The 72089-nt window shown below is 37.3% G+C and overlaps 1 long non-coding RNA gene across 1 annotated transcript; it reads right to left on the bottom strand.

Moving 5' to 3' along the window:
- Window positions 1-18983: 18983 nt before the first annotated feature.
- Window positions 18984-44431, bottom strand: LOC141408609 (uncharacterized). Its single transcript, XR_012424432.1, has 2 exons — window positions 44299-44431; window positions 18984-19287 (listed from the first exon to the last, which is right to left on the bottom strand). It is a non-coding gene; the product is annotated as an uncharacterized lncRNA (long non-coding RNA).
- Between the last annotated feature and the right edge of the window lie 27658 nt (window positions 44432-72089).

Below are 72089 nucleotides of genomic sequence, written 5' to 3'. Positions count from 1 at the left end.
GCAGGGCAGAAGAGGGCTCCCCCAGTGACACCAGGAATATGAACCAACCATCAGGTGATGGTAAGGTGGTGGTTACACTGTTTATCTAAAATAATAATTGGTCCCAGCAGGTCTCCGTGAAAGACAGTCTCCCAATAGACAGAAAAATCTTGAAATTGGTGATCAGCAGCTTCCTGATAAGATCTCAGGAGTCTGACAAGTAGGCTCAAGCATGTGCATTAAGAGGCAAAATGGTGGCGTTTAACTGACATATGAGCTTTCAGGGACATTCGGCTGGTAAGGGAGAACGCCTCAAGTGAGCTTGCATACAACTCCAGTGAACACACTGAGCACGCGGCCCCTCCCAAGTGCTGGCAGGCCACTGTGCAGGCAGACAGCCCACCCCAAGGGAAGAATCAGGGGAGAAGTAACGGTAATGCAAGACACCAGAAGAATGCCAACATAGAAAACCCCAAGTCAAAGGTCAAATGAGGCACTTGTCTTTCAAGTCCACCACCTTGTGCTCTTCCAAGTGGACTTTCCTTCCTTTTGTTCCTGCTCTAAAGCTTTTTAATAAAAATTTATTTCTGTGCTAAAACTTGACTCAGTCTCTCCTTCTGCCTTATGCCTCCTAGGTTGAATTATTTCTTCTGAGGAGGTAGAATTGAGGTTGCTGCAGACCCATACGAATTTGAGACCACTAACATATATTACTAATATATATATTGTACTAGTATTTGTACATATTAATAATATATATACAAATGTATATTAGTGTATGCACTAATATATCTAATAGTCTTAGATATATAAGTATATATGTATATATGTATTAGTCTATATATGTATAGACTAATCATAACTCATTCTTTTATATCCATAAAATGAATCCTCTAAAGCTGAGCCCTCAGGCACACTTAATTAAGTTAAAGCATTTCTTTGTGTATTCCAGGATCAATTCTCCTTCTTATTATTATTTTGCGTGAACTTAGCTATATGATTCAGACCAAGAGTGTTTCTGAAGCTCCAATAAGAGAAATACTCCATAAACTCCACAGAAGATGAGACATTTGGCAGCCTTGAATTACGTTTGTAGAGACAGAGAAGAAAAGGTAGAGTCAAAAACAGAGACTTTGGTAACAATACATATATATGTTGCCTCTGATAATTTGTGGAATCAGTGGAATATTAAGACTTGTAGAAAAGTTTAAGCTTCAAACTTACAGTTAGTAATTTTGGCCTGTTTTAAGGATAATTTGTAATCACTTGGACAGGAAACTTCTATTATAAAAAAGAAATAAACACTTGAGATATTTAAGTTTTTCAATTAAATTAATTAACCATGTCAACAGAATCATATGACTATTAACTACCTAAGAGAATAGTAACCTCAAGAACACTTCAAGAAATTTAGATAAACCCATTTTCATGCTGACTATTTCTAGGCTAATTGTAAAATATTCTTACCTAATCAGTGAAGACGTAATAACTTCTCCTAGGCAACAGTTAGTTAAGCTATGTATAGATTATACATAAATTTGATATTAACTAAGAGTTTCTAGAGAATCATTTTAATGTTCATTGATTTGGCGATTTGGCTGCAATTGTAAGGTGGTACATGTGTGCCTATGTATCTAAAAGATAAACAGAGTGAGATTAAATACATCTTCTATATACATGTATATATGGATTTAGTTCTAAAATAGAAATCAACTTTTACATTTATAAAACACATGCACACGTATGTTTATTGTGGCACTATTCACAATAGCAAAGACTTGGAACCACCCAAATGTCCATCAATGACAGATTGGATTAAGAAAATGTGGCACGTATACACCATGGAATACTCTGCAGCTGTAAAAAAGGATGAGTTCATGCCCTTTGTAGGGACATGGATGCAGCTGGAAACCATAATTATCAGCAAACTATCACAAGAATAGAAAACCAAACACCACATGTTCTCACTCATAGGTGGGAATTGAACAGTGAGAACACTTGGACACAGGAAAGGGAACATCACACACCAGGGACTGTCGTGGGGTGGGGGAAGGGGGAGGGATAGCATTAGGAGATAAACCTAATGTAAATGATGAGTTAATGGGTGCAGCACACCAACATGGCACATGTATACATATGCAACAAACCTGCATGTTGTGCACATGTACCCTAGAACTTAAAGTATAATAATAATTTTAAAAAAACCACATGAACACAATCTCACTTTCCCTTTTTAACACTTTATATATTAGCTTTGGCACTGTTTAAGTCATGGGCAACTTAGACATCTATACATAAGTGTGTGTACATTTATCTACATTATGGATACTCCTACATCTATAATGATAAAACTAACATTTATTGTTATTTATTCTGTGCTAGGCTTTTCTGATCACTTTATATAAATAATCACCTTTATTGGTAATAATTGCTACATGAAAAAGTTATAATTGTTATCCTCATTTTACCCATGTGAAAATTGAGTCACAGAGGTAAAGTGACTTGCCAAAAGCCACACAGCTGTTGGCAAATCCATGTAATATTTCTCTAAAATTCATGTTATTTACTGGGACATAATCTCAGTTTCTTCAACTGTGATATTATCATTACCATAATAGTTGGTAACAAAAAATACTCTATTTGTTCACTTGAATTCAAAGCCCCATTAACTGTTGGAAGTTAGAAAAGTGGGCTGCACAATTAGAACGTGTCTTTCTCTTCAATGCTTATGTCACTTTAGTGTTGCCTTCTCTAAAAAACTTCCATGAATACCTGCCTTGGCCTATTGTTATCACTCCCATACTTTTAAAATCTCACTGTCAAATTCTCCCTCTCCAGTTTCTTCTATTCACTTTGCAAATGATCCCAGACTTAATCTCAACGATGACCGTTTCTATTTATATATTGCATTTATTTCTATTTGCCTCTTTTCAGTTTTAGCATTTTACTTATCGACTACAAGTATATCCCAGGCATTTAACATTTTTTAAACCTTGCTGAAAATTCACATTCCTTTAACTTTACCTGTTTCGCTTGGGAATTACATTGCATCATAAGCCCTTTATTCATTGGTGAGTTCATTTTTACCAACACAAATTTAATTCCAACTATGTGCCAAACAGAATTTAGAACACCTGGGATACGGGGCTTAAAAATAAAAATAGATCATCCCTAGCCTCAAGGAGTGAGTCTCCAACTTCACCGCATATTAGAATCACTGGGATGTGATTCATATTAGAATCACTGGGATATAAATATATATATGTGTATATATATATATGATGTGTATAAATATATATATATGAGATGTGTGTATATATATACGCACATATTTATATTTATTCTTGGGAATATATATAAATTCTTAAAGCACAGACTACACTCCACACCAATTAAATCAGAAGCTCTGAGTATGAAAATCCCAGGCCATAGTTTTGTTTTTTGTTTTTTGTTTGTTTTGTGTTGTTTTAACTTCTCAGGTGATTCCAATGTGCAGCCAAGTTGGAGAACTACTCTATTATGGGACACAAACATCTAGAAATTATTAATAATAGAAATGTGCACAAAATACAGAGGTAGCAGAGGCAAAATAATGATGTACTCTGCTTTTGGAAAGGGTCTCAGAGGATTTCTTTGGAGAGAAGCTAGGTTTTATTTAATGAAGAAGAAAGGGTGAACATTTCAAGAACCCTAAGCATATCCATGTTGCCTGAACATAAAGTAGTAAACAAAAAGTGTCAAGAGAGGAGATTTAAAAAGTAGTCAAGAAGAAAGATCGTGAAAACAAATCTATGTTTTTTTAAGGAGCTTGTACTTGTATTCTGGCTATTAGGTTAAACTTTAAATAATATACAAAAAGACCCCACCATACTTACCTAACTTTTAGTGGAAGTAGTTAATGAACAGAAAGAGATTAGCAAAGAAATGGGAGACCAGTTAGGAAGTGTTGCAGTATTCCACCAAGAGTTGAAGGTGGTCTAGATGAAGATAGTGGTAGTGAAGGTAAAAAAATGAAAGGATTCATGATTCATTTTGGAAAATATTCTACACTTAAAGATGGATTTATAAGGGATTGGTTATTAATGATGAGAGAAGGAGAAAAAAAGAACAGAAAGACAGAGATAGAGGGGGGAAGAGACACACAGAAGATAATTAGAATCACAGGAGATTTTATTTTTTTGGCTTGAGAACCAAAACTCATTTTGAACTCATTTTCCAAAGAGGATGGCTGAGGGAAAAAAAACAAACAAAACAATTTTGGAGAAAACTTATTCAGTTTCCCCCAAACATTCGGATAAGTTCAGTTTTATCCACTTTAACCTTGACATGCTTATGGAAATGGAAGAGAGTGTGTCTAAAGCAGAGAGAGTCATTGATTGTGTTAAAAGATCCTGAGGATGGTAAGAACAATATGTATCAAGTGACTGGTGATTTTGATGACAAATATTCTAGCATGGTAGTGACACAAATCTAAATGGAGTGGGTTGAAGAACGAATGAAAGATGAGGAAGTTGAACTAGCAAGTTAACAATGTTGGGGGGGGGAAGACATATGACGATAACTAGAGGGAAAAGTGAGGTCAGAATAAAGTTCCTTTGATCTAATGGACAGTACCATATGTTATGTATGCTTATGAGACTAATTCAGCAGAAAGGGAGAGACGGATGATGCAAAAGAGAGGAAATAAGGAATATATGTAAAGAAAAAGCCCTTGAAAAGATGAAAATGATTAAGATCCAAAGTTCATATACAGGGACTGACTTTAGATAGAAGAATATGGATAAAGAAGCAGGTGGATCTGTGGATTTGTGAATAAAAAGTGAAGAGGCTCCAATCAGATGGCTTCTATTTTTTTAATGAAGGGCTGTCCTGTATAGTAACTCCTTTTCCAGTCTCCTTTGATACTTTTAAGTAGTATACTGGCTACTTGCCTCGTTGAAACTTTCAGAAAAGAAGACCTAGGAAATTAACAACAGACATGGGGGAGAATCATAATGACAATCTATATTATCACTTAGCACCACTACTTCCATTGTTTTTGTTATTATTATTATTATTACTTCAGATGGAGTCTTGCTCTGTCACCCAGGTTGGAGTGCAGTGGTGCGGTCTCGGCTCACTGCAACTTCTGCCTGCAGGGTTCAAGCGGTTCTTCCGCCTCAGCCTCCCAAGTTGCTGGGACTACAGGCACGCGCCACCCTGTCCAACTAATTTTTATATTTTTAGTAGCGACGTGGTTTCACCATATGGGTCAGGCTGGTCTCGCACTCCCAACCTTGTGATCTGCCCGCCTCGGCCTCCCAAAGTGCTGGGATTACAGGCATGAGCCACCAGGCCCAGCCGTAATTATTATCATCACCCTAGCACCACTACTACTGTTGTATTTATTATTATCATCGCCCCATTATTTCAACTTTGATTTATTTAATGTTACTATGTGCCAAAAACTGTGCCAACAACTGACATTTATTTTACTGAAAAGGTTTACTGAGAAAGGTTTCAAGCTGGGTATAAACAGCTAGTTTCTTGTTTCTGCTTAAAAATAAGAAACATCTTACTTGAATCATGTTCCTCCACAAGGCCCAGTGTGGCCTTTTGTTGAGTAGGTATGATGGGTGAATTTAAACATGGGCAGATAAATGTTAACCAATGCATATGTCACACTGCTGATGTATCTGTTTCTTCGTTTTTCCTCGCTGGTTCTCTGCTGTGAGTGGTACCATGCTTGGCTGACATGCAAGAGGCTTGGAAGTCTGGTGGTAAACAAAAGAAACAAGAATGGAAGAGAAGCTAGACTTGGGTATTTTGTCCTTGAGTAGGACAGTGGTGACCTGAAGTTGTCCACAACTCCTGAAAGCTTCATAAGAGAGCAGGATGGCAGAGAGTATGTTGGAAACTGGGTAAGTTCAAATAGAACAACAAGTGCATTTAGCTATTTCTCTAAACTAGTGAATTTAGTTTTCTCTAAAGAAAGGAAGTGGGCCCGGTGTAGTGGTTCACACATGTAATCCTAGCACTTTAAGAGGCCAGGGCAGGAGGACTGCTTGAGCCCAGGTGTCTGAGACCAGCCTGGGCGACATAGTGAAATGCTGTCTCTACAAAAATACAAAAATTAACTGGCTGTGGTGGCATGCACCTGTAGTCCCAGCTACTCAGGAGGTTGAGGTGGGAGGATCGCTAGAGCCCTGGCAGGTCAAGATTGCAGTGAGCCATGATTACATGACTGTACTCCAGCCTGGGTGACAGAGAAAGACCCTGTCTGAAAGAAAGAAAGAAAGAAAGAAAGAAAGAAAGAAAGAAAGAAAGAAAGAAAGAGAGAGAGAGAGAGAGAGAGAGAGAGAGGGAGGGAGGGAGGGAGGGAGGGAGGGAGGGAGGGAGGGAGGGAGGGAGGGAGGGAGGGAGGGAGGGAGGGAGGGAGGAAGGAAGGAAGGAAGGAAGGAAGGAAGGAAGGCAGGCAGGCAGAAAGAAGAAAGGAGGGAGGGAGGGAGGGAGGAAGGAAGGAAGGAAGGAAGGAAGGAAGGAAGGAAGGAAGGAAGGAAGGGAAAGAAAATTTTTAAAAAGGAGATGAGGTATGTGGGAAAACCAAACCAAAACAAGCAAAATGAAATAAATATCTATTGAGTGCTTAAATAAATATATATTTAAGCCTTGCAATTTAAGATTTGTGAGGTGTGCTGTACAGGGAGTGTGTGTGTGTGTGTGTGTGTGTGTGTGTGTGTGTGTGTGTGTGTGTGTGTGTTACATTTGAGCCTGACAAGGCAAGTCTTACTCTGGAGCGAAAAAAAATTCATGAAGCTGGCAAGTGGCAGAGTAAAGCTTAAGATCCAGGACCAAAAGACTTTCCTTTCCTTTCTATCTCACTGAAGCTCCAGAAATCTAGTTCATAACTTCTCTCTTCCTCTCTACCTTTTGCGTAGTAATAATGCCATTGCACAACGATGAACCAACACACAAATCTTCACTCCAGTGTCTTTTGGACCAAGATTGTGGTGTGGAACACTAAGAATGGCTTTCTGAGAATTAGTTTAACTTCTTTCTCCTCTCCCTAAGGAATGTTCTGCCTCCCTTCCTTCCCATCTGTCTAAGCGCTTCTCATATTTCCTATTGAAAACATTTTGACCTCCTATTCCTCTCTACTGCCTTACTGGAATGACAAATCTTTGCCAGTGCTTTTAGATAACACAGTTAATGAATCAGAACAGTGGCTGTATTATACTTTTGACATAGTTTTAAGAATTAAATTAACTTTTCTCCCCCACCCCCTTTTTTCCCCACATTGTTTTTTAACTTTTATTTTAGATTTGGGGACACATATGAAGGTTTGTTATGTGAGTAAACTCATGACATGGGAGTTTCATGTACAGATTATTTCATCACCCAGGTATTAAGCCTAGTACCCAATAGTTACTTTTTCTGCTCCTTTCCCTCTTCCCACCATCCACCCTGAAGTAGAGCCTGGTGTCTGTCATTCCCTTTTTTATGTCCATGTATTCTCATTATTTAGCTCCCACTTTTAAGTGAGAACATGCAGTATTTGTTTTTCTGTTCCTGCATTAGTTTTCTAAGGGTAATAGCCTTCAGCTCCATCCGTGTTCCATCAAAAGACATAATCTCATTTTTTTTAATGGCTACATAGTATTCCATGGTGTATATGTACCGTATTTTCTTGATCCAATCTGTCATTGGTGGGCATTTTAGGTTGACTCCATGTCTTTCCTCTTGTGAATAGTGTTACGATGAACATTTGCATGCATGTGTCTTTATGGTAGAATGATTTATATTCCTCTGATGATATGCCCAGTAATGGAATTGCTGGGTCAAATGGAAATTCTGCTTTTAGCAATTTGAGGAATCACCACACTGTCTTCCACAATGGCTGAACTAGTTTACACTCCCATCAAAAGTGTATGTGTTCCTTTATCTTTGCAACATCACTAGCATCTGTTGTTTTTTTTACTTTATAATAATGGCTATCCTGACTGATATGTGAAGGTATCTCATTGTGGTTTTGATCTGCATTTTCCTAATGGTCAGTGATGTTGAGCTTTTTTCATATGCTTGTTGGCTGAATATATGTCTTCTTTTGAAAAATGTCTGTTCATGTTCTTTGCCCACTCTTTTAATGGGGCTCTTTATTTTTCTCTTGTAAATTTGTTTAAGTTCCTTGTAGATGCTGAATATTAGACCTTTGTCAGATGCTTAGTTTGCAAAAATTTTCTCCCTTTCTGTAACTTGTCTGTTTACTCTGTTGATAGTTTCTTTTGCTGTGCAGAAGCTCTTTGGTTTAACTAGATGGCATTTGTCAATTTTTGCTTTTGTTGTGATTGCTTTTGATGTCTTTGTCTTCAAATCTTTGCCTCTTCCTATGTCCAGGATTGTATAGCCTAGGTTGTCTTCTACTTTTTTTATATATATATATAGTTTTGGTTTTACATTTAAGGCTTTAATTCCTCTTGAGTTGATTTTTGTATATGGCATAAAGAAGAGGTCCAGCTTCAATATTTTACATATGGCTAGCCAGTTATCCCAGCACCATTTATTGAATAGGGAGTGTTTGACTGTTACATGTTTTTGTAAGCTTTGTCAAAGATCATATGATTGTAGGTGTGTTGCCTTGTTTCTGGGCTCTCTATTCTGTTCTATTGGTCTATCTGCCTGTTTTTGTGCCAGTACCATGCTGTTTTGAATTCTGTACCCCTGTAGTATAGTTTGAAGTTGAGTGACGAGATGTTTTCAGCTTAATTCTTTTTGTTTAAGACTGCCTTGGTTATTTGGGGATTTTGTTTCCATATTGACTTTAAAATATTTTTTTCTAGTTCTGTGAAGAATGTCATTGGTAGTTTGATAGGAATAGCATTGTACCTATAAATTGCTTTGGGCAGTATGACGTTTTAATGATATTGAGTCTTTCCATGAGCATGGGATGTTTTTCTATTTGTTGGTATCTTCTCTCATTTCTTTGAGCAGTGTTTTGTAATTTTTATTGGAGAGATCTTTCACTTCCCAGCTTTGCTGTATTCTTTACTGGGTGTCTACTCTAGGCCAGGATATTGGGCAGATACATTTAAAAAAAAAAAAAAAAAAGAAAGAAAGAAAGAAAGAAAAAGGGAACTAGCTTATAGTGAGTGGCTGCAATAATATCAGTATTATGAAAATGTGACCTCTATTTTTCACAGCTCTATATAATTGGTACTGCTACTTCTCAGAGACAGAGGTAGAGATTGATTTTCAGAGATTCAGTAACTTGTTTAAACTCACACAGTTAATAAAGGAGCTACAGTTTCAACCAGGTCTGAGTAACTCTAAAATATTACATATGTTTTTCTCACTACTCCACCCTGCTGCCTCCAGAAAATGAAGAAATCAGTGCCGCTTTCAAGTATTTTAAGGGGCTAGCAGTAAAGTGAGTCTCACATGTGAGTAATCACTGTTCACTGTTGTAAAATACTGGCCAAAGGTAATTATTAATGGTACAGATGTTGAAGTCAAAGGAATTAGAACACTCATCCTGGCTCTGCCACTCTTGGTGATAGGACCTTAAGCATGTGCTAAATGGATCTAACACATTTATTAGGTAAACTAAATGAGAAAAGTTATATACCATGTTTAGGAACAATCCTTACATGTTAAGCATTTAATAAATGAAAGCTAGTTATTAATACTAACATTAATGGCTCATAAAAGGTGAACATGAAGTGCAAGAGAAACCAAGAACCCAGAGCCACTGACTTTCCCTGGGAAACTGCATGGAAAGCTTGATAAAGAAGGCCACATTTGAATTAGATATGACTGAAGAAGATTGGCAGTAGAAAGGGACTGCCAGGGAAAATGTAGAGGGCATGAATGGTCAGGACAGCCAGGTAGGGCTGGAAGGTGTTCAACTCCCTCAAGCCTTAAACGTCTTGCAGAAGTCTTTGAACTTTGTTGTATAAGCCACAGACATCTTTAATCGAGAGAGTAATCTGATATTAAACCCTTAGACATCTTTAATTGAGAGAGTAATCTGATATTATTGGTTTTAACATCACTATGACTACCATGTGATGTGTCTTCTAGAAGACTGAAGAATCTGCTCTCCCATTCTTCATTCCTGCTGCATAGACACCCTCTTGGGTCCTAGATGTCTGAATCTGTGAAATCGCATTCAGGGAGCATGGGTGTGGGATGGGGAGAAACAGAGAGAGAAAGCAAAACAACCAGAGGGGGAAAGGCAGGTCCCAGGAGACCCAACAGAGACGCCCTCACGTTGTTCTAGCATGAATAAAATGAGAAAAACAAGGAGCACGTTACAAACAAGAACATGTGTATGCATTTATTAACATTTCCAAAGTGGATTTAATTTTCAGTGCGCATCTCGCCTACACAGAGCCCAGTGCATTTCAGCTAACCTCTCGTTAAGTTGCGTGCATGCCATCTTTTTAACGTGTCCTCTGGGAAAATCTTCAAACAGATTCTGTAATCTTGCTTCTAAATGGCTCTCTTTCAAAATGCTGCTTATATTCATTCTTTTACCAACATCCAGTTCCTACTCTTCATTCATTACGTCCCCTTCCCTGCCAACACACACACACATGCACACTCTCTACTATTTGAACCCTTTACCTTTTAGAGCAAAGAATGGCTTTCCATTTTGGCAGGCACCTTGGTAGAGTTGAAGCAAAGTATGTGAGCTTGAGATCAGACAGTCCTGGCTCTGCCACTAACTGGCTACTTTGTCTAGGACACTTAATGTCACCTTTACAAGGCAAGAAGTCACCGTTTGTAAAATTTGGACAGTAATAGAAACTGCCTCTGTGTTATTGCAGTTTAAATGACATAGTGTCTACAAAGCTTTTAGCACACCACAGGGTACATATGAAACATAATAAATTGTATGGCTATTCTTGATTCTTTCATATTCTTATTATCATCCTCTAGAAATGAGTTCATACTATGTTTTTCTATCAGTTATTAACTACATTCCTTAACGTGTGTTTAGTTTTATCATTTGTAAACAGTATTCACATGTAAACATTTATCTTGCAATGTTGTATTAGGACAAAATTACATGAGCTAATACTTATTGAGTCTTTTTTATATGCGCAGCATGAATTCTAAGCAATTTGTGTGGTTTATTTATTTTAATACTCTTAACTATTAATGAAGTAGGCATAATTGGTGCCCTCGTTTTACAAATGGGAAAAGTTAGGTACAAACAGGTTAAATAATTTGACAAGACCACAGAGCTAATAAGTAGTATTAGTATTCAAACCTATGTACTGAAGCTCTGGAGTCTATTTCAATCTCCCTACTCCACTTGCCCCATGAAATAGCAGAACTGCAAGCATCTGGCATGGTTCACTAGGCTTAGCTGATTTGTAATGTTAATTTCTTTCACCAGATCCCTCCCTGACACAGGAAACAAATATGACCTCTGCAGTCTGAGAAGAACAAGGGGAGGATAAAAGTCAGGTTAACACAACAATGCAAGATGTGAATAAAGTGACTATATGTCATCATCAGAGAATCAACTTTGAGCCCATTGGTGCACATGGCTTGGGATAAGGGAATAAGTAAGATAAGTAAATGACCTGCCCTCAAGAGAAGTTGGGGAAGTAAATGCTTCCTGCCCTCAAAGAACTTTATACCTACTAAAGGAAATAGCATGTATGTCATTCCCAATGATACAATGCATATTTACAAATGAACCTTATGAGGTACTCTAGATTTAGGAGAAAAGATATTTATTTCCACTCTGCAGCAAAAATGTGATGATCACAGGTCATTTTTTTTTTAAGAAAAAGGAATAGTATAAGCACCACTAGAAAACAAAGTAGGATATATTCTGTAATATTCCCCATTCCTAGTCCATTTCTTACTTGAAAATGAATAAAAATGTTGTGAGGAGATAAACTTAGGATAAATGTATACATTTACACTTTACATAGGTGAAAGAAAATCCCTACAATGCATCCCAGAAGATTGTGCAAACAGCATATCTCAATACACAGTAGCCTACATAATACATTTACATAAATGATGAAAAACCAAATGGGTGTTGAGCCAACTCTTCAATCGACCTGACAATTGTCCCTTAAATCAATTTGTGAATAAAAACATCTGCCCAAAAGAGTAACAGACCAAATGTAGAAAGATAAATCTGGTGTGTTGTATTTTACCAAGTTTTCCATGAGGATCGAGTACAATAAGTGATAGTGCGATCACGTGGATAACAGAAACCTAGTAATAGCATATATTAAAGGGATTGTTATGGCTTCTACTGTTGTTAACCTTACTCAATCCAAGATTCAGTACCATTAGTAAAAGTCAAAACCAAGACATAAACACAAATAGACTTGAAGGATTTCTGTCTGTGTTTGTTTGATATAGGGTGGTGGTGTTGTCTAGGCTGGAGTGCAGTGGTGCAATCAAGGCTCACTGCAGCCTCGACCTCTTGGGCTCCAGCCATCGTCCCTCAGCTACTCCTGAGTAGTTGTGTGTGTGTGTGTGTGACTACAGGTGTGCACCACTGTGCCTGGCTAATTAAAAAAAAATTAATGTTTTGTAGAGATAAGGTCTTACTGTGTTTCCCAGATTGGTCTCAAATTCCTGGACTAAAGTGATATTCTCACCTCGGCCTCCCAAAGTGCTGGGATTACAAGTATGAGCCACCACTCTCAACCCTGAAGGAATTTTTGATATCGTAAGCAGCTTGTTTTTAATGGTGTTCTTGTGGCCCATTCCTGGGCACATAATTTCCTGAGGACTAAGAGGACGGGGAGGAGCACACGACAAAGTCAAGCCACACATTTAGCACAAAAACAGGGATGCCATCTTGGAACAGTATTTCTCAGTCTTCCTGAAACCCATGTTACCCTTTGGATAGACATAAAAATTTTTATAATCTTGGTTAATAGCACTTCAAATGTCAAGTAAATACTTTCACAGTCAGGAAAAAATTAAAGGAACAAAAAATTTAACAAAGAGACAACACATCATAAAAATGGCAATTTTGTATCCTTTGTTTCAATCTCTCTCTCTCTCTCTCTCTCTCTCTCTCTCTCTCTCTGTGTCTCACACACACACACACACACACACACACACACACACACACAGAGTTTTTCCTCAGGTTCTCTGGGGAATGTCTCCTCTCCCTCCTGGCTCTGACAGATGAAAAGTGATTAGAGAATGTTTGCCAACTAGGATGGAAACTGAGGCAAACAAAACCAAGAGATAAAAATCTTAGAAAACAAGTAAATTTTAGTCCACTCAATGTAGGAAAATACATCCTTCTGCACACTGGTGGATACTGAGATTTTCACTCTGTCACAGCAAGAGCAATTGTCAGTTTTCATAACCATGACTCTAAGGTGCTAAGACAAGGTACCGTTATGTCCCAAACCTTCTGCTTAGGAAAGTAGTTACAGTAGTAGTGACAGGGGCTTGATTAGATCTCAGATCTTTGGAGTTCCAAGTGCTTCCCATAATCTCTCAGCTACCTGGAAAATTTATTACTATTCAGTTATATATCTTGAGTCCTAATTTTCTAATTCATATTTTTCTTTGTACATTTTTCCCTAGGCTTGTGTGTGTGTGTGTGTGTGTGTGTGTGTGCCCTTGAATTAAAGCCATGATTTTGGTGTTTGAATCCTAGGTCTATGACTTGTTGGTGTTTGACTCCTGGGTCTATCACCTGGTGCTGGGTAAATTTGTGTTTAATCACTTAACTTGTACAGAATATACTTTTTTATTTATGAAAATGAGGCAGTTGTAATAAGACCTATAGTCAAGGACTACTGAAATAAATCAAATAATTTAATCTTATCTCGAAAAGTGTCCCAATGAATAGGAGTGGCGATGAAGTATAGTGGCTAGAAGCAGAGTCTAACAGCTGGAAATTCTTCCACTTAGAAGGTGTGTGACTTTGGACAAGTTACTTGCCCTGTTTCTTCCTCATTATTCTCATCTGTGATCTAAGCATTACAATGCCCATCATGGAGTTACTTTGAGAATTCAGTTAAAGAATGTAAAGGGAACCTGATTTCTCAATAAATGTTTGACATCATTGATTATGAATTATCAATGTGCTAATTAATGAAAATAATATCATTACTGCTAATAAGGCATCATTTTATTTACTTGTAAACTTAGTGAGGGTGTCAGCTAAATCTTGATATTTTGTGTCCACCAGATGATATATAAACTTAACAAAATAAAATAAAAAGAGTACATAATGTGCAGTAGAGTAAAACAAGCAAGCAGTCCTGAGTAGTGGCTCACACTTGTAATCCCAGCACTTTGGGAGGCTGAAGTGGGAGGATCACTTGAACCCAGAGTTTCAGACCAGCCTAGCCATCATAGCTAGACTCTCTCCCTCTCTCTCTCTCCAGAACATTTTAAAAATTAGCTGCGTGTAGTAACGCACACCCGTAGTCCCAGCTACTTGGGAGGCTGAAATGGGAGGACTTCTTGGGTATGGGATGTCAAGTCTGCAGTGAGCTGTGATCAGGCCATTGCCCCCCAACCTAGGCCACAGAGCAGGACCCTGTCTCAAAACAACAACAATAAAAAAATCACAATATCTGATGGAAGTTGTATATGTAATTCCATCACAATATCATCACAACAAAGGGAAAGAAACTGTGCAGCTTTCTGCTGCCTGTGTACCCAGCTAATGCCTCTAGGCTTAGCCCAAGAAATGTTTTCAGGCTGTGTGACCCAGGAGAAACTTTGGGAACTCAGGAACCTTGGCAAAAACTACTAAGAGTTAGGAAAGGAGATGGGGGCAGGTAAGGGAGGATCTTCCCAACTCTTCCTTTGCTCAAAGAATCTCCCAGCTAAAAGTAACCCAAGTACTTGGAAGATTAAGTTAAACCATCCCATAAACAGCAAAGTAGCCAAAGAGAACAGGGAACCAAGATTCTGCCAAACATGAAATTAGTACACTAGGGCCCAGTGTTTTTTGTTTGTTTTTTTCGAGGCAGGGTCTCGCCCTGTTACCCAGGGTAGAGTGTGGTGGTACCATCTCGGCTCACTGAAGCCTCCTGGGCTCAGGCAATCCTCCCACCTCACTCTCCCAAGTAGGTCAGACTATAGGCACATGCCAACATGCTTGGAGAATTTTTTTAAAAAAATTTGTGTACAGGTGAGGTTTCAGTAAATCTCCCAGACTGATCTTGAACCTTGAGTGATCCTCTCACCTCCACCTGAAACCCCAAAGTGCTGGCGTTCAAAGTGTTCAAACCAGCACAGTGTTTACTGGTTTCATATCTTACAATTTTAACAACTGCTTAAAGAAATACATTATATAGGCTGGGCGTACTGGCTCATGCCTATAATCTCAGCACTTTGGGAGGCCGGGGCAGGTGGATCACACAGTCAAAAGATATAGACTATCCTGGCCAACATGGTGAAACCTTGTCTCTACTAAAAATACAAATATTAGCTGGGCGTAGTGGCACGTGCCTGTAGTCCCAGCTACTTGAGAGGTTGAGGCAGGAGAATCGCTTGAACCTGGGAGGCAGAGGTTGCAGTGAGCTGAGATCACGCCACTGTACTCCAGCCTGGTAACAGAGCAAGACTCATTCTCAAAAATAAATAAATATAAATAAATAAATTATATAAGTGTTATGCATTGATTTCAGAGAATTAGAAAAAATCAGAAAACATGACTCATTTGTATATAATCTTAACAGAACAGATTTCATTAATAAGAATAATATTATATATAATGAGCATAGATTTTTACGACCTTCTCAGTTTTATTTCATACACTAAGCATTTGATTCATGTAAAATTATGGATTTCTTGCTCTGCATCAGTCATGCCTGCTGTGTCCAGCATCAGGAACTAAGGACGATCTAATCCCTCAGCTTTGAATGCTTCTCTTTTGACTTGTCACATGACACATTCCCTTATTTTCTTTATCCTCCTACTGAAACGGTCACCTTGTCAGAGACCTTCTCAGGTTATAAGGTAAGCTCTGTGAGTTCAGGGCCTTTGTTTCATTTGCACTATATTTCTAGAACCTAGGACAGTATCTAGCACATTGTATGTGCCCAATAATATTTGCTTAACATATGCAATGTAGAGTAAGAAAGTATTTTTTTTCCCATTCAGAAGTCAAGGGAAGTGATATAAGTGAGGTGACAGGGCTTGCTTATGGCTAAAAAATAGCAGAATAGGACATCATACCAATTCTCCTAATTTCTAACCACATGCTGTCTCCCACTTAGCTCGGTTCTGCCTCTAATGTAATTGGCTCTGTGCACAGAGCCAGCACGGCTCTGCATAGAGCTATAGCAATGCAATATGCTCACTAAATGGATCTGAGTCCTGGTACTTAAGGGGAAAAAAAAATGCACCGTTGTAAAATTGACCTCCTATTGATCTTTTTGAGGTCCGCATTTTGGGAAATGCTAATAGGAAGAAATTAAATTGCTCCAAAGCAGCCACAGGAACTATAAACCCTATCTTTGTTCCAAAGAGTGGCCCTTGCCCGACTTAGCCTATAGAATCATATGTTGAGGACTTAGTCCAAGCTCTGCCCCATGATCTTGAGCCAGGTGCATCCTCTCCAGAACTCATTCGGGCACACCTGTAGTATGTTTCAGTTGGGCCAGATAATCTAAGCCCTATTATACTTTAATACCTTAAGCTCTGAGTAGGCTTGGTTTCCTCCTCTCCACTAAGGAGACATGTCTCTGGGGATGGAGACGGGACACACGGGGTATCATTAGTGTGAGATGAGCAGTAAATCCAGGGTCCTGACTTGGCTCTTGGATTGGTGGAAGAGAAAGCATGCAAAAATAAAACCATGTTGCCAAGTATTTTTTAAAAGAAAAAAAACACATTTTAAAGAACAAAATCTGTTACCTTTTTCTCATAAAAGCAACACCAGGCCTGGAGATAATGTGAGCAAAAATAAATATGTGGGAAAGTTTTTTTGTTGCTGCTTCTAGCAGTTTTCTGATCTCTTTCTCTCACTTCGCACTGACTGTCAAATGGTCTATCAAGAGGTTAGTTTGTAATTAAACTCAGCTCTAATTGCTGGAACAAGTTACTAATTGTGTTCTTAAATCCTTTTATTCTATACCCTAGAAACCAGTGCTTCCTAGCCTTTAAATGCTAGTGGTTTGAGCGAATCACATAAGTACGGCTTTTAGCAGAAATTTTGTTCATTTGAAGCTTTTACCCAGAGCATCAATCAAGAAAACTTAAAAACATAAAACCAATTGGTAAAGGGAATAATCCTCCCTTCACAACAATAAGGAAAAATAAATTGAGAAATGTTCTGCCTTCTCTCTTTCTGAATTGTAGATAGAACCATGTTTAATGATTGGTTTATATATTAAGACCCACATTCAGGAATCTATCCATTTTGAACAGAGGTTTGTATCTTTAAAGGGTCAGTTGGGTGCTTTTGAGATGCGGAAAATCTTTTCAAACCATTCAAATCCATTTATTGAGTCATCACACTTTGAAAAAGGAATGTAAGTAATGCAAGTGTCAGTTTAATTTGAATTTGGGTTCTGCAAGGTAAACAAAGTAGTTAATCTGGAAGAGTAGAACTTAGAAGAAAAGCAGAGAAAATACACCAGTTCAGACGTGGTAAGTGTTTGTTTGGTACGTGTCATGCTGGCAGTGGCTGGTGGTTCAATATTTTAAATGTCTTTCTATATTTGGAAAATGTGGAGAGTATTTTTGGTTTTGTCTTCGGGCTGAAACTCCCCAGTTAGCCTGCCTAAGTCTTTGAGTTTGGTGGCAATGATCCCACCTTCAGGCTCTACCCCTTGCGCCTGGCCACAGTAACATGGTCACTGGACCCAGGATGAACCCATGATGTCCTCATTCTAGCCAATGAGGGCAAGTGAGAATAGGTTCCAGACCTTCATTTGTGTTAGCAGAGAAGTCCATGTTTTCTCTCTGCTGAATTTGAACATGGACGCAGGTGGCCCAAGGGAGCAACTATCTATTGTATTTGGTTCCCCCAAGAATCATGTGAAATCTTTCCTAATTTTAGAGTATTTATTTTAGTGTTAGCCACTTTTGCTTATAACTAAAAATCCTGACTAATAAAATCTGGAGCAATTGGAGCAATCTTGTTTCCACTAGAGAAGCCAGACATAGGACAAAGCTGTTATCACTATCCAGGAGACTGAGAGACAGAGAGAGAGAGTAGATTTTGGTGACATCAAGTTCCTTCATCAAAACTTACCTAAAAATCTAAAAATATATTTCTAGCTTTTCCTTAAGCTATATCAATAAACTTCCCTTTATTGTTCCCAAGAATATTTTCTGAATATTAATCATATGGCAGACAGTAATCAAGGACCAGGTGTGGCATTGAACAAGAGGTCCCCACCACCCAAGGTGAGGAGAGAGTAAAACAAATCGTCATGAGCAGCATAACAACATTTCAGTCAACAACCAACTGCATATGCAATGGTGGTCCCATAGGACTATAATGGAGCTAAAAAATTTCTCTGGCCTAGTGTGTAGCCATACCCACATTGTAGTGCAATTACTTAATTTTTAAATAAACTTAGTGCAACCTAAGTGAACAGCATGTATAAAGTCTACAGTAGTGTACAGCAATGTCCTAGGCCTTCGTAGTCACTCAGCACTTAATCATTTACTCTTCCAGAGCATCTTCCAGTCCTGCAGGTTCCATTTGTGAGAAATGCCCCATATACTGTATCATTTTTTATCCTTTATGCCATATTTCTACTGCATTTTTTCTATGTTTAGATATACAAATACCATTGTGTTACAACTGCCTAGAGTATTCAGTATGATAACATGCTGTACAGGTTAGTGGCCTAGGGAACAATAGGCTGTACTATATAGTCTAAGTGTGTAGTAGGCTGTACCATGTTGGTTTGTGAAAGTATGCTCTATGATGTTCCTACAATGACAAAATTGTCTAATGATGCATTTCTCAGAACGTATCCAGGTTGTTAAGTGACACATGACTGTAAGTAAACAAGAAAGTAGACAGAAAGATAAAATTGAAACAGAGTATATGAGAGTATATGAGTTTACTAGAGCTGCCATATCTAAGTACCCCCAAGCACAGACATTTATTGCCTCACAGTTCTGGAGGATAGAAGTCCGAGATCAAGGTGTCAGGAGACTTGGTTCCTTCTGAGGGCTGTGAGAAAGAATTTATTTCATGCCTCTCTCCTAGATTCTAGTGGTTTGCTGGCAATCTTTGGCATTCCTTGACTTGTAAATTCATCACCACAGTTTTTGCCTTCATGACAGTCTCCTCTTTGTCTTCACATTGGCTTCCCTCTGTGCATATGTGTCTCTGGGTCCAAATTTCCCCTTTAAAAAGAAAACATCATATTGAATTAGGACCCACTCCAATGAGCTCATTTTAACTTAACTAATTACATCTTCAAAAATATTATTTCCAAATAAGATCATATTCTGAGGCCCTGAAGGTTCCAACTTCAACATATTTGGGGGTGGAGGGTGGGAAAGTAATACAATTCTATCCATAACACAGAAAAATGAAAATAGGTGACTATGGAAACGTCTTAATGTGGATGATAATAAAATTCCTTCCTGAGGACATGACATTCACTCTTATAATTAACAGAGAAGATGAAAATAAAAGAATAGCTCTGACTATTTAGAGAGAAAAAACATTTCAAATAAAATAGTGTATATTTCTGCATGTTACATAATAAGAAACAAGAAACAACAACAAAAACAGTCAAAAGAGCAGCAATGAAAAAGCCTTAATACAAAAGACTTAAGCCTTATGGCTTCAGTTAGTGTGAACTGGATTTGATATAATTTGAAAGTTAAAGAGGTAAATAAGAAGAATTCATCTTAACAATTCTTATTAGAATTTTACTTATGATCTGTAATTTACTTTAGAAAATCTCTAATCCTTATTCTCTTTATGGCATAGTGAGGTTACTTTTTACTTCTTGCTTTGATGTTTGTTTGATATTATGATCTTTGGTTTTCTTTGATGTCAAATTTTACTAACCTGTGTATTTCTGAAATCAGGAGTCATCCTGGTACCATTTGTCTCTCTGGTGTCAATCATATGCCTGACAAACAGTAGAGCCTTAACAAAAAACTCAGTGAATGAAAGGAACTTTATTCTAGTTTAGAAGCAGTGGTATGCCAGTCAGTGCTTGACAAGTCCTCTCCCCCGCAAAATCTGATTTTTAGCATGTGCCAATTTTGAGGCTGGAAATACTCCCATCATGGCTAATTTCAAGCTACCAATATGACATCACTGAACCGAGGCCTGGGGAATGGATGCACATAATCAGAATCTGTAAGCCAAGGCCAGCCAGCTCTAGCACACCCGTATCCAAAGATCTGTTTCAGGAATCTACCTAGGGAAATTGTTCATGCCTTGGTATCAGACTAACTTAGGTTGTTGATTTTTTTTGCTAGCACTTAAAGATGTGCTATTGTCAGAATTTTATTTATTTCAATAAGTGTCATGTCCTCATCTGTAAAGTAGGAATAAAACTTGCTCCAGAGGATTCTTATGAAAATTAAAATTAATGATCACTTACAAAGTAACTAATAGAATAGGGAGCACAGAAAACAACTAACATATGTTAACTTTGTTTTTAATTTTGTTGGTGCTGATAGAAAGGTTTTTGTGTCTTTTGAATTCTGTCCCAAAGTTGAAAAATATCTAAATGCTGCAATAGGACATAGGATCTTATCTGACTGTAAACCAACTCTTACTACTGACTCTAAATCTAGAAACATTGCAAAAAATGCAGGTTTTTGAATGGGCATCATTAATTAGAAGTTGGTATTGTGCTCATGATGCTTAATCTATAACTGGTTTCTGGCTACAGAGAACGTATGTCAGCTTTTGGAATAAAAATAATAAAGAGATGGCGCAAATGACTAAAGTATGAGAGGGAAAGTAGGAAAATTATGAAGGACTTGAAGACCTATCACTCTTATTGAAGACCGCTTCATTTACACCTATCTTGATTTTATTCATCAAAAGGAGAATAGACAGACTCCATCTTACTGCAGAGGGTTGCAAACCCAAGTGGTAAGAGTCAGGCAATTGAAAAGAAGTAAGTGAAATGAACTCAGTGTGTGTGTAAAAGACAGACAGAAATGGAAAGAAGGAAGGAAGACAGAACAAAAGGAAGGAAGGGGACAAATTAGACTAAAGAGAGCATCCAAATGCATTAACATTTTAAAATGCTTGATGACTTTGCAGACTGAAATAAAACATGTGCCCTGTGGCATGAATTCTGACCCACAGGTCTCAGTTTGAGACCCTGCTCTATGTTCAGAAATGTGTCAAGCCTGCTCCCAAATTCGAATCGATAAGTCAGTGCAGTTTTTAATGGGGAGAAATAAAATCAATTTAACTTGACTTCTTTCTGCTACATTGGCTTATTTATATCTGATTGTTATTTTTAGGATTTTCCTTTCATCCACAATAAATGTATGCCCATTGTAAATAATTCAAACAAAATAGAAAAGCGCATGGCATCAAGTAGAGTGCCATCAAAATCTCCCACTCAGAAGACAATTGAAAATTGTAGTGAAATTCTTCTATGCCTGTGCATACGCACACACATGATAAACACACAATGAATACTACATATGATTTTGCAAACTAGGCTCATGTTATGTATGCTCCTTTTTAATGAATAAATTACTAAGAATGTTTATTCAATCACTCTAGTCTTAGAATCCCGGTTCTGCAATTTAGTACATTTTCGTTCAAAATATGGCATAAAGTAATCGTAGTTCAGAGATCAAGGTCTCCTATCTAGTCAGTTTCTCCCTTGAAATAATACATTTCTTCTTTTGTCTCATTTCTGAGTTAGGGGAGAGAGGGGCAAACTTGTTTCAGAAATGAGGCAAAACTATTGTTAGGAATTTATCAACCTTTACTTATCTCCATTTTTTTTTTCTCCTCACTGTGTTTTATCTCCTTTCCGCTGATCTTTTTTTGCAGATGACCTTTCATCTTATTTCTCATCTGCTGGTCCCATCAACCCTACCTTTGTATCTGCTAAAACTCAGGTAATTGCTTTTAGATGGGTATAATTAAGAAGCCATTAGTGTAAAGTTTCATTTCAGTTTACGTCTTGGTCTGCATTTGAGCAGAGAAATATAAAATTAAGGTATTAGCTCCTTTCAGGAGTATGAGTCACGAGCTAATAAGTTTCAAGAGCAGTTTCTCAACTGTAATGATTGCTCTTTTCTCTTTGAAAATCTTCTCTTCAGAATAGTCATAGAGGGAGTATTTTAAAAGAAAGGGGAACGAATCTATAGGGGCAGACCTGGATTGGGTGCATGATTCCTGAAATGCAAGTGTCCGTGTTGCCCTACAAGGGTCATATGGGGTCTTTTAGAAGTAGCTGTTGTGTCGTTTAAGGGCAACTGTGAGAGACATCTTAGAGGGAATTTATGCCCTGATGAAGGAGGAAAAGGCAAGATGACTTAATGTGATTCAGGGTGAGCCACCTACAACAGTAGTTATTAGAATTACCTGATATTATTAGTTTCCTGTGGTTGCCATAACCAATTACCACAAACTGGTTGTCTTAAAACAACAGGAGTCTATTCTTTCACACTTCGAAAGGCCAGAAATTTGAATTTAAAGTGTTGGCTGGGCTATGCTTTCTCTGTAAAGACTGTCGAAAATAATCCTTCCTTGCCCTATCTTCATGTGGCTCCTGGCAATCCTTAGCTATTTTTTTACTGGTAACTACACCACCCCAATCTCTGCCTCCATCGTCACATAGCCTCCCTTCCTGTGTATGTATTTCTTTGTCCTCTCTTTGTCTTATAAAGACACCAGTCATTGGATTTAGGACCCAGTTTAACTCAGTATGATCTTATCTTAACATTAATATCTACGAGACAAAACATCTACATCTTAAGTTTCCATCTGCAAAGACCCTATTTCCAAATCAGGTCAATCTCTGGGTTCTAGGAGTACATAAATATTTGAGAAATAGTATTCAACTGACTATAGCTGGGAAGATTTTTAAAATCCCAGTGGCCACGCTGCACCTCAGATGAATTAGTTTAGAAACCTATGAGGGTACATACTGGAATCACTTGGGGAGCTTTACAATAAACTAAAGCTTGGGTCTCACCCTAAAAAATTCTGATCTGCAATATTGGTATTCTAACAAGTACACTGGATTGTTAGGAAAAATTATTAAGATGATGTGAAGAGCCCAGCAAAAGCCTGGTACATAACATGTGGTCAGTTAATATTTTCTTGTTGATTGGTTTATCTTGATTGGTTTAGAAACATACGGACTTAATTTCACATATGTAAAAATGCGGCGCTCAATTAGCATTGATACCCTCCTTCTGCCTTTATTTAGACTACTCTGATTATCTTCTTCATGTTTCTAGGATCAAGGTTTCACGTAGTAGATGGTTTGCTACTACCATAGCTCTCACACATTCTGCTTTCCTGATAAACAAATATTTATTATCTTTTCCACATTTGAGTCCAATTGCTATCCTCTTCCCATATTCCATCTTTTCTTTGTAAAATAGGTCAAATTATAAACCTTAATCTCCTCCAGCCTGCCAAGATGACTATCCAGTCTAGTTGTCCCAGGACGGAGGGATTTTCCAAAACATAGAACTTTCAGTGATAGTACTTAGACATAAGCAAACCAGCATGGTGGTCACTCTTTTTCCCAGTCACCCCTGGTAACAGAACATGCCTACTGTCACCACAAGAATAGTACATACATTAGAAGTTCAAGCTTCTTTTAGAGGAAATAAAACACACTTAACATATGATAATTTATCTTCAAGTCTGTATAAGAGCTATCAGAGGGCAAAAATAGAAAATAATAATGATGATAATGAGACTATTTATTTATTGATCACTTACTTTAATCTAGTTTCTGTTCTAAGGCTTTTACAGGTATTATCTAGTTAATCCTCACAGCACGCATATATGGTGAGTGGAACTATTACCTTCATTTTCTAGATGAAAAAAATCATAGTTCAAGCAGGTCATGGGACTTCTGCAAGGTCTCACAATATCTCTGTTTGGGCTACTATAAAATATTACCTTAAACTAGGTAATTTATAAACAATAGAAATGTATGGATCACTATTTTGGAAGATGAGAAGTCTAAGATCAAGGTTTCAGTAGATTTGGGGTTTGATGAGGGCTGACTGCTTTAGAGACAGTGCCTTCTATGTAGCCTCATAAGCAGAAGTAACAAACAAGCTCTAGAAAACCTGTCTTACTAGGGCACCAATCCCGTTCGTGAGGGCACAGCCCTCGTGACCTAATCACCTCCCAGAGGCATCACCTCTTAATACTGTTGCATTGGAAATTGAGTTTCAACAGATGAATGCTGTGGGGATGCCAACATTCAGAACACATCATATAGTTAGAATGTATTTTGGCCCAAATGCAAACCTAGGCAGTTTGGCTTCCACACTGGTGGTGTTAATTCCTATGCCATTTTGGGTGCACAATGGATGAAGAAATATAAGCCAGAGAAGGAAAGAAATACTGTTTTTGATTGGTGTGTTATGGAAAGCAATCACAGATGAGAAGGAATTGAATTGGCACACCTACAGTTAATAATGAATCATGACTTCTCTTAAGTGGTTAACTTAAAAAATGTTAGTTAAGCAGCTAATATGTGTAGAGCACATACAGAAATATTGAAGAATAATAGCAGCCAGAACTTTTAATGGAGTTACTATTTTGCTCGCACTGTGCTAAACCCTTTATACAATATTACCTCATGGCATGGCCTCCTGGTATTCTCTCAGCAAGAAGGAACTATAATTTTTCCCATCACTGAAAAGAGAATTGAGAATCAAAGGTATCCATTTACTTGAGCTAGGATCTCAGAGCTAGTTTGTGATAGATCCACAATTCCAATGTTTGTGTGTGGTTTGTGTGTGTGTGTGTATTTATGATAGAGTCTATATTCATAATCACTACCTTGTCTTGCCTTTCATAATCAGAAAGGCAGAGAAATATTTTGGTGAGTATTAAGCAAAAACAGAAAATGAATATAGCAGATGCTTTATATAAAAATTGATTAATTCACTTTTTCATGATTGGAGTGAGGGTGTTAAAGCTGCGGTGGAGAATAGTGAAGGAAACATGGAAGAGAACTTTCCAGCAAACAGAGCTGGATGGCATGAACACTTCATCTTTAGTGCATAGCCAGCCCTAATTTTCACTAAGAAAGGCAGCAGCCAAGGCTGTGGAAATCACTCTCATGACAAAATTGGAAGTACAGTTAATCAGGACTTAATTGAACAGTTCAATCTCCGAGCAAGAAATGGTGGGGGGAGGTGATGGAGGATGGGGATGGGAAGAACAAAAACTCATAAAGCCCCTCTGTTTAAGATAGCGAAATGTGTCTTCTAATCCATAATGCTGCACCATGATGTTCTTGTATGAATTGAAAATGCCAGGCAATCAAAGGCCATATGTCATCAGCTTAAAACTACAGAGTGTCCATGTATTTTTAATCAAGGCAGCATCTCTGACGTATGCTTATATTTTCTTGGCATAAAAGATGTTCTATCAGATTAGCTCTGTACTGAGCCCTAGGCTGTTACCTTTGACCATGCCAGGAGAAAGGAAGTTGGCAAATCCCCCATAATGCATTACTGTAAAGCTAATGCAAATTGTACTTGAAGAATAGCGCACAGTGAGCAATCCGTTAGGCCTGAGGATGTGAGCTTATGCATCATGATGTCTTCACTCCCTAGAAGATCTCTCTACTTCTCCCCTCATGCCTTAAAATTCATCCTTCATGGAGTACCCATAGTGATCTGTTAAAAATGTAAATTTGATCTCTTTATTCTCCCACTCAAAATTATCTGGTAGAGGATGAACGCATTTAAAATAAGAACCAGACTCCATGATATGGTCTACACAGCTGTGCATGATTTATGTTACCATCTCTATTTCCTATCATACCATACTTCCCTATATTCACAATGTGTCAGTCACACTGCCTTTCTTTTTGTTCGTAAACAGTTTCTATTACTAACCACTTATTATTGATGTTTTCACACATTCACTAAAAAAAACGTTAAGCAACACATGTGTCTAGGAACTCTCCTAGGTATTCAAGATAGATCAGTGAACATAACAGATCAAGCTTCCTATCTTCTTGGAACTTAAATCCCAGAAAGGGGAGAGAGATAAACAATACAGAAAATGGAAATGTAAAGAATATAGCATGTTAGAAAGTGACAATTCCTTTATGAAACAGAAAGGGAAAAGTAAAGTAGTATAAATAGGGCAAAAATAAGCAGTAAACAGTACTGGATTTTGAAAGTCAATAGAAGAGTCAGGGATAATGTCTCACTTTAAGGCATTTACTCTTACTGTTCCCTCTCTAGGAACACCCATCACCTAGATATTTTCATGAGTTTCTCAAAAGTCAGGTCTCAGCTCAGATGTTAACTCTTTGAGGGACCTTCTCTGATCTTCCCATATGAAGTAATCCCGTCTACTCACTCTCTATCTTACCATCCTGTGTGATGGCACTTAAAATGATCTGAGATTATATTTTTTCATTCATTCATTTACTTTGTTTTTGTCTTCAATACTCATGAACTATAAGCTTTGTGAGCACAATGTCTTTATCACTTCACTGTTAAGTCTTCTATGTCTTGATTAGATCCCAGCACATAATAAGTACTCAACAAATAAATGTTTGAATAAAATAATAAAGGAATGGCTGAAGATACCAGCATATTTATTTAACTATGGGAACAAGAGAGGGATTGTGTTAGTCCATTTTCATGCTGATGATAAAGGCAATTTACAAAAGAAAGAGGTTTAATGACCATGCAGTTCCACATGGCTAGGGAGGCCTCAAAATCATGGTGGAAGGTGAAAGGTAGGTCTCACATGGCGACAGACAAGAGAAGAGAACTTGTGCAGGGAAGACCATCAGATCTCATGAGACTCATTCACTGTCACAAGAACAGCACACGAAAGACTTGCTCCCATAATCCAATCACCTCCCACTGGTTCCTCATGGAAATTGACACATGGAAATTGTGTGAGTTACAACTCAAGATGAGATTTATGTGGGGACACAGCCAAACCATATCTGGGATATAACATTTGGCATTAAGAAATCATTGACAGATATCACTTTCTCCTTGGATAGTCTTTGGGACCCATGAATTGATCTGCCAAGATAAGAATTCTGACTCATTCTGGAAATATAGAATATAGCACTTCTGCAAAGTAAGGAATTCTGGTGTCTTGTTTACCACATTGGAAAAGGCCCTGAGATTTATGGCCTTGCCTGTGTCTGACGATAAACTGACGTGTCTGTAGAAATAAAGGATGTAAGAACTAATGGGGTCTTTGAAAGCATATCTTCCAATAATCTAATTTCATTGATGAAGAAAGCAAGAACTCTAATGATTGTTTAAATAACATCCTCTTTGTTCTTGAATTGAATTCTTGATTTTCGTCACTTTCTAGGTTTTTTAAATCTGTTTAATTCAATCAAACTCAATATATATATCTTGAGAGTTGTATTTTTTTAACCATGTGCTAGATGTTCAAAATACATAACCCACACACACATGTTAGGTCTTCCCCTGGAACTCTAGCTTCATAACTACAGGTGTTATTTCATGGTTGCATGTTTCACAGAAGATGCTATTTTATCTTGCAACACAATTGTATTCAGAAACGACCCTCTTGAAATCCTTTGATTGATTAACTTGTACCAGAGATTTGGTGAACAGCACATATTTAACTAAAAAAAGGTATGAAAAATGAACAGGAATGAGATTACATCACACATCTTTAAGCAGACAACTTAAAAATATCCCCATGTAAAGATACAACTTCTCTGAAGTTCTTTTCTACTCGTTGTCACTGGGGGTTTCTTTTTCCTTTCTGAATGTAAGAAAATACCATTCTGACTTACTTAGAGTTCATCTCTCCAATATTTTTCTCTTGGCATTTTACATTATTCTTTCCTGTACTAGACAACATAATTCAACTCTGAATGATCTCTCGTTTCCAACAGTGCTTATCCAAAGTCATCACAGTTATTCAGCTAAATAAAAGGTCCTCTAATGAGCGAAACTTATCATCCTTAGAAAATGATGTAGACGTTGTATCTCTATGCTTGGACAACAAATCCCAATGAGTCAAATCATCATTAACCTAAGGTTCAAGCACTTGAATCATCATTTATAGATGTCCACAAAGATTCTGACCTCATGGAGTTGTGATGATCACATGGAATAAATGTGAAAAGAACCTGGCATAGAACCCAAAAGAGAGGAGCCTGTTAGAAACTTACAGTGTACTGGTTTATTTCCTGCTAATTAACTATACATGATGATTCATTTTTTCCATAACTTCTTACTGTGTTCCTGTTTAGGGAACATCTCAGTCTCTTAAAGTTTATCCACCTCTCTATCATTAACTCGAAAGTAGTCCAGAAAAAACTGCAAATGAAAAAAAGCACATGTTATTGTCATTTTCTACATGATTGAGATACAACTATCTTGACAAAAATCCAGAAAATGTGTATGTGTGTGTGTTTCCAGAGAATTTACAAGCACTGAGACTACTCTACAAAAAGCTGTATTATGGTCGAAAGAACATTCTTTTGTTCGTAGACTTATTAGATGCTGTGTAGGCTAACACTCCAACTGTTAGTGGTGGACAAAGACATTATATGTTTTTACTTTGATTCAAAACTTTTTCCCTATCTAGAAATACCATAGTTTGGGAGTCCTTAAGCACCCTAAAAATGGGAACAATAGACATTGGAGACTACCAGAGGAGAGAGGGTTGAAAAACTACCTGTTGGGTACTATGCTCACTACCTAGATAACAGTATCATTCATACCCCAAACCTCAGCATCACACAATATACCCATGTAATGAACCTGTACGTGTACCTCCTGAACCTAAAAAAAAAAAAATAGTTGAAATGAACAATAATCATAATAAAAAGAAAGTCCCTAAGCAGAGGAACTTCTGTATTTGTAATCTAATGCATTTTCTTAGCCGATCTTGGGAACAGTTGTCTTTGCTAAAGCTGTCTGGGCATGACTGAACAGAACCATTGACCAAAGATGCTTGATACCATCTAAACATAAGAGATTATCAACCCCTTAAGCCCCTGATTCAAGCAATTCTAGGGAGAAAGGTTCTACTGGGCTTTTGTCAATGGAGCCAATGACAAAAGCACTCATGAAAGTGAAAATATATATTCATCTACAAGTGAGATGGAGCAGCACATACTAAAAGAAATGTCAGACTTCAGGCCTTTGGCCTTAATTTGGAATTATTGAATTGGTGTTTCATTCCCTAATATCCCACTATTGTACAAGTCATATGTACTTTCAAAAGAGCTGTAGAAATTACACAGGTGAGTAACAACTGACTAAATATGTCATAAATATCATATCAGTTAATCTATACAGCAATTTCACAAGATTGATATAATGATTGTTATTTTATAAAGGGCAAAAATCAAGGCTTAAAAAGATGAGGAAACTTGCCTAAGATTACCAAGTTAGTGCTAAAGCTATGTTTCAAATGTAGATCTATCTGGGGAGAAGGGTTAAAACACACTCATGAATAATCTTAATAGGTGCTTTATATACATTTTCTTTTTCAATCTGCATAAAAGCTCTGTTTTGTCTCCATTTCATAGATGAGAACATTGAGGATCAAGGAAATTTGGTGCTTATTCAGAAAGAACATGCAAATATTCTATGAGAAGGATACCTGAAGTAGTCTTGGTTTCTGGGGGTCACCAAAGACATGGAGTTAGGTTTAGTACAATGGACTAAGTATTCCATAAGGTCTGAAAAAGGGAAAAGTTGAAGAAGGAAAAGGATAATAATAATAAAAAAAAGCTGCATTAGCATGGACACAAATTCTGCTTATATTTTAGATGGCAAATCTACATTTTCTGTTGAGTTATGTAAGAGAAGGCATTGTGTCTGTGTTCAAAGGGCAAGTTTGAGGAAAATCTCAGGACACTGCCTGCATTCTAAGTGGCCCGACTGATGGAGGAAATGGGCCCTGTTCCAAATTGATTAGTTCTGCTACCTTCTCATTACTGTTCCGCCTGAAGTTTGGCACGCAAGCAAGGTCATTCCATGCATGGGTCTGCGTGACTTAACTGATTTTGCTACAAATTTCCTCCCCTTCCACACTGCCACCCCCACCACAGCATGCCACCTGCACTAGAGAAAATTAAGAATCAGCCTATACATTTTACATGAGTTCCCAAGACCAGTGAGAAATTAATATTATGTTGTCTTTTGATAAAGATACAGCTGTTTTTAAAGATGTTCATCCAATTCAGTAATAGGAAATCTTGTTTAAATTCCTCTACGGAGCCTATACAGCAAGATGGAAAAAAGAAATGCATATAGACTCAGAAGAATATGTTTGAGCAAGTTTTCATCTTGCAGTTCACCTTATAAAGTAATTTCATGGTTACATATTAGGTTGCTGCCCTCCCCAAACTCTTAGGTGCCTCATTAATTCTCTATTTCCATGTTTCTTTTAAGTTGTTCCCTTAGCCTACAATTATGTCTTCTCATATTCTTACTTTCAAATACTTCCAGTTGTTCAAGGTTGACCTCTAATATATCATTTTCCATGAAACTACTTCATTTTCTGAAAGTAAGATGTGATTGCTCTCCTGTCAGATCTTCTGTAATTCCTAGAAAAGTTCTGAATCCCTCTGATTCTCAGTTTCCCCACCAATAATTAAAGTTATATTTCAGTGTTTATTGAAAAAATAGAGATAACATATAAGAAACCTAACACAGTACTTGATGGATAATGTTCAACAAATGGCATTTGTTTTGTTATTCTTCCTACTAACAAAGAAATATAATATCCAAAGTTCTTTGCGTTGAATTCAAAATTTTTCATAGTCAAGTTCCAGTCTTATTTTCTAGTCTTAAACTCTGCCACTGTGTCGTGAGTAACTCTGTCCCCAATCCTCCAAAACTCTGTGTTCTATTAAACTATATCTTTCACTATTGTATAAATGTTATGCACTTTCATTACTGAAAACCTGCACAGTTGTCTTACTTTTCTTTTTCTTTGCATAATGTATGTCCAAGTTCTCATGTTTCTCAAAACGTATAGGCTATATAACAAAGTCAGAATTTAAATTAGTTCCCTATATCCACAAACAGTTTATCCATGATTCTAAAATATGCCAAATAATTTTTTTTTTTGAGGCAGAGTTTCGCTCTTGTTGCCCACGCTGGAATGCAGTGGCGTGGTCTTGGCTCACTGCAACCTCCGCCTCCTGGGTTCAAGCAATTCTCCTGCTTCAGCCTCCCGAGTAGCTGGGATTACAGGCATGTGCCATCATGCCCAGCTAATTCTTGTGTTTTTAGTAGAGATTGGGTTTCTCCATGTTGGTCAGGCTGGTCTCGAACTTTGCCAAATAATTTTTAAGAAGTGATTTTTTTGATTACGAGCATAAGTTTTAATTTAGGATGAACTTTAGTTTAAACATCAGCTAAATGGCTGCACAATTGTAAACAAGATCCTTCGGGTCCCTTAGCTTAAGCAGGACTATTTGTAAAATGATGACAATATATACCTCTTAAGGTTATTATTATAGCTGATGATATATATTCATATTACCTATATATGATGTATATATAATAGATATGTATAATTTGATTGTCTATAATAAATTTGAGGTGTGTATATAAATGTATAAATGTATACATAGTATGTATATATAGGATATATTATATATAATATATATAAGATGTTGTATATATAGTGTATATCTATGCCTATATATCTATGTCTATGTTTATATAGCACATAAATATATATAGTGTAAGAAGGTCTGTCTTAAATCTGACACAGGCAGAAATAGATCCAGGAGCCAGTCAGTTTGAAATCACATATTACATTTATTTCTTTTAAAGTTGTCACACAGTGCAGTTTAGTTTAGTGTGAGGCTACATGGACTGGTTAAAGCCCACTGCTATACTCCTCAGGCCTTGGAATAGCATCAAAAGGGCAAGTGAAGGCCTTGGTCAAGTGATCCATAATCAATGCCTTACAGAATCACAGGATAGAGAGGGAAGGAAGAGACTGACTTCCTAGCATTCACTAAGTTGTAATAAACTATCTCTACCAAATTGGGAAAAACAGACCAATGTCTATCACCCAGCAGTTGATGACTCACTTATCTGCTATGAGAGAGACTTAGAATGAGGGTTGCTATAGGAAGCCAGGAGTGTTACTGGAGTAGAAATTCATCCACATGGAAAATAGGGAAGTTCAGGGATAAAGGTTCTATTATAAAACAGCACAGTGTCTGATACATAGTAAGCAACTGATTAAGTGGAACCTATTTTATGAGGCAATAGTTGCTATTGATAAATTTGATCAACATTGAAACATTATTAATGATATTAAATATATCTATGTGATATATACATGTTTTTGTTCATAAAGGCAGAAATAAACCTTTCAACAGAAATCACCTAATGAAAGCTGCTGTTTAGCAATGCAGTATCCCCATCTCTGTGAAAGTACTGACATCATTATATTTTGCTGACCTAGCTTCACCAAATTTTAATTCAACAAAAAGCCCTGTTGAACAGATGCATTTACAGGTTCCGGGCCCTGTAACACTCAATCTGTTTAACTGAAATGTTTCTCTGGTTCCATATCTGTGCTTTCTGCTGGAACTGGATTTGGGTCTTTGTGTCTCAGTGGAGCATAAATGTAAGGAATGTCAGGAAGGAAGCCAGATTTGGAAGGCAAAAGAGTTGAAGCGGTGGCTGGGAGATTGCAAAGGGTGAAGTGTTGGAATGATACAGAGAAAGATGATTCAGATTATTTCATCAAATAAAAATGAGTACACAATACCCCCTTGTGAACTATCACGGTGATTTCCACTTACATGCAATATGAATTTAGCAGACTATTTCGATGGCCCAGTGAGGTTGTTGGAGTATTATTTTCGTGGGCATGTATTTTCTCTGTGAATGTACACATTTTGATCAAGGAAGAAATATTAGGGAGAGAGAAAAAGAATACCTCAATTACAAAAAAAAAAAAAGGTATTAGGCTGGGCACAGTGGCTCTTTCCTATAGTTCCAGTATTTTTGGAGGCCAAGATGGGAGGATTGCTGGAAGTCAGGAGTTTGAGACTAGCCTGGGCAATATAGCAAGACCCCATCTCTGCAAAAATTAGCTAGGCATGGTGGCATGCTCCTATTGTCCCAGTCACTCAGGAGGCTGAGGCAGGAAGATCCCTTGAGTCCAGTAGGTTGAGGCTGGAATTAGCTATGATTGTGCCACTGCTCTCCAGCCTAGGCGATAGAGCAAAATCCTGTCTCTTAAAAATAAAAAAAAAAAAAGAAAGAAAAGGAAGAAAGAAAAAAATGGAAATTTGATGCCTTGAGTTAGCTGTTATTCCAATGACTTGGGATATATTGATGCCTGAGAAAGGACCTTGCTTTCACAGATCTTACAGTCACATAGCAAAATTACATATGCAAGCATATAATTAGACATAATGAGGTTAGTTAAATATAAGGCTATAAAGATAGTGGACACTAAAGCTGGTCACTTGAGCTAAATCTGGGGCGGGGTTGGTGATACAGGACGAGCAAAATGAATACCATAGATGTGATATTTCAGTAGTCTCAAAAGTCTCTCTACCTCAGATTGGCCTTCTGAACTCCAGACATCAATGTAAATGTATTCATATTTATAATTCAACTTATATCTTGCTACCAACTAAGACTGGTTACTGATGATTATCATTAGTACTGTAAAACAAGTAATGTAATATTAAACAAAGATCCCTCTTCCCTGTCTGTCAAAACTAGGTGTGGCCATGTGACCTTCTTTGGTAAATGAAATGTGTCACTTTCAGGTGAAAATAATAATAGATAATGTTTGAGTCAGTTTTCGCCAGTTTAGTGGTTATGAACAGTTGTGTTTTGATGGAGCGTCCATTAATCGGAGTACTACTGTGGATAGAGAGAGCAGAGCCCCACTCACCCACATTGAATATGCAAATGAACATAACAAAAGACTTCATTGGTAAAAGCCACTGAGATACCTGTAGCCTACCTGTCTGATACCACTCCAATTCTAGCGTCTGAGAATTAGACAGACAAGAAACCTGTTCTCATAGAGAGAGGGAGAATGCTGAATAAATCCTAGTTAGATTTCTCCATATGGACATTTTAAGAGTTCCTCAAACTCAACTTGTTCAAAACTGTATTTATTGCACATCATATTTTCCACCTCCCTCATCAACCTGATCACCCTTTCAATAAATAGTTGCTCAAGTAAAAACCAACAAATATGATGTATTAGTCCATTCTCCCGCTGCTATAAAGATATACCCAAGACTGCATAATTTATATAGGAAGGAGGCTAAATTGACTCACAGTTTCACAGGGCTGGGGAAGCCTCAGGAAACTTAAACTCATGGCAGAAGGAGAAGCAAATGTGTCCTTCTTCACATGGCAGCAGGAAGGAGAAGAATGAGAGCTGAATGAAGGGGGACACCCCTTATAAAACCATCAGATCTTGTGAGAACTCACTTGCTATCATGAGAGCAGCATGAACAGCATGAGGGTAACTGCCCCATGATTAAATTACCTCCCACCGGGTCCCTCCCATGACATGCGGGGATTATGGGAACCTCAATTCAGGACAGATTTGGGTGGGGACATGTCCAAACCATGTCACATAATCATCTTGAATTCTAAAATTTTCCTTATCACATTCAGTCTTGTCAGTCTGCTTTGTAAATATCACTAAAATCTACACTATTTTTTTTCTCCATCATCACTATTGAAGACCAGGGCACTACCCATCTCACAGTGGACACTTTCTTTCACAAATTTCTAATTGATCTTCCTGCCTCCGGGCTTTCTCTCCTTGTAGCCTCTCTCCAACCATGGTGAATTGCTACCAACATTGCAAATCTCAACATGTCACTTACTTTTCTCTGCTTAAAAGCTCAGGGTCTTTTCATTATCATTAACATGGTTTGCAAAACTCTCTAAAAAGATGTGTGTACACTCGCTGTCTCTCTGTCTCTTCTTGTCTTCTCTATCTCTCTCTGTTCTCTTTCTCCCAGGTCTTCACAAATATGGTTCTCTCTAGCAAAAATGATGTTCCCTGTGTTTTCTGATTGATGAATGCCTACTCATGACAGATTCTTCTTTGAATACACTTCATCAGCCAAGTTTTCTGGCTTCTAGATTAAGAATTGGTTTATTTGTATGTGCTCCTATCCCACACTATAGAGTGTTACTTAATGTCCTGAAGCCAGATTCCCTGAGTTTAGAACTTCACTTTACCATTTACTAATTATGTGACCTCCTTCAAGTTAACCCATATCTCTGTGCCTCAGTTGTCCCACCTGTGAAACAGAAATAATGTTAGCATCTAGCCTCTGGGTTACATAGTAGGTATTTTAGAATTAAATGAGGCAATTTATTTAACAAGATAAAAGCATGGGCTGACATTGAATGCATGTTACCATTATTCTTCTCACCAGCTTTGTTGTGAAGCTGAAAAAGAGGGAAAAAGACTATGAAAAAAATAAGACTCAAAACTAAGAGATTGGCTTTTATCTTATAATAAATGGAGCCTATGGAAGATTTTAAGGAAAGAAGAGACAGGATCAGAATTCAATTTCAGAAAAAAAAATACAAGAAATACAGAGTGAGAAGCAAGTAGATGAAGAACTCTTTAAAGTATGCTCAGTGTACCTAGGTAATTTAATCTTAAGCAATCATATTTAATCACCATTCCCCAAAACTAAGAGCCCATTTAATTCTACAAGCATTTAAGGAGCATTCAACAAGTAGATGCTATAGGGGGCTGAGATTTCAAAACAAGCAGTAGAGTATGTCGTGGAATAAATATAGCCTATTGGTTAAGAGCATTGAATTTACAACTACACAGACCCAAGTTAACCATCAAGCCTTATGCTTTTCCAACTAAACAAAATTCTTAAATGGACTCAACCTCAATTTTTTCAAGGGTAAAACAAGAATAAATGAAATAATGTCTATGTATCACCTTAAAAATTCTTAGGATATAGTATTGTTCAGTCAATGCTCATTACCATTATTACTACTAGTACTGTTGATGTTATTTTATAACAGTGCTAAGTGACACCTTTAGCGAATGCCAAGCTGTTCGCTGTTTAAATATAGAGAGCAAATATGTAGTCACATAAAGTATACTCTATTTGAGGTTCCATCCTATTAAAAGTAGTTAGTAGTTTTTAAGTTTATGTCCCATGTCAGTATTGTTCTAAGTACTATACATGTACAATGGTATTTAATTCTTACAACAACCCTGTGAGTCAGGTGATATGATGCTAAATGGTACAAATAGAAAAATGCAGGACCAGAAGTTAAGTAATGTGCCCAAGGGCACACAGCTAGTGACTGATAAGGTTGTCACATGAGCTGAGGTAGCCTCACACAGCTGCCATGCTCCAAACCACTAGTTTATCTTTCTTCCCTGATAAATAAGAATGGGATCATTTTTAAATCATGGAATGTTTTGAATCAGTTGTACCATCTGTTGCTGGGCTCTGACAGATACCCACTCACTTTGTTTCTTAAAGCTTGAACTTAAACCATTCCAGGCAGATGGCTATACCCAACTTTATCCAGACCTAGAACGCTTTCCAAAAATCACTTTCATATTATGATGACCAGACATCATTTTCAGAAAATCCTCCTATATACTAAACGTTTATGTTATAATTTGGGCCAAAATAAATGGATACCACCACCCCTACCAGGAGGGTAAAGGTAAATTCTAGCAGTGTGCACAGGCAAAGTGATCCCCCCAACACTGCTGATTCTTGGTACCATCTGTACTGATTCATAAATGGAAATGGTGAAATAATTTGAATGGTGATATTAATTTCTCCTTCCATCTATGCATGAGAGTTTCCCTCATGGATCTGCAAGGTCAATAAATAGCAACAATGTTAGTATTACTACTGAAATCAATGCTAAATGTTAATGTCAGTACAGCAATTGATACAACTAGTATGTTATAAATATCTTCATAAAAACTCTATAAAGTAGATGTAATTAATCATACCATCTTAAAGATGGGGCCACAGAGTCAGGAGATGATTTAATAGTAATGTCAAGATCACATAATTACCAATGTCACAGTTACAGTCATGCCAAAAAATGTTAGCCAGGTAATAGCCATAGTTATAGATGTGTCTCAGCATCCTTATTTTAGACTATGCTTTGTGACAGGATCCACAATTGAGCACTTTTATTTGCCAAATCTTAGTGCTCCCTAATCCCAAGGTTTCAGGTAGGAGTAAGGAGAATAAATCTAGCTAGCGGGCCAACCCCACACAGTCTCATCTGAACGGAGAAAGAACTAATGCATTCCAACAAAGTGAACAATATGTAAAAAAAAAAAAAAAGAAAGAAAAAGAAAAGAAAAAAGAAAAAGAAAAATCCCTCATCAATTATTCCAAAGATGATGGGTCATCCTCCCTCAGTCTATAAAAGAATAAGTTCCACCCAACCTTTGTAGCAGTTCAGCCTGCCCAGAATATTCCATAGTGTCAGACTGCCCCAGAGGTAAGGCAGCTTCTCCCATTTTGTGAAGCTAACTCAGTACAGCAGTGTTTCTTATCAGTTACAAACATTGTATACGGCTGGTTCACTCTCCATTTCACTTGAACAATCAAACACAGCTGTGCAATATTTAACCCAATACTTACATTGTCCTAAACATACTTCTTTATATTTATAAGCATGAAGACATCTACTAATTTAATGAAGCAACTAATGATCTTCTAAATTCAATATTCTTGCCTAGTTCATTGAGCCAAAAAAAAAAAAAAAAAAACAAAAAAGGAAGAATGAATAAAAAAGGATATTCTAGAATATTCTTCAGCTATGGGAAGTGTTGTGGTTATTCATGCTGGTCACTAAATATTTTGGGTTCCCCCTCTGTGATCTGTGTCTTAGTACTGTGCTTACTCACTGATATGAAGTTGGACATGGTCAGGGGATGTGTTAATAAAATGTGAACAGAAGCATTCTATATTTTCTTTTTGCTTTTATAAGACAGTACATCCTCTTTTATGTTCTCTTCGCGTTTCTGCAGTGACGGTGGAAGCCTGTGTCCAGGTGGTATCTCTAACTACCTGGGCCAAGAAATGACAACGAGCAGAAAATTTATGCTTACTCATGCTGGAATTGTATTAAAGCATTGAGATTTAAGGGCTTCTGTTGTTACCATCATCATCATCATCGTCATCATCATCATCATCATTCTAATGTGATTTGGTATATGATGTAAATGTTTTTGGCAACATTTGGCAATATATTACAATAAAAGAATGAGTTCAGAAAATACTTGACTAAAAGCAGAAGGGACTAGATTTAAGAAGTTCAGGAATTTGTGGGACTGAGAGAGGCAACTGTTTCAAACCCAGTCTATAAAAAGGTATCATTGAGGATGTTATTGAATTTAACAAAAGCCAAAAAAACAAAAACAAAAACAAAAAACCCTTATGCTTGCGGCAAGAATCAAATGAAAGAAATAGCCATCAAAACTGCTGTTAAATCTTTCAGTCAATTAAGGTGTTTCAGAGAAAAGGTATAATTAAGGGCTTGATATCCAATACATACATTCAATTGCACAAAATGCCGCAGGAGAAAGACAGACAAAAGTCTTGGCTTGCCTATGGAAGTCTTGTAGGTTAAAGTTGCTGTAATTTAGGTTACAAGGGGTAGAGGGAAAAGAAGCAAGCAAACAAAAACACAGTCAATCTAAGGAACATATCTAGGAAAGAACAGTGAGGGAGGTATTGGCATGCAGAAACGACTCCATCCAAAGAGATATGAAGCCTACTAACATGTTGAGTGGCGCTGCAAATAAATCACAAACAGTCTGTGACTATTTGTGATTTAAAATAACACTAGGGCTGTCAAACTCCTAAGCAGAAAAGAGGCTGAAACCAATGCTCAGCCACTCTGAGAGCATATTCTCTAATGTCAACTTTTGATGTGACCAAGGATGCTAATGGAAATGGAAGAACTCCAGAGGACAGGATCATGGGCTCTAGGAAATGAAGAATCAGGAGCTCCAACCAGGGAGCAGAATGGGACACTATTATGGGAACATTTCTACTCCCAGGGGGACCTTGTTACATCTCTCCATAAAATTTCAGAATTGCTGTAGACCAATGATTATATTACCTCTATTTATGGCTGGGAATGTTCCTTGCAGTAAACCTGTGCACATTTTCCTGGCTTATCATATAACTTTTTAGTTCAATTTTTTTTGTTCAAATCTCTGAACCAAAAGGAACTACCTCTGGAAATGATGAAGAAGCAACAGGAAACCATTCAAGGATCTGGACTTCAAGTTGGTCACACTGGCTAGATGAGCTGTCTCTGAAGTGGTTGCTCTTGGCTTGGGAATGAATTTGTTTTATAAGTAGGAAGAAGAAATAAATATTTGCCACCAGAAAGGCAGACTGCCATAGTTTTTAGGACTGTTCAAAAATACTCTCGATTTTCTCCATTCTTGGCACATGAAAAATATCACATTTTCCTGCCTTCTTCAAGTTAGACGTTGTCATGCAACTGGATTGGCCAAAAAATATGAACAGACATGCTGTGTGTCATTTTGAGGAGGAAACATTAGAGTGTCAGGGTGAAACACTGCAGTGCTCTGGTAATCCTGGAAATATATGTAGGGATGTGCCCTCTATCAACCAGGTTCCCTAATTAACTGTAATGAGCAGAGCACCCTGCTGACCTGCAAGGGACATGTATTTTCAGAAAGAAATAAAGTTCTGTTGTTTTCAGCCTCTGAAATTTGGGAGTTGTTAATAATTCAGCATAACCTGCCTATTCGGCATTGATCATGGGTATGAGTTCGTGTTACCTAACTCCAGGTATGCTTTTCCTACAACAATAGAATGGCTTTACTTTAAGGTATAAGGTAGGGCTCCTCTGGTTGATCAATGTGATCCATCGCCTGAAACTGAACCCAAACCCTGGACTGGCAGCTATTCATTGAGATTATAGCCATTTCCATCATGAAGGCAAGACGAATGCAACACTTTCATGCTTCCTTGTTGCTATAGGCAACTGGCACTGTCCTCCTTCTTGAGTTATTTACAAGTAATAATAATTATAATTTTAAAAAATGTCAGAAACCAAAAATTCAGCAGAATTGCATCTTATCTGACTCTCTGTATCCCATTTCTTTGATAAAGTGCATGCAAATCTCCCTCATTACTTCTTTGCTCCCTCATCCATTAAGATGGATAATGAGAATAGACTTGTATACCTCATGATGCTATTCCAAGCAAAACATAAACCCTAATGTTCTTTAAGTAACTAGGATGAGAAGTCCTATATTCTCATGCTCATTCACATGTAGTCCAAACCTCCTTTGCTACCCTAAGACTTCAGAAAAGAAGTTAGCTCCTCCTGCTGAGTGTGGCAGCTCACGCCTGTAATCCCAACACTTTGAGAGGCCAAAGCAGGTGGATTACGAAGTCAAGAGTTCAAGACCAACCTGATCAATATGGTGAAACCCTGTCTCTACTAAAAGCACAAAAATTAGCTGGGCATGGTGGTGCACACCCTGGTGGTCCCAGCTACTTGGGAGGCTGAGGCAGGAGAATCACTTGAACTGGGGAGGCTGAAGTTGCAGTGAGCTGAGATCGTGCCACTACACTCCAGCCTGGGCAACAGAGTGAGACTCTGTCTCAAAAAAAAAAAAAAAAAAAAAAAAAAAAAAATTAGCTCCTCCTCAAGAAAAGGTGCTGTGTGAACACACCCAATACTAATGATTTCACCAAAACAATCAAAGATCCTTTTGAATTTAGTCTTACTGTAAAACTTCTTCAAGGGTATTTCTTATGTTCTGTCTCTCAGTTAGTCAAGTAAAGATAATACACGTGGGTGGTATAGTTGATAACGAACATTTAATAATTCAGACCTTTGCTATTGAGGATCCACTATATGCTTGGTCTTATGCTGGGAGTATACAGGGAAGGCCTCTCTAGGAAAGTGACATTGAAGTGAGGGAATTAGTCAAGTGAGGGCAAAGCCATTCCAAGCAGAGAGAGCAGCCTATGCAAAAGCTCTGGTGTACACTACTTCAACTTATTTATAAATCTCAAACAAGGCTAGAAGGGAGGATATAACAGAAGCAAGTATGAAGGGAGTTGGGGTGAAGACACAGTCAGAAGCCAGTTTATGCCAGGCCTTGTAAGCTTTACCAAAGTTTTAAAATGGTGTCTGAAGGACAACAGAGAGCCATTGGCTAAACTTACAGTACCAAAGTTCCTCCTTTTGAAAATCACTGAATCTTAGAAATGCAAAGGTTCAAAGGTTCATGTCCGTGCCCCATCCTTCCCATCATGCAATAATCTTTTCCATAGCCGAATAGAATTCCCTTGAAATTCTAGTAACTATGTTTGATTATTAGATACTTATTGAGGGTCTTTTGGAAGTTAAACACTCTGCAAAACAGCTGGAGGTGTAGACATATCTCTTAAGTTACAGTGGTCATGTGGTATACAATGAGAATAAGAATGTTTTTGAAAAATAAAAATGATTCTTTCTATTTGTGTATGCCCCTCAAACAATAATTTTACTTTCTCCAAGTGGGAGACAGCAAAATTATGCATTTTACAAAAATTGTGCTTAATAAATAATCCATGAGAGTTAAAGGAGTAAGTATACTAGGCTACTTTGAGAATGATAGAAATGGAATAGATGACTAAATATAAGGAATAGCCCTCATGAGTCTAGTGACTTTAATTCTCTCAAAAAGCCACTGAGCCAAAAGTAGATTGAGAGAAGAACCAAAAGCTTGCTGCAGTTGCAGAATGTTAAGAGATTTATTTAACATTCTCTGGGCAAAGTTCTAAAATATTCATGCATGTTGGACATAATTATGTCATTTTATCCTCCACTGTGTGTCAATGAAATACCATTTTTTTCACTATAGCTTGTATCACTTCTTTCGCAATTGGGAAATGCAAATAATTATAAATAGAGGAGTCTTAAGTAATAGAGAATTTGTTTTATGAATCTTATAGTGAAACTTTTAAATTTGAATGCTGTACTCAGGGAATGATTGAGAAGAAAATAAGCACATTTTCTCTATACAAAACAGAGAACAGTCCCTTTACAACCATCATATTTAAAGGAACATTGAACTAATGATTTGAAGGGTCAAGAAATATTATAGTGAAGACTGAATAGTGCCTAAATTGCTATTTTCAATCCAGAAATGACTGTTATTCTGTGTTGTTTTAGAAGACTCCTTTAATACCAATGAATGGAAGTTGCAAAGCATCTGATTCTCTTCCAACTCAAGGGGAAACATTCTGTGGAATCCATCTATATAGGACAAATTGCTAACCTTGGTATTAGTCGTATGTCAGCAGAGGGCTGCTGTGGATGAGCTTCATACACCATGGAGGACAAGAGACAAGAGAGACTCAGGGGACACTTCTGCGTTGTGGAAACTGCCTGAACTTCGGGGTTAATCAGATTAGGGTTCAAATCTTAACATCACGTTCAAATATTAACATCACCAAGTTATTGGCTGACTGACTATTGGAGTTTACTTAACTTTATCTTTCCTCACCTGAAAATAAAAACAGCCTACTTAGAGTTGTAGTTAAGATTAAATGAAAGGATTTACTGCTTTTATGGATGAATAATATTCCTGCATGTGTATGTGTGTGTGTGTTTGTATATATGTGTGTGTGTATGTAGATACTTAGGTTGTGTCCATATTTTGGCCCATTGTGATTACTGCTGCAATGAACATGGGAGAGCAGATAACTTCCAACATACTGATTTCATCCCTTTGGTTATATACCCAGTAGTGAGATTGTTGGATCATATGGCATTTTTATTTTTAATTTTTAAAGAAATTTCTATATGGTTTTCTATAGTGGTTGGTACTAATTTTAGATTCTCAACAACAATATAAGAAGATTCCCTTTTCTCTACATTCTTGCCAACACTTGTTAGCTTTTGACTTTTTGATAATAGCCATCCTAGCAGGTGTGAAATCATATCTCATTGTACTTTTGATTTACGTCTTTCTGATGATTAGAGAAATTGATCACCTTTGAATATATCTGTTGGCCATTTGTGTATCTTTTTATACCTTTTTTTTAAATGTCTATTCAGGATCTTTGTCTATTTTTCTTTTTTAAAACATTTGTGATTTTACTATTGAGTTGTATGAGTCCTTGTATATTTTGGATAGTAATCTTTAGTGAATATATGGTTTGCAAATATTTTCTCTTATTCCATAGGTTGTCTTTTAACTTTGTTAATTATTTCTTTTGCTATGAATAAGCTTTTAATTTGATGTGGTCCCAGTTGCTTAATTTTGATTTTGTTGCCTCTGTTTTTGGTGTCATATCCAAAAAATCATTGCCAAGACAAATGTCATGAAGATTTTCCTCTATCTTTTCTAGAAGTGTTGCAATTTGGGGCATTACAATTAAGTCTTTAATCCATTTTGATTTTAATTTTGTGTATGGTATAAGATAATGACTCAATTTTCTTTTCTTTTTCTTTTTTGCATCCGAATATTCAGTTTACTAAACACCATTATCAAAGGAACCATCATTTCTCCCTTTCCTTGGCATCTTTGTTGAAGATTAGTTGAGGTACATGCATAGACCTATTTCTGGGCTTTCTTTTCTGTTTCATTGATCTATGTGTCTGTTTTTATGCCTGTGTCATACTGTTTTCATTATTATAGTTTTGTCATATAATTTGAAATCAGAAAGTGTGATGACTTCAGCTTTGTTTTTTCTCAAAATTGCTTTAGCTATTTGAAGTCTTTTGTGGTTTCATACAATTTAATTTTTTTATTTCTATAAAAATTTTATTAGAATTTTAATAGGAATTAATCTGGATGACATTATGATAAGTAAAATAAGCCAGGCACAGAAAGAAAAATACCACATGATCTCATTTACATGTGGGAATCTAAAAATTCAAATTCATAGAAGGAGGAAAGAGAAATGGTATGTTGATAAAAGGTATAAGAATAAGTTCAGAAGACCTATTGCATAGCATGGTGGCTACAGTTAATAACAATGTGTTATATACTTGAAATTTTCTAAGAAAGTAGATGTTAAGTATTCTCACTACACACACACACACACACACACACACACACACACACACAGATTATTTGTTTGTATGAGGCGAATTAGCTTGATCATAGTAATCATTTCACAGTGTATATCAAGGGCCAGGTATGGTGGCTCATACCTATAATCCCAGCACTTTGGGACACCAAGGCGGGAGGATCACTTGCGTCCAGGAGTTTGAGACCAGGCAACAATGTGAAACTCCGTCTCTACAAAAAAAAGTACAAAAATTAGTCAGGCTTTGTGGTGCATGGCTGTAGTCTCAGATACTCTGGTGGCTGAGGCCAGAGGATCACCTGTACCCAGGAGGTCTACTCTGCAGTGAGCAGTGATCCTCCTGTCACTGCACTCCAGCCTGGATGACAGAGTGAGACACTGTCTCAAAGAAAAACATCCAAAAACACAGAGAAACCACCCCCCCAAAACAAAATTTAAAAAACAAATTATTTTGTACACCTTAAAAATATATATGTTATTTTTATTTGTCAATTATACATCAATAAAGCTGAAAAAATTAAGTTAGCAGATTGGCAATTTAAAAAATATATTAAACAAAGCTATGTATATAAAATTATTGGCAAATACTCATCAAATAAGTGTTTAATACATGTTTCTGGGGAAATGAGCCTCATAGTAATGTAGTGTAATTACCATCTCATAGTAAGTGCTCAATAAATGTTAGACTCCTCTACCATGCCATGTCACAAATTGTAGATTGACTTTAATTTCTGAAAGCCTCCACTATCTTGTTTACTTTTCACATTAAGTAAATGCATTTATATGGGAGTTGTTTTATTGCCTTTCTGGTTTTAATGCTCAAATTCTGTCTTTGTTTTCCCAAGCCCACCTGTGTTCCTTTCTATAGGTAATGAGTCTCCCTTCAGGTCTTAGAGTTCTTTTTGTTGTTGTTGTTGCTCCTTCTTTAAAATTGTAGTTTTTTTGCATGAGAACTTCAAAAAAAGTATATAAAAATGCAAGGTTTTTTGACTCTTGTCACAATTTAAATTAAAAACCAGAGTAGTGATGTTAAATCCAAAAAGGATTTGGATTACTCAGCTCCATTTCTTTTATTTGGTGGCAAGAAGGGGCAGCTACATTTTTTGTGGCATTGGCTTTATTTCCCTTTGTTGCAAAGAAATCTAAGTTCAATTACAGTGCCACATGTGGCTGCCAAGTATGACATATGAAACTGAACACTACCTCATGTAGTTTCCAACCTTAAAATTCCCTAGGTTAATTAATTTTCTTACTCCTATCATTATTCATTTCTTTTTTCTTATCATTGCCTCTACCACGAAGTTTTAACCAGAATTGTGTATTACAAATAGCAATGGGCAAATTCAGAAGAACCAAACATATAAACTTCAAGTTATCTTAATCATCTCTATTAACCAAGAATTGGAAATTTGGGAAGTCAATAAGTAACATTCCCTTTTTCTACCCTTGCCAAAATGAACTTTTCTGCAGAGGAGGTTTTGAGTTGTCCGACTTGCTCTATAGCTGGCTAAATTTATTTTTCAGGATGTGATAGGTTATATTGGACAACAATGACAACATTTCAGTGGGCTAAAGAAAAAGTTTAATTTTTGTGATATTGCATATCCAACAAGGATTGGAAGAGGGGGAATCTGCACTTTGGACCCTAAGAGGCCCAGCCTGATGTTGAAATTTGAAGACAAAGAGATAGGTGGAAACACGATTCAAGAGAAGGTGAACACACACACACCATTGTTACTATGGACAGAAGGTGGATTGAGGTATGTGGCTTTGTGTGTATGCACAATGGTCTTCTTCACATTTAACCCTGCCTTATCTCAGCTAATGAGATAACCTTTCAGCCAATGGCAAATAACGTTATATCTACAGAGTGTTGACTCAAAATGTTGTATAGTTTTTACAAAAATAAGGCTAGCAGTAAAAGCTATAACTTACTAAGGATAAAATTCTAGACACTGTGGAGCAATTTACATGTAACTTCTCATTTAGTTCTTAACACATAGATGCCATATTCACCCCATTTTTCAGGAAAGAGAAACTCCTCTAAAGAGGAGCCACTAGTTTAATATTAGAGATTTAGTAACTTTTACAGTGTGGTAGCAAATAAATGCATACATTATTAATGAGAACACATTAAAATAATACTAATGGTTTAGATATTTGTAGTCATTTAAAATTTATGAGATTATTGTGTTTGCGTCCATCAATACAAATGGGATTCTGTATAATTCTGGAAGGTTAACAGAGCAGGGAACATTGTTTTCATTTCACAAAACAGAAAGTCATAACTCATAGTAATATAATACTGTGCAATTGACAAAACATGTTTTTATATGTCACCTCACTTAATCCTCACAGCATGAGGTGAAGAAGAGAGGATAAGGAATGGTAGAAATGAAGAGGAGTGGGGAGAGCTGTAACACTTTTCATTTGAGATATCTCACATCCTTTGAGTGAGTGCAGGTGAATTACCTCCATGTCAGAGGAAACCCCCATTCCTCTGGAATCATGTGTCTGTGATGGAACTCTCACTTGACTAACTCATGATCTTTCTCTTTATTCTTTCAGGAAACAGTGGTTTATTTAATTGGTGAGTGTTAGACAAGAAATTGAGAATGTCTGCTACTTTTCATCCCTCCTGAAACTACTACTATTTTTAGAGGTGCCTAAGGTGTTGACCTGCTCTTTGGTAGGTGGTAAACTTGCCTTGCAAACTCTTCTGCAAAAAAGGCTTGGGATCTTTCCATTTAGTTTGTAACTGACTAGATTTATCAGTCCAGATTGGCTAGGTTATGCTGGGTAACAAACAACACCAACATTCTAGTGGTTTTTAAATAAAGGTTTAACTTCTGCTCATATTGCTCGTCCAACAAGTGTGAGGACAGACACAGCCTGATGGACACTTAATCTTAACATTCTCAACTGTGATTACCAAAGCAGAAAAATAAAACACATTAAATTACATGCTGGCTTATGAGAGCTTCTGTCTTTAAGTGACATGTGCACTCTCATTCATAGTTCATTGGCCAAAGAAAATCAGCTGGCATGGCTAATTTCAAAGTGGTAAAAAAAAAAAATGCAATTCTTCCACATGCCTAGATGAATGAACTACAACACATGTGGTGAATACCATGGTGAGTGTCACAGTGAATCAGTGTAAAATATACAACTCAATGGTTTTTAGAATATTTGCAGAGTTGTGTCATCATAACCACAATCAATTTTAGAATATGTTTATCACCCCCAAAAGAACACCATATCCATTAATTGTCATTCTCTACACTTTTGATTTAATGAAAACTAATCAGATAAAAAAGAAAACATTACTTCATTTGTAAAACATTTGATTTTACAAACAATAACATGTGTTAAATTAGGAAAGAGGAAGCATTTAGTTCCTTTGAGCTATAGAAATGATTTCAAGGTCTTCAGGAAAGAGTTGGGCATGAGGGGATGTGTTCTCCTTTGTGTCTGATTTTCCCATGGATTAGAGGTTTGCTGACATTGTGTCTTTTGTCCTCTTCCAAGTTATAGTCTGCTTCTACTTTCTCCTAAAACAGTATTTTGTACTCAAATCTTACTTCTAATATTCCATGTTCTTATTTTTTTCTCTTCATCACATTTCAATATTAAAGAATTAGCATGACAGTTTGAATGCATTTACACAATACCTAACGGTAAAATTAATGTTAATATCATTGTCCTATATATGTGCAATTACCTGTATTTACACAAAGTTTCATCACCAAATTTGGCTCATTTTAACTTCATAGTAAGTTGTAAGATACCTATAATTATCTACATTTTACAAATGAGAAAATAACACTCAGTGCTAGAGGTAGAACCTAAACTCAGATCTACTGATTCCATGACCGGGGGTCTTCCCTGTAATGATTTTAAAATATCACTTCTTATGGAATTACAGAAGAAACAGGCAGGACTCTTTTATAATCAGTAGTTTCCATCTGATTCCAAAAGACAAATTGACTCAACATATTCAGTACTTATTTATTAGTTCCAAAGTGACAGCCAGGGCCTCACAGATCCTTTGGCTCTGAAATGCGGAGGGAAAACCTGAGTAGAAAAGAACAACAACAACAAAATGTTATCAAAGCAGAACCAGGGATTACGACAAACTTCAGATCAAGGCACATAAATAAGATATCAGTGAGAATGTCAAGGCAGTTGGGTCGGACACTAGGAAAGCATAGATGCAAAAGAGAAAACGGAGTTAAGAATCACGTTATGTCAGAAATACGGTCAGCATTAAATACATTTTCCTGAAACCAGAGAATAGAACAAGGCAGAAAAGATGAGGCATAACATACCAAGGAGAAAACAATTCTGAGACAAACTCCAGAAGCACAGTATCAGTTTGGCAATTAGCATGGGTCTGTAGTTATATACATGTTTTCTTAAAAACAAAACAAAACAGCCGGGCGCGGTGGCTCAAGCCTGTAATCCCAGCACTTTGGGAGGCCGAGACGGGCGGATCACGAGGTCAGGAGATCAAGACCATCCTGGCTAGCACGGTGAAACCCCGTCTTTACTAAAAATACAAAAAAATTAGCCGGGCGAGGTGGCAGACGCCTGTAGTCCCAGCTACTCGGGAGGCTGAGGCAGGAGAATGGCGGGAACCCGGGAGGCGGAGCTTGCAGTGAGCTGAGATCCGGCCACTGCACTCCAGCCCGGGCTACAGAGCAAGACTCCGTCTCAAAAAAAAAAAACAACCAAACAAAAAAAACATAGCTTTGACACTTATTAGCTACTTGGCTTTGGGATATTTTCTATCTTATCTGAGTCTCAGTTTCTTTGTTGTTAAAATGGAGATGATAATATTTATCTCAAAGTTGTATTGTGTTTCATGACCACATCAATTACATATCCTAACTATGTGACTCCGTAACACCCTACAATTCACATTAATAAGAGCCATTACTTTTACCCACCTCTAAAATGCATGATAGCAACAACTGTGTGTTACTGATTATTGCTGCATTCACAATGTTTCCTGGCAAACAGAAGTCATTCAGGACATTTTTATAGAATGGTCTTGATTAAAATTACATGGATGACATACACGGCATATAGTAGGAAGTTCACAGATGTTAGATTTATTTTGCTCTAGAGCAGAGTTTAGCAAACATTTTCTGAAAAGGACTAGATAGTAAATATTTTAGATTTTGCAGTCTATACAGTCTCTGTCAAAACTATTCAACTCTGCTGTTGCAGTGTGTAAGCAGCCATAGATAATATATTAATTAATGAGCATGGCTATATTACAATGAAACTTAACTCATGACAAGATAAAGAGGGCCAAATTTAGCCATACAGTCATACTTTATCAATCCCTGCTCTACTGCATACATTTACATATTACCTGCTATAGCAAAGGCTACATTTAAAGCTTCTGATCCAGTGGCTTGGACGTGCTGCTAGGAAAATGTTTTAATGTGGTTAAAAAGAGTGAGCAGTAAATTATGACTCAGTCTCACAGTTAGCTATTTCTCTCCTTGCACCCTCTCTGTACTCCTGTTCCTCCGTATCATGTGCTTCACACTCTTAATTTCACAGTAAAATGTGTTTTTTCTTTTTTTTCATAAATAGCACCAAGGAAGACCTCCACCCAATTCAGTCTGAACTATTCTGAATAAATAAAATACATACGGATTTATAAACTTTAACTTCATAATTCTAACAGGCATGAAAATATGTTCCTTTTATTATTTTTATTGAAAGTAAATGAAGGTTGGGCTATGCATCCTCAAATTGCTTCCCATGTCATCTTTGACACAAATGCCTTTTGTAGTGATTGTAAGTAAAACGTTTCCATTTATCATACTAATTATCTTATAGTTTTTTTCCTCTTTGAGTCTTCTGAATCTAATTGGAAACCATCTCGGAACACACATGTTGTGCAAAATGAGATACCACTATCTATATCTTGTGCCTTTTGTAACAATATAATAAAATTGTCACATATTGATTGCCGGAATCAATACCAGGACATTTACATACATTTTCTGATTTAACTTTTGTAATATGGGCAGTCATTTCAATTCTATAGGTCAGGAAGTGGTGACTCAAGAAAGGAAGTAATTTGCCTAAAATTACAGGACTGGACTTTCAGACTTTCAGATCCCAACATCTTTATACTTAAAAAAAAATTCATCTGCACTCTGCGTGTTCTATTTTAATATATGTTATTAGAAAATAAGAGTAATTCTCTCTCTCTCTCTCTCTCTGCCTCTGTGTGTGTGTGTGTGTGTGTGTGTGTGTGTGTGTGTGTGTGTGTGTACACACACAGAGGAACGAAACAGAATGATATGAATGCAGCATCTGGCCACATCTCAGGGATGTTAAATTGGAATCCACATTTTAACAAAATGTCTAGTTAATCCCTATTTATATTAAAATTTGAGAAACACTGAGTTAGATAAGATTACCCTTATGTCACAGATCAAAATCCTCAAAAACAAAATGTTTTCCAGCTCAGATTGTGAAGAACTTTCAAGTTTTGTCAAGCAATTGGGACAGTAAGTATAGCAAAGTTTGGGGGGTATTCATGGTTACCAGCTCTCTGCTTCGTTGAGCTCACTGTAACAGCAGATGGAGAATACTGGAGAAGAGAATATAATCAGCCCCCCCATACCCATGGGTTCCACATTCGTGGATTCAATCAACCTTGGATCAAAAATTTAAAAAAAAAAACACACACGACAATAAAAAACAACACAAATCTTAAAATCAATAAAGCTTAACAATTATTTACATAGCATTTATATTGTATTAGGTATTGTAAGTAACCTGGATATAATTTAAAGTATACAAGATGATGTGCATGGGTCATATGTAAATACTATGTCATTTTATATAAGGGACCTGAGCATCCACAGATTTTGGTATCCTGGAGTGGGTGTTGGAACTGATCCCCTATAGCTATCAAGGGACAACTGTATCTGATAAGGCTTCCTTATCAGAAGCCTAGCCTAGAACAATGGGAAAACTAAGAACTGGAGTCTACTTTTTTTTTTCTCCCTAGAGAAAATCAATTAGTTCCTTCCAGAGAGGGTCTCTGATACCCAGAAAGTGCTGTTACATGTGGATGCAGGCATTGTTTTTCAAGATACCCGTTATTTGATAAACCAGATGTTAGTCTGACTAAAAACAGTAAAAACAGAAAGAACCTCTTCACCCGAGAAACATTCTTACACATTCTCAAAGAATCCTCCTTTGAAGAATATTTTTCTACCACATGATAATAATATAGGTGGAATAAATCATCTAAAGGAGCAAATCTATTTCCAAAATCTCCTCCCTTTCATTCTACTTTGGTATTCCATTGATTCTTTTTTAAATCCTTTCTTGTCTTCTTTTCCATCCTTCCCTACTCTCACTGCTTCTGGCTCTGCAGGAAATATTACGCAATCCCTACTTTTCCTGTGCTACCCACCCAAACAACAATGTCATTTCCTTATAATAAGACTACTTGAAAGTTTAAAAGGAGAAATAATAAAAGACTTATGAGCAGTTCAAAATTGGTACCTAGTATCTGTGCAGTAATGTTCATATATATTCTTTAGAAAAGATCCTCAGGCCCTATTTATTTTCACCTTACTTTTAAGTAAATGGAACATGTCTGTGTTACTTGTTTTTTATCATTATAGAAGATAGGCAGAATCAGCACTATTTAAGGTAAGTTTTAGGCAAATATACAATGAAAACAATAAGAGGGACTGCTCCAGGTATGCAACTAATGGAAGAAAGTAAGAAATGATACAAAACAAATAGAACCAGGCAGTAATAGCAGAAGTTACAGCATTCTGAGCCTTCTAGAAAGAGGTTGAAATGATTCAACATGCACATGAATGTTTGTAATGATTATTCCGTTTCATAAAATAATACTTCAATTATGTGTAATATGATGCAATTACTAAAAAATAGAATATTAGTAAAGTAACTCACAGAAGCTTCTATCTAAAATTGTTAAATTAAAATTTAAAAACCATTTTTGGTCTGTAGGGAGTTATATTTGAGTTATCTGGAGAAAAATAAACTTATGACGGATAGCATAGTCTAGTCCTCAGACATGTTGAATAAAACAAAGATTATCATCTCTTTTCTTGAGTATTCTAAAATATTCAAAGTCTTTCTAAAACATGTCTCTTAATTGATCTCCAGAGAAACTATTTGTGATTGATGGAGAAGGTAGCAGAATATCAATTTTATAAATGAAGATATTGAGGATAAGAAGGTAAATTGATCAATGCAAAAGAACTAAACATAGGAGTTATTATTACATAATATTTTGCTCCAACTATTACTTACCATATCAACAATATACTTTCACTTTTCCATTTTTTTTCCAATAAATCTCTCAAAAATAAGTAAGCTTTTGAAAATGTGGCTGGATGATTAATTAATTAACTTAATGATTAATTATGATAATACTATATGCAAACATCAATGATAATGAAAATTTTTAAAATTCATTGTCAGTGTTTCTACAGTTAGCAAAGATTTAGGGAAAAATAACTGTTCATTAAATATTTATATATAACCAACCATGCGTGTAAGGTGTAAAGATACATGAACAAGGAAGGTAAAACTTCTGGCCTCTAGGAGCTCACAACTGACACCAGTGGTTATTTTACTCCCCCCAACCTCCACAAGAGGACGTTTGTCGATATCTGGAGAGAGGACATTTGCCAATATCTGGAGATATTTGTTATTGTCATACTGGGATGGTGAGCTGGTATTGGAGTTATTGGCATCTAGAAGGTACAGACCAAGGATATTGTTAAACATTATAGAATGCAAAGAATAGCTCCCTTCAGTAAAAAATGTTCAGGTCCAAAATGTCAACAGTACCAAAATTGTAAAATCCTGGCTTACATCAAGAGGGCAAATAATTACAAAACAAGTGCATGGATCAAGACAAATCCCTACTGGAACCCAAAGGAGCAACAAACTCTGGCTGGGCAGGAAAGAAGTTTCATGGAGACAGTGTCCGTGGGCTGTGTCTGAAAGAACAGATTCAAATAAAGTCATCAAAGAAAAATATACATTAAAAAGTTGAGATCTAAAATAGGCACCAGCATTTCTCAAAAGTTCTTTCCAGGGAATACTAAGATATATAGGGACATAGGATTATAAAGGTATTAAACACACATGCATACACACACACACATACACACACACACACACACACACACACACACTCTGTTAATCCATTTTGCATTGCTGTAGAAGAACACCTGAGACTGGGTAATTTATAAATAAAAGAGGCTTATTTGACTCATAAGTCTGCAGTCTGTACAAGAAGCATGGCACCAGCATCTGCTTCTGGCCAGGCCCTCAGGAAGCTTTTGCTCATGGGAGAAGGTGAAGGGGGAGCAAGGCGTGTCACATGGCAAGAGAGAGAGCAAGAGAGACGCCAGATTTCTTTAAACCATCAGCTCTTAAGTGAACTGATAAAGAACTCACTCTTTCCCTTGGCAATGGCATCAAGTCATTCATAAGGAACCTGCCTCCATTACCCAAACACCTTCCACCAGATCCTACATCCAACAATGGAAATCACATTTCAACATTAGATTTGGAGGAGACACATATACAAACTCTCTCTCTCTCACACACACACACATGCACACACACACACGCGCAGTTATGCATACACACAGATTCCTGAGGTCAGAGTTTGAGCAAAGCAAACTTAATCAAAATTAAATAAGATTCTTTGCTACATGATTTATTATAACTTTAAGATGTAATTTTCCAAGAGGAGAATATAGTATTCAGCATTTTCAAAATATATTTAACCAGATACATATTGTTTTAGAAATGCATCTCTTGTGATTAGTGTTACATGGATCACAGCTTTAAAAAATGACATTTTAGACAGTAGGAGATCATTTAAGGAAGTTAAACAGAGGAAGTGGTCTGAGCAAATGTCTGATTTTAGAGGGTAAGTAGTAACTGCAGAAATGGACTGGGGACACACCTGTAGTGGGAAAGAGAAATGAGTGATGAGGGACCAGTTAGAAGGTTATCACAATAGTTAATGGAAAATTAATGGAGTCGCATATTAAGGCTATGGTTATTAGAAGACGGTTGTGAACTAGACGTGAGGGCTGTCGTCTAGATGAGAGTAACACCCTTTATGCCTCATCACTTGCCCTTATTTTCTCCTTTAATTTATTTTGTCCATGGAAGAATGTCCATCCATTAGCAGAATCACAGCATAAAAGCCATACTCTTTACGTATGCACTAGGCTTGGGATTTCAACCTACTGTAGACCTGCAACTAAGACTCTCTCAGGCACAATTCTCATTCACTAAGTACTGGAGTGAAGCCATTATCCCTAAGTAAGGCAGGTTGTCTTTATAAACTGCAGCCTTGCATGTTTGCACAACACACAATCTTCAGCTTCTGAGGCCCTCTGAATGGTGGAAAGTTTGGCAGCTCATGCATCACTGAGCTCCTTGCTACATGAAGAGCTCCAAAGTTACTGAATAGTCCACACTGCACCATAAATTACAGGGTAGTTATTTCTTAGTTATTTAGCAGTTACAGTGCAATTAGTTCCACTTAATGTCAACTTTTGCCAATACATCTTCCATTAGCCTGAAAATTATAGCTTGGTTCTGTAACAGCCGTAATATGCAAGCGGTTTCCAGACTCCAGCTTGCATCTGGGAGGGGAAGGCAGGGAGAAAATTGCTACGAAAAGCAAGTTGATTTGAATGTGGATGACTGATCCTCATCCCAATTCAGAAGCCATCCACTGACAACCTGGCAGCCCACTTCTGTATCAGTGACTGAAGGAGAAGTTTGGAGGAATACAATGTCCACAGCTGGAGAGTATGGTATAGTTGATGAAAGATAGGAATAAACTTGTCAATGCTGAAATCCTAAGGTCTGACAAGGTGAAATCCAAGCTGTGCCACCCTCTGAGTATATAGAAGGCTTGGATTAGTTCAGGTTTGTTACTTAGTTCAGAGTTTACCAACATACAATTTCATTGTTTAGCTCACTTTCCCACTGAATGTACAAAGGGATTACACAAACCACACTTACTTTGATTTTATCCAAAATTTAAATAGCCCATGTAGCTTATACTTTACAGAGAAAGATTTTAAAGAAACATGGCTTTGCACCTCTCTTTCTCCCTCTCTCTCTCTCTCTCTGCCTCTCTCTCTCTTTCTCTACACACACACACACACACACACACACACACACACACACACACACAAAATGGAGTGAGGTTTTATATAACAGGCTTTTCTTTCTTTTAACCTCTACTGGCTTAATCCTTCAAAAGGTGCTTGGGTCATTTATTAAGGACTCAAACATAGCATATATTTACTAGGCACTTACTATATGCCAGCCATGATACTAATAATTTTGATTTATCTTATTTCATAAGGTTGGTATCACACTATAATTTCCCTTTTTAATAAACAAGGACTCTTAAGTACTGGAGAAGTTAAATAACTTCCTCATGGAGTAGTATTTGATTTCAGGTCTTCTGGAATCCAAAATCTATACTCTTTGTTAAGCTATATTCTTTAATTTTAATTGAATAACCACTCGGTATGAACCAGAGAGTGGAAAAACTAAGTAATCCTAGTATGTAACTGGAAGGGTCAGGAGGTTACCAAATAGTGTGTTTATTTGCACATGTGTGCATGCATTCAGTGTAATTTAAGTGTAATTACAGTGTTTGCCAAAAGGACATCTGTTTTGAATGATGACAGCTTTGTTGTAAGCACATGTGGCTTCCCACATACGAGGTCAGCAAGAGCCGACATTTCTCTGTTGTGCTTTCCTTTGCTTGCGTGTTTCTTGAGACCCTGATGCTGTCTTGCTTTGATTTATAACTCGTTGTTTATATTTGCTGCCTTCCACTTATCTCCAAGGTCAGAGGCTTGATGTTCCTCATCTGCATACCCCCTTGGCCACCATAACACATGATCTGGTAGAGCAGCACACACAGTAACAAAGGACCTGGACTATGCATGATCATAACACAGATTTAATGGCATTTCTAAGCCTTGGTTTCTTTATTGGAAAAAAATGGGTACAATAACCTACTTTATAGGAGTTTTGTTGAGGCTAAATAAATATATCGTGTAAAGACTTTAGCATCTGTTAACACAGTATATTCACAATGAGTGGCTAAAATTATCATTCATAAGATGAACATTTTGATAGCAGTAATAATAGCCTATTTAGATTATAGAAGAAGAACAAATAAAGGGAATTTAAAAAATGTTCAGTTGTCCAAAGAATGAAGATTAAACACAACAAAGAATAAACCAGCCTCTAGTGCATTATACACTCTTGTCCTGTGTTTTCCTTTGTCTAAAGGAAGGTAAAATGCTTACCTCAATTGTTTATATACAAGAGCACGTGGCTTATCAACCAATGCAACCCAATGAGGATATAGCTCCAATGTCTATCTCTACAAGCATCCAGACCAGTGACGAATGACTTCCTCAGATTCAATCAGCAGATTTGCAGTAGAGTATAAAAATTTTCCTCCTTGGTCTCTACCTTAACTCTTGTTACTAATAATACCACAACTGTGGTGGTCACGTTACATCCATTATCTCAGTAGCTCCAAAGACAACCCATAAGATCAATAAAACTTTTATTATTTCCCCTTATTCATCTTCATATACTGAGCTATCCAACTCAGTGGCTTATTGGTAATGACTTTTTGGCAGTTATTGAATATTTGTTGAATAAATGGAAGCTAACTATAAAGTAAGTTTTATGTTTAAGTGACAGACAACATTTAATCAAGCAATCAGTCAACCAATACTCATGAGAGTCTTACCCTGGAGAGGAAAGTTATTACTGAATAAACCCGGTACTTTTGCAGCACTTTCAAACATTGTATTAAAATTAAATATGACAACAAGTGTTCTGATTAAACTTATATGTGGTATTTAAAGTAGTTCAACTCATAGAAACAGAAAGTGGGATGGTCATTGGAGGTTGAGGAAAAGGAGAGCTGCTATTTTAAGGGTACAGAGTTTCAGTTTTGCAAGATTAAAAAAGTTCTGGAGAGCTATTTCACAGCAGTGTGAATATACTTAACCCTAGAGAACTGTACACTTAAAATGTTTAAGATGGTAAATGTTAAAAAACGTGTTTTTTTAACCACAGTAAAGGAAAGAAAAAAAATAAGCATGACCTTTTCAAAAACTTAGAGCACAAGGTTAAATATGAAAGTTTACAAATACATTGATCCTCCACCATTGTTTCTGTCTCCTAAATCCATAGATTTCCTCCACAGAGACAACAGCTGTTAATGATTTCTGTGTTTCCTCTCAGAGAGTCTAAAACATATGTGTGTGTGTGTGTGTGTGTGTGTGTATCTATATATATATATGTATATATATATATATTCATTTCTTGTCTTTTTACACTGAAGGTGTATCAGGATTCGATCAGAGGAGATCCAGTATGAGACACACATACACTTTTATGCACACATACACTAATACATGCATACACACAGATATGCATGTGCAGAGATTTATTAGGCAAAACTAGTTTATCCAATTGTGGGGGCTCACTGAACAAATCAGAAGTCTGTAGGACAGGTAGTCAGGAAGGGAAGATCACATGCAAATTGGAATTGCACAAACACAAGATGAAACCCATTGTGCACAGGCAGTAGTCAGGAAGGAAGATCAAGAAAGAACAACTATAGATCCAGTTGTTTGAGGTATCTGCCTTAGGAAGTTCCTGAGACTTCGTAAAGGCCTTCCAGGTGACTGAATCAGGGCCACACTCGGTAATCTTCCTTTTATTTAACTAAAAGTCAACTGCTTATGGACTTAAATCACACCTGTGAAATCACTTCACAGTAGCATCTACGTTCATGTTTGATTGAATAGTCAGAAGAAAGTGTGGATATGCTACAAAAAGAGGCCACAGCTTTCTTTATATTTCCCAACTCTCTTGAGAGAATATTCCTTACAGTTCTCCCTAATAAGAAATGTATTATGAAGTACATCCTGGGACCATGGCCCAGCCTAGCCAAGTTGCTACATCAAAAAGCATCCCAGTGATGCCGTGCTATACATGATGTTAGCACTTGGTCTTGTGTCAGAAAGATTTATCATACTATTAAATAAAAAACTCTTTTTAGCAGGTCCACGATATTTCAAGGCATATGTGTAGCAACTGCTTTTATTGATGGACATTTATGTTATTTCCAGTCATTTTCTCACTTCCAACAATGCCTCAATATATACCTTATATGTGTGTCTTTCTTAAATGTACCAATATATTTGTAAACAACATTATTAGAAGTGGGAATGCTAAGTCAAATCATATATGCATTTAAAAATGTTGCAAAATCTTGCTAAATTTATCTTCAGAGAGGATGCAGGAGTTTGCCCTTCCACCAAATCTTAGACATTTCTTATGCTCAAGATGGTCCTTTTGCATTCTTTGCTTAGGTTTCACCCACCTCAACACTGTCTGTTCTTCCCCAGGCAGATAGAATATCTCCAAACTGTGGAGCTTCCCATGAATCTACATTGTCACCTCCCTGAATTTAATCCCTTATATCTGAGTTATTAGAGCAAATATTGAATCCAGCATCATGCATTACAAATTGGGTATGCTAGCCAATACATGGTAAATTTCTGGAGAGTCACAGGAATTTGGGGTGGGAGATGCCCAACAGAGAATACAGCATATCCTCTCTCGTGTATTGTTCAGTTTTCCTAAAAATTTTTTTTGTGAACTTACGTAACAGCTTTCAGAATCTGTAAAGCCATCTGTGCCCTATTTGATACACCCTTTGAAACTTTCTAAGGTGATTTTATTTGGGGGAATATTTTAATTGGAGACATAATTGCACAGCTAATTGTGAATAACACTTAAATGGTAGAGGTGAGTGTTCAAAAAGGTTTTGACCTTAGAAAGTAGAGGGTGCAACAAACGCATGACAAGAAGAAAGAAGTAGTTAGATATGTACTGGTTCCTTTCACTTTTATTCTAAAATACGTAGATCTGTTCTTAATTTGACAATTTTACCTTTTCAGTATGAACTCAAGGACCAACTAATGATATGACCTCTGTTCAGTGAGATACAGGAAAGGTTGTTAAAGACTTTAAAATGCCTGTGCACTTTCAGGAGAGAGAGAGGATGTACTGGCTCAGATGTTTTGAGTTCAGAGATCTGCAGCCGTTTGAAAACCCAGCGAACTGAATGGGAATAAAATTGTCCACATCAAACAAAAGCTGTCCATAGCTTTTGTGCCCAGTCTTATCCTTTAGAGCATCAAAGAAATCCTTTTCCTCCATGGACAAAATAACCTCACATAAATCAATAAAGGAAGAGGCAGTGAGAAGAGAGTTTACCAGATTCAAGCAAGTAGAAGGAGCAAGGGCTGGGGAAGGTCTGATGGAAGTAGTGCAGGGGGAGAAAAGGAGAGAACATACTGATGCTACTCAAGGGACAGAGTTGGGCCATGTAAAGCATGGGTGAGGACAGCAGTTAACAGAAGAGAGAGAGAGTGAAGAGAGACAGAACAAAAAGAAGACTGATGGGATTGAGATAATGTAGGGGAAGTGGAGACAGAAAAAAAAATAATCCACTAGGCTGTTTGCTACTCTTTTTATTTAGTTAGATATTAGAGATGGGATTCTTACTATGTTGCCCAGGATGGAGTGCTGGTGCTGTGGCTATTCTCAGGTACCATGATAACACACTATGGCCTCGAACTCCTGGGCTCAAGCAATTCTCCCATTTCAACCTCTCAAGGAGCTGAGACTACAGGCTTATGATACATTATTACTGAATACCTAATATAGGTGCAGGACTCTGAGACTGAGAACCTCCTTGAGAGTTATGATCCAGTCTAGCCCTGGTCCTAGTGCCTAATATGCTCTGACACTGTCCCAGGACCCAGTGACATAGTACTGAACAAGACACGACCCTCGTTCCAAATGGAGAAAACAGAAGGAAGGTCAGTAGGAAATTATAAGCCTGTGTGATACCACCTATGAGAGGAGGTACTCAGGGAGTTATAAGAACACACACCAGGGGCACTTATTCTCTTCCAGGAGAAACTAGAGTTGGGATAGAGACTAAGGAAATGGAAAGACAACAAAGCAAGAGCAGACTAACATTGCCTCATGGTTTATGTAGATTCGGAAAATGATGATGATGACAATTATAACAGCTAATACCTGTTTTTAAGGCACTACCTTTAGTGTTATCTCTCCTGATCTAGGTTCTCACAGATATTATCTCATATTAACACAGCAGTATTGAGTAATATCTATTATTGTCACATTTTAAATGTGAGTAAATTACATATTTGAGTTAGGTAATTTTCTCAGATTCACAGAATGTGAACCCATCCATGTTCATCTTGCATCTAAGACTATGGTCTTTCCATTACACTATGTAGGGGAAGGGAGGGAAATCAACAGAAGGTGAGAGGATGGGAAGTGTGCAAGAGAAGAAAGAGCAAAGAAACATAATGAAGAATGAGGTTGGTTCTTAGAAGAAGGCAGGCCCCAGGTGAGGAGTGGAGGCAGTGAGTTAATGCACAGAGTGGGCAAGGATGATAAAGTCATGAGGATGTAAGAAAGTTGTAGGTGGACTAAAAGGTCAGAACGTATGCTATGCAAGAAATTGATACAATGGATGGGAAGAGACCATAAGAAAGGGAAGGAGAAGCAGCACAATTGAGAGATTCCAGGGTAAAATGGCAACCCTGAAGAGCCCCAATGAATTTTACAAAACTGGCCCACTTAGGCATTTAACTTGGATTCCTCTGATTCTGGCCTCTCCACAGAAGCCAACATCATCTCTGGCCCTTGACGTTCCCAAGGCAGGGAAGTAATACAAGGTCTGAGATGTGAGCTGAGGCATCAGTGTTGGTCTATCTAGCCAACATCAGCACTGTGAATGCAAAGCTCTGCCTTTCCTGAAAAAAAAAAAAAAAAAAAAAAAACCACAGTGGAAAGGGATTGCATAACACTAAGGAGAGAGGAAAGAAGAAAAGAATGTAGGTCAGAAGAAGAGCCACTGGGTCCAGGCTGTAGAATTGCAGAGAATTTTCAAGACCAATCTTTTATTTTATAGATGGGAAAACTGAGATCCAGGAAGAACAGAAGTCCTGCTCTAGATCTCTCAGCAAATTGAGGCCAAAGTCAAACCCCATTCCATACTTCTCCCCAGTGTGCTGTCTGCCACCCCATCTGTGAGAGGAAGGGGAAGAAGAGGCCCAGGGAATGCAGGCACCTGGATAATTGAAAGAATGTTAAGGGCCAGCTTGCTCTTCTGCAGTTCCCCATGGCAGGGGCGTTCTCCTGCAGGCAGATCTCATTCAGGAAGCTCAAGTTGTAAGAGACTGTGGGTTTAAGCAGGTGCTGCTATTTCTGTTCTGCTCCCTGTCTATTTTCAACCACAGGATGCTGTAGGAAGGACTTGTGAAACAGTAGCTTTGCTGTTCCTTCATTTTTTCCTTCCCCAATTCAGTCACCCCTTCTGCAAACCACAACTCCAACTCTGGCTTATTCCTGTAGATAAGGGTGCTCCAACCCTTCACAGGCTGATCTGGGATGATGTGCTGCCTGTCTTAAATGAATCACTCTGGCTTATGCAGGAAAAGGTAAGGAGGCAACCTCATATGAGCTCTCTGTGAAGGCACCCTGGAGATCACTCAAATGAGTATCAATAAGCTTCCCAGCAGCTGGGGCTCAATATGTGTTTGCTGAGTCAATGAATGGATGAATGAATAAATGAATGACTAAAGACTGAAGCACTTCTCTTTAATTTATAAGTGGGAACACTTAAGGCCAATAAGTGAAAAGATTTTCCAAATGTTTTGCACGTGAATGACAGTGCCAAAACCAAAAGCGGGTCTTTAGAAGAAGCTCAGACATCAAGGACAGGAAAAATGAAGCAGGATAATAAAAGGGAGAGAAAAAAGGAGAGAAATTGTGGGCTCCTCCAGAATCAATGAATCTCACACAAGGAAATGGCCAGTGGGACCAGCAGCATCACGAGAAATCATATGAAAGAAACATAATTTAGAAAGAGCAGTTGATGTTAGAAGCGCATTTGAAGAGTTTTCCTTTAAAAGGGTGCAAAGGAAAGGGTGGTCTAGTGGGCTGACCTGCTCCTCTGGCCCAATGAGAACAGAGAACAGACAGGTGCTTCTTCCCCTGAATTATCTCTGAGCTTGAGTAAGGGCTCATGGTAGAACAGGGAAGGGCTGGAATTATCTCTCTAGCAAGAAGGATTTCTTGAAAATCAATCTCAATGAAAAACGGCAACAGGTAATTCCAGAAGAGCTTTTGTTTGTTTCCCTAAAGTAACTGTAAAAGAATTAAATCCATACTTGAGAGGGCAGCAGATCACTGTTTTATAGGAGGTATGATCTGGCGTGGTACAAAGTGCATTGGATGAATATGCTCTGCTTTTAGCTCCATCGGTGGATTTGAGAGAAATCACTTTCTGCCTTGAAGCCTCAGTTTCCCTATCTATAAAATGCTAGTGCTTTGCAAGATTTTTGAAGTCACAACCTACTTTCTTTTGTCTCTATTTCTCCTTTGTAAATATTTACAACATCTGTCATTCTTTCTTACTGTGGGAAATCACTGGGGGTAGAAAAATCACTTCTCATTTAATTACTGTTACCTGGGTAATAAGGGAGAGGTTCTTCAAAAAGAGAACCAGGAGCTCTGGGAGGAAACCAGTTTAGAAACGTGTTGGTTATTGCTTAATAATTAGTCAGACTCTGAGGTCCTTAAAACAAAAACACGATGATGTTGAGATGATTCTGGATGCTTTTACATTTTAGTTCCTGGCAAGGCCCCTTCCTCGTATGCATAGGCAAAATTGCTTCTTTAACCAAGGTCAGGTTAAATGGACTGGACGTGGACAGCTCTGCATTTGGCTGCAAGCCACTCAGAGCTTAATAACCATTGTATTTCGTCCTGTGAACTTTGTGACTCAGGTCGGTTTCACATTTCTTTACGAGCGCTCTTTCTGCAAATGCCTTTCCTCACAAAGAGCATTTCTAAAGGTTGAATATGGTGATTAGTGACACATACACACTTAATCTTCTCCAGTCTTTCCCTGTCTGTGGCTCCCCTCCGTGCTTTTAGTCCTTCGAGTTTTATGCCTGTATCAAGGAAATGTTTTCATCTGTCTCACTGCTATTTTCTTTTCTGTCTTATAAATCCTTAAAGAAATGTAGTGTGAGTGAATTTAGTGAGAGGCCGGATGGATGGCTCCAGAGAATGAATTCTCTTCATCTGAAGAACAGTCTCTATACACAGAGAAGCAAATAGCATCTTCCAATTCTGTCAATGTGATTATTAAGCATGTATAGAGCTTTTCCCTCTTTTACTATAACAGCTACAAGCAGTTTAATTAGTTGGTTTTCACCCCAGAGTTGTAAAGATAGATGATTCAATTTATCCACTCTTAGATTAAATGCACATTTGAACCTAAGCACTCTGATAGAGTACCTAGAGTGCTCGGCTTGGTGTCAAATGCCCTGGGTTAACCTTTGGGGCCTGCAGTCTTTAAGCCACATGACCTACTACAAATCAGCTCATGATTCAGGGTCAAAAAAAAAAATGCACATTGTGATACCAACAGAGCATGCACTCTCAATGACAATGAGACAATCTGCTTTCCCAAGGGGTGAAGATTCGTTCTTACAAAAAGAAAAAAAAAACTCACTCTTTTTATACACAAAGTGTGGACTTTCATAATGCATAGAAACAGATATTCAGTATATCCATGATATTAAAATTTTATAGAAAGGGGGGGCAATTAGGAAAAAAAAGTCTAAAATTTCTCCTCAGGAGGTATAATAATGAAAAAAGTTGAGAATCCATGAAACAGAATAGGGACGGAATATCCTTTGAGCACCTACTGTGTTGCAGCCCTCATGCTACCATTAAGCCTCACAACAACGCTGTAAGGGAGCTGTGGATAAGTGTCTTTATTTCATTCAGGATAGGAGGCAACTCAGATAATATGTGCCAAATACCCTTTAGCAATAAAGTTCTGTACAAATAAAAGGTGTTATTTCAGGTATTAGTAATTTCTTAATAGTGTACATAGCAGTTAGCAATTGTAAAATAAACTAGCCAAAGCTAATGACTTAAAACAATAACCATTTTTTTTGCTCACCATTCTGTTGGTCCGCAAATGAAGCTGGGTTCAGCTGAGGAGTTCTGGGATTGGCCAGGTTCCCTCAAAGTCCTGCAGAAAACGACTGGTCATGCAGGCAGCTCTGCTCCTGCGGGTTGGCTGACTGTTGGCTGTGGCAATGGGGATGCCTAGGACTGGTGCCTATCATGCTCCAGAAGGTCAGCCCCACGTTGTATTCCCAGGGTAGCAGCAGGGTTCCAAGAGCCCAGCTGAAGTGGAAAAGACCTCTTGAGGTCTAGGCTTAAAACCAACACAGTCATTTCAGCTATAAAACATTTGTCCAGAGCAAATCCCAAGGCCAAAACAGTTTCATGCAGTAGAAGGAATGACATTTCTTGATGAGAGAGGCTACAAAGCCACATTGTACAGGGTATGAATGAATTGCAGGCTTTAGGATAAACAGTCCTTCTCATCACACTAAAGGGGTAACGTAGTCACTGCCTTGTCTATCTTGGGACAAAGAATATACCTTTAAAACAGTAAATGATGATATAAATATTAATTGTTACCATCCTCTGGCTTTTGATTTTTAAACCACACTTGGAATGTGTGAGCAAAAGAGCTGACACAATGTCCCCTTATATAAATGTTATGGAATAGTGGCAAAACAAGCACTTGCTAAATAGCTCCATAAGAGTTTAAGAAGAGATACAGTCCTTTTCCAAAGCTTACTTTAAATACTTTCCTTTTTAGAACGGCAGTCTAATAGACATGCTAACTAGCCATTCATCTTAAGTTCCCAAGTTTTATTCAAGCTTTAAGTTAGGGCGTCAAAAAGTTGAGCGCTTGGACACCATTATATCAGCTTTGCACAAAATTGTCTGCCCTGAGTTATGATTTAATGTCATACCGTCTGCCTTTATGGAGGGTTAGTATGTGAGTCACCCAAGAGAAGAATATATCTATATCTTTTGTAAAATTCTGGTTGTAGATAAAGTACACTGAATTACCTTTGTATTTCTTTTACATGTAGGTGTGCATGCTAAATTTCTGGTTGGGTTAAGGTCCAGAAAGAATTTTCTCTATTGATGAATTTGTGTGTTTTCTATTATTGTGTAATTTCAAATGTTTATCTTTATAGCTTAGCTGCCAGAAAATATACTAATTGTCATTGTACTATAATATTGTCAACTTAAGTGTCTGAAAGTGCCAATTCTATCTGCTTTTTCTCAAATGCATTTTCAAATAACTGTATATGTTATTTCTCCTACTTGCCTTAACTGCCAAGTCACCTTAAGCTGTTTCAAAAGAAGTCAAAGGATATATTTAAAATATCTTTGTTTTTTAAGTGAACTAGTGTCCTGGGGAGATGTTTGCATAATTATAAGTTTGGGTTTGAAAGATTAGCCCTTCAGATGCTATTTTTGTCACGCTATATACAAAGATTATGTTAAGCTGCTTCCACATGGATGGGGGCGCCTGGGTTTTGCTCTTTAATCCTGATAATTTTACTTTCCTGAATTGTGGTTATCTGCATTGAAGAGTCTTTCTACTGACTTATGCTTTTTTTCTATAACAATATACATCTTTTTTTAGATATAGCAATATGATATTTACTAGAATTACCAATTATATTTAATGATACACGATTGAGCTAAAGATTTAAAGTGCTGTGAAACTTCCCTAGCTTTAAATTGGTTTTCCCTTTGATAATCTTCATGTTGGTTGCAACTTCTAAAATGCACTTACATTTCTGGTTGTCATTAATTCAGCAGCTCTATGGGGGCTGCTCTAAACTTGAAGTCAGATCAGCTGAGTGTTAAACCTTATCCCTAGTGTTTGCTGCTGTTTCTTGTGGGTTTTCATCATAGTGGCCAAAAATATTGACTGACTGACTGAATAGGTGTTCAGTCTACATCTTTGTCACTGTCAGGGAGATTCCTGGCCACTGTGGCCAAACTATCTTAATCATGCTATGGGCATGAAATTACGTGCTTTACAAGTTGGTTGAAAAAACTGGGTAAGATAATGGCCATAAAAAACTGCAGTGAACTATGAAGCATTGTAGATGTGGATGTGCATGAGAAAGAATTCTCTTCCTTTTTGGCTTCCTCTTCTTCCTCATCTCTAACATTGATCTTATCATTATGGCTCATGGTTTTATTCTGAAAACAGACTCAAGATATTGTCCTTTAGAGCTGTTTTTGGAGCAATGCACAGGAATGTTCTGAAAGTTCACTGATTAAAGCACACCTGTACAAGGAGGTCTTCTACATCCAGGTCAACTCCACCCTGGACTGGTTCAGTGAAAGCAGAAGATGCTTACAAATATGAGTCCTGCCATTACATTGCTTCAACTCCACAGCTACATTGAGTCTGTTATGCCCTTTGGCTGAAGGAAGAATGTGACATTTATCTTTCATTGTCATATGCCATCAACTTCTTCCCATTTGGAGGAGTACGAAAGCAGGGGAGATGGTGATGACTGGGAGAAGGAGAGACACACAAAGACAAAAGTACCCAAGACCTGTTTTCTTACATCACTATGAAATCTAATGGACACTGAACTGAGATAGAAACAGAGAAAAAGGTCTAAAATAGTAATAATTAATAATAAAGATATTTATGTATTAAATAAAACTAGAGTCGGATACAGATAATGAAGTCACAACTGGGGAATTATGGAGACTTCCAGGGGATATCTGAGACCCATGGGCTGCTCCTCAGTGGTAGGAAGGAAATATCTGAGACTGTAAATAGAGCACTAGATTTTTAGAGTCCTGGATCCTAACCTTGGGTAAGACTTTATAGCTCTTCGAACCTCAGTTTCTTTTATCTGTAAACTCAAAGTTTAATACAAGGTGGGCTCTAAGATTTAATTCAAGCCTCAAAGGCCATGACTCTGTCCATAAATTAGTGAAAATAAATGCCACAGTTTTTGGTGACCACAACATCTCAAATTCTAATTTGAGATAGAATAAGTGGACGCAAAGAGTTGCAGTCCAGTCACTCTAAAGTTAACTCTTTCTTTGTTATTTTTAATGTGACATTTGTATATTTTTCTAACTTCTGAAGGGGCCTCTGTGCTTATCTCACTTATAGTGATTGTTAAAAGGTATGGGCCAGGAAGAAGGGGTTTGCCTCTCAGGGACCCCAACAGAGACTCAGGCAGAGCTAGTAGGAAAAATACATTTTATTAAAATTGTCATTAATTTTGTGTTTAGTCACAGCATGTATTTATCAAAAGAAAACACAAACTCCCGTTAAAAAGCAGAAACTGAGCACATATGACATCACACTGAAAAATGTTTGTGTCTTTCTCTTGTGCAAACCTATGACCTGCCCCTCACTGGTAGTAAGGAAACACAATTATTTTTTAACATTTTCTCATCAGCCTGACTGATGGTGGATTCCCAATATTCGTGGAAATGAACTGAATCCCTCTTATCTGTTTCCTAAGTGAAAGTCTATTTGAAAAATAAGGCCACTCTGTTTATGTGAAACAGGGGATGAAGAGAGTAAGCAGAGTAGATCCTTAATCCACAAAGTTCTTTATCTTGCATTTTTTTCCTCTCAAATGCCTTTGCAGAGAGATGGATTTTTTTGGTAGCTATAAAGCTAAAAAAACACACTGTGAAATATTTAACATATAATCACTTTACACTATACAGTTCATCAATAAAAGCAGTAATGGAGAGTTGTGTAATAAATTAAATATGAATGTAGTTGGAAATAACAGTGGTTCCAGGCATCAGCTACATGTCCCATTAGAGCCAAGGCAGACAGGTATGATATTTGTTGAATAAACAGCTACTACTGACAAGCAGAAAATGGGGAAGGCAAACAATCAAGAAATGTCATTGTGATTTTTTAAAAAGTAAAGAAAATATATTTATTTACCCTGTATTATGAATACATCAGAATTGTGCTGGTTTTCAATAAGACAAACAATTACTAAGACAAAAATTAGGTTGAATCATCACAAACTACTATTTATATAGGTCAAAAATAGTTGGATATTTTGGAATGTTCACATGCTTTAACCTAAAACTATGTACATAAAGCAGTGCTAGTCACTGTGCAATTTCAAAGATTGAATATAGTCTTTATTATATTATTATATACTATTTTATTCCCTTGAGAATATGAAGAGGCTTATCAAAATATTCATAATAAAATGAAAAAATACAAATTGATTAAAATAAGAGAATCTAAAACTTATATGGAAATTCAAGATCAGGGAAAATTCAGATTATACAGATCCTATGTTCTTGCCAGTTATTAAAACGGATACAAAATATTACTGTGAGCATTCTAGCAGCCAAGACAAGGTAGAAGAAGTAAAAAGAATACTGGTTTTGCACATAAGTAAAAAGCCTACAAAAAGAAGATTTATGTCACAGAGGTCTGAGTAACACATGGAAATGAGGGATAGAATGAATTAACAAATACTTTTAGTGCCAGGACTTGAAATCATCTAGTAGCATTTTGTTGTTATTTTGGTTGTGGTGGTGTTTTACATAGTTATTTGTTTGTTCATTTTTAATTTTCAGACGAAATACCAGAGAATGAGGATCAAATGGGAGGGTTTTAGAGGAAAAAATGTGAAGAAAGTTATCATTTGATTGTACTCTCAAAAGTGTATTAAAAAACCCTGTGATCCCTAAAGAACAACCCCTAGAAACAGGAAAGCTAGAAAGTGGTAGGCTATTGTGAGAAAAAAAAACTGGGGAGGAGACATGAGATCAGGCCAATGAGATAAGGAAATCAGCTCTGTGCTGGCCATTTCAAAAAGAAAATTGTATAAGGTAATGGTATTAACAAATACTGTATTTAGTATATGCCAGACGTGATCCTGAGTACTTCACATACATTGACGCATTAAATTCTTACAATAACCTTTTGAGGTAGGAAATACATTCACATTTTACAGATGAGGAAACTGAAGCATGAACAGTTGCATAACTTTCCCAAGACTACCCAGCTAGCATGTGCCAGACCTAGGTTTCAAAGCTGGCGGTTCAAAGCCTATGCTGTCAATGGCTGTGTCAGTGGTGATCCAGGGTAAGTTCTGCCTCTCTTGTATCTGCTATCTTTCATGTCTATAGGCCTTTAGGAGACCTACCAAACAATTCAACATGTATTCAGTTGCACCCACAATGCACAAACATAGGGAACAAATGGTTTGTCAGCTGGAAAAAGAGACACTCATACGACAAGGTGTTGTCAGAGAATGGCACAATAGAATACAACTCAAGGGGCTGTGAAATGTGGTGGTTAAAAGCAAGGGTTCTGAAGCCAGAGAGATGGTTTGACTACTTGTAATTTACTGCCAAGGAAACCTCCAAGATGCTTTCTAATCCCTCCTAGCTTCAATTATCTAAATCATTAGGCAGGGACAATAGTGTCAGTCTCACTGAGTTTGTTCATGGATTAAATGCGATATTATATAAAAAGCATTTTTTAGCATGTTTTCTGGAAGACAGTAGCTCACAACAAAGGGTACCAGTGGTGGAGTGTTGGTGGTGGGGATGACTAGGATACACAGACAGAGGCACAAGCCCCCACACAAGGATTAATGACTCGCGTTACTTAACTGAAACTCTGCGAATAGAGCAGAGAATACCACGCTTGATCTAAATTGAGAGACTGCTGGGCTCAAATATTCATCAATGGGTAAAAACAGAGCACAGCAATGAGACTTCATTCACTATTTCAGGACAACTCCCTTTTACAGGTTGAGAAAAAAAATCAACATAGCCCCTTTCAGGTTTGTCACTTCAGTTTTATGGATGTCACCAAACCACAGGGCATTGTAGCTGAATGAGCCCACAGAATCTAACTAATCTAGCTCCTTCACTCTAGAGTATGTGGAAACTGAGGCTTATAAATAAATGAATTGTTCAAAGTTCCAGGGCAACTTAAGGAAGACCTGGTCAGTTCCTCTCACTCTAGAGTTGTTTTTCGTGTTCGTTTGTTTGCTACCCTAGCCTGTCCCATTGAGACAATCATTCTCTCATTGATAATGATTAGGGGTGGCCTGTGGTAAGCACTAGGAAAACAGAGATGAAAATCTGTGTGTGAGTGAGTGTCTATGTGGTATATGTTTACTCATAGCTGAGAAAGATATATACCCCTCAGCAAATTGGGGAAGTAAAAAAGGATTGAACCAGAGAAGTTATAAAAATATTCACTAATTTTATAAGGATGGTAGTGAAGGGCCACCTAATCTGTATGGCATTAGAAATGGTCGGGAAAGGCCTCTGGAAACAGTCAATGACAAAGCTGAGAAGAAAATGTGTAACTACGAGAAGAGGAACAGGACATTGTTTCCAGAAAGGGACGTAAAAAGGAATGAAATCAGACATTCCTACATAGAAATCATGGACTCCACAGTCAGAGAAGTCAGACACATTCAACTGCAAAGGCTGCCCGGATGCGTTATAATATAATATCGTCTGCCTTACTCCCAATCCTCTCTCAAATAACACTGCTATTAATTCAACCTTCAAGACAAAGAATACTAGGCACAGGGAAATTGAACAGGGAAGCTGAACAACCTTCCCACGTTGTGTAATAAGTACGAGACCTTGAATTCAAAACCCAGCATCCTGTCTCCAGATTCTGTGCATAGTCTTAACTACCTTAATTACCATGCAGCACACTTCTCTGAAGTCAAAACCACTAGAAAGTGAGTCTACCTTACATAGAAACATAATTCCAGCAAAAAGCATGCAAAAAGTTTAGTTTGGCATATGAAACTAAAATGCATTGATATAAATATAGTTTAGCTTTTAGAGCCAGAATTTATTTAATAATTTTAACTGCAAGCTAATTCATAAAATGATGAGAAAATGAACCAGGTCTTGATTTTTTAACAGTAATTTTTCTGACAAAATTGTATGATCAAATGAAATGAAATCCTTCACTTTCCATTTAACTTTCATATCATGATTAGGAAGAAAGGTAATTTTTGTAAAAATATTTGATAGATTCATCATTTTTCCCCTGAGACTTCTCCTAAGCTTTTGATATTCAAATATTTCTCTTTTGAAGCTTCTAATCATCTTCCATGTTGATTTTCTTTTTTTCAATTGTTAATTGGTCTAACTCAGCCAAATCCTTATTTGCAAATGGCTTAGGATGTGATTCTAGCAAACCTTAGCATCACTTTCATCAACCTCATGATATTGTGTAGCTTTCACAGGACTACAATTTCACTTAACAAGTGAAATGCATTGTATTCTCATTATGATGCTAGTGCTCAAAATATTTTATAAAATCATGACAGCCTAAAAAACAACAAAAAGTTATTTTTATCAGATGGGAAGAAATGGAGTAGATACCTTGGCAGAGGTTAATTTTGTTTTTGTTTTTGGTTTGAGATGAAGTCTCACTCTGTCGCCCAGACTGGAGTGCAGTGGCGTGATCCCAGCTGACTGCAAGCTCCGCCTCCTGGGTTCACGCCACTCTCTTGCCTCAGTCTCCCGAGTAGCTGGGACTACAGGCGCCAACCACCATGCCTGGCTAATTTTTTTGTATTTTTTTTGGTAAAGATGGGGTTTCACCATGTTGGCCAGGATGGTCTCGATCTCCTGATCTCGTGATCCACCCACCTAGGCCTCCCAAAGTACTGGGATTACAGGTGTGAGCCACCACACCCAGCAGACAGAGGTTAATTTTATAACAATAATTTGATTGAATATTTTTGTGTAATGAAGACATTAGCACAATCATAACTAACTGAACTTAAGTAATAA

Source organism: Macaca fascicularis, chromosome 15, assembly GCF_037993035.2.
Source record: "Macaca fascicularis isolate 582-1 chromosome 15, T2T-MFA8v1.1".
Taxonomy (NCBI): Eukaryota; Metazoa; Chordata; class Mammalia; order Primates; family Cercopithecidae; genus Macaca; species Macaca fascicularis.
The sequence above is the reverse complement of the archived record's forward strand: the minus strand, read 5'-3'. Positions and strand labels throughout refer to the sequence as shown.